The 72089-nt window shown below is 39.7% G+C and overlaps 1 protein-coding gene across 1 annotated transcript; it reads right to left on the reverse strand.

Annotated features, from left to right (window-relative positions):
* Positions 1 to 14210: 14210 nt before the first annotated feature.
* Positions 14211 to 33754, reverse strand: oprd1a (opioid receptor, delta 1a). The gene is made up of 3 exons (XM_051390145.1): positions 33092 to 33754; positions 22061 to 22416; positions 14211 to 20947 (listed from the first exon to the last, which is right to left on the reverse strand). The coding sequence occupies exons 1-3, from the start codon at positions 33340 to 33342 to the stop codon at positions 20418 to 20420; spliced, it is 1137 nt and encodes a 378-aa protein (XP_051246105.1). The 5' UTR covers positions 33343 to 33754; the 3' UTR covers positions 14211 to 20417.
* Between the last annotated feature and the right edge of the window lie 38335 nt (positions 33755 to 72089).

The following is a 72089-nucleotide window of genomic DNA, read 5'->3' on the forward strand; positions in this document are numbered from 1 at the left end:
ACATATTGCTCAGTGTTTCCTGGCTACTGATGGTATATTTGACTTTAACACATATGAGACTACAAGCATACTTAATATCAAGCATTTTTACTGTACCAATGTGGATGAAGCATTTTCAATATACTTCAAGAATGATGCAGTAATCATGACAAAAATTTGCACAATTGTTTAATAACATCTTATTTAAAAAATTATAATATAAAGACTAAACACTAAACACAAACCTACACAATTCTGATTCGTTTACTTTTCACACAAAATGCAATTCCAGTCCACATTCTTCTTATTTTGCAGCTCTGCTGTGTCCATTTGTAGGCCCTGTATGTGGAACCACGTACAACAGCTGTCACACTGAATCTGTAAAAGGGAAAAATATTATATGAGGAAGAGACAGTAGGTACAATGGTGTTTTGAAGTTAAAACTAATTATTTTTGCAAAATAAGAAGAATGTGGTCAGAGTATTTTTGCAGATGACACGACTCAGTGCAGTACTTAAAGTCTGCAGTGTAGGTGGTGAAGAGGAAGGGAGACAGTACAGTTCCTTGGGGGGCCCCGATGTTACTAATCAGACGGTCAGACACACAGTTCTGTAATCTCACAAACTGCGGTCTGCCCGTCAGATAGTCATCGACCCAAGTGATGAGGGGAGCACTCACCTGCATGTTCTCCAGTTTGGCATTCAGCAGTCTGGGCTGGATAGTGTTGAAGGCGCTGGAGAAGTCGAAGAACATGATGTGGTTGATATGCGAACTGCAGGGGGTCTTGTGATGTGCACACTAATGGTCTGAGGTGTGCCAGGACCAGTCTCTCCATGACTTTCATGATGTGAGCGGTCAGAGCTACCGGCCTGTAGTCCTCCAGTGTCACAGGACATCCTTTTTTTATATGAAATAGAAAATGAAAATCGAATAATTTTTTAAATTTCGCTCATCCCTTTTTGACCATGAAAAAGAAAAACACCTTGTATTTCAATTTTAATTTTTGTATTTTAAAAGGAAAATCAAATAACCACTCGTTTTCTGTTTTTTAATACCCGTTTCTGAAAGGAAAATCAAATGACCAAAAGATACACGGACCTTCAACCAATTAGATCAAGCATGATCTCGCTAGTCCAGCTGCCTCACAGGATTATTATTATTTATTGACAATGAAAGAACATGGAACAATCTAAACTGTATAATTTTTAAAAATAGATTTTAATACAAGTCCCCTCTTCAAGAAAGAGCTTCAAGATCAGACAATAAAACAGGACCCTCTTCATGGTTCTTATCATGCCAGTTGATATTGTGCTTTGGTAGTGCATGTTCCCATATTCCCAAGCAAAGTTACAATTAATTAAACTTCCACTAACCAAGTGCCACACAGTGAAGCTTTGGGGGACCCTTGAGGCAGCTGCCAGGTTGGCAATCCAGCCTCTGTGATGTCGCAAAATAATGATGATTCATGAGTGTTGGAAATCTCAATACACTGCTCACTAAATAGTAAAATAGGAGTGCTTATAATGTAGAGACTAGGGAATGAGTCTCCATAGAAATTGCCCAAACAACTTTTACTGCACACACAAACACAACAGTTGCACTTATATTACATCGACTACTTCTTTGAGTCTTAACAAGTAACCCAACTGAACCAAATCATCGCCGTGGCTGCAGTCACTGAATATTTAAAAAATCAGCAGGGTATTCACTGATGCTGTAAGTGTGCACAGCCACAGCTTTGTTCATTTTAATTCACTGCTGCTAGTTAAGACCTCTTCATCCCACAAAAAGGAAGGTGACTGTACATGTGCGAGATATTAGGATTTTTGACAACTAGTGGCATTATATAGCAATATTTTGATGTATTTTCATGCAAAGATTTTACAAACTTTTGTCTACCGTCTCACCCTTTTATTAAAAACCTTTGTTAGACAGCCTTTTCCCTCCGTGGTGTAGCTTCTCTTCATGCTGCATAAATAAACAGGAGCTGAACAGATATTGAATGTGTAAAGTGTCAGAAAACATCCTCTACATTGGTAATCAATGTATAAAAGCCAGGGTGGTTTATTCTTTTCTCTGCAAGACCCTATATGCAATCTGAAAAGGTGTTACAGTAATCCACTGGAGAACACAAAAAAAGAATGGATAACCTCATCCAAATCCAGAGGATAAAACCCCTTTTGGTTTGTACATACATATCTAAACTGAAAGAGAAATGCCCGGACTATATCAACCATATTACTGCAAACACCCACAAGCACTGGCATCATGCCTCAGGAAGGGTTGGATTAGCTAATTAAGATAATTATTTATAAATGCGTTATTTATCATCCGTGTACTGGAAAAAGAGCATTATCCGCCATTTCAAGTTTTTTTTTGCTGACAGCTCATTTTCTCAAAACACTCAAAGCGCTGTTACATCATCTCAAAGTGACATTTTATCTTCAAAGGAACACAATCAGTCATTGGGCCTCAGTGAAGCCATATGTCTTGTATAATGTAAAACACACACAAACAGGAGCCTTCCGCAGGTACTCGAGGGAGTGACAAACAGGCTGCATTCTGATTTTCATTTTTTTTGTCAGGATGTCAGCATCACAGTGTACTCTGGCCAAGCAGTGGAAACATGGCATGATGTATCCAACCCTGGAGTGCTTCAGTAGCTGCATCAACACATGCTTCACGCACTGAACTCATAGAGTTTATGTTTAGCATGTCTACCTGCCAACACCAAGCTGAAAAAGCTCCTCAGTGGGATAGAGGAACAAAGCCCTTACCTTTGGCCCTTGCCTTGCCAAAAGTGTGATTGCTAGTTAAAGAACAGGCTTGTGAACATGTGACCCCTCCCCTGAACAGCCGTAGTCCAGAAACATAACAAGGCCCTAATAAGGTCTGTCAAGTCTCTAGGGATGTTACAAGCCATACTCAGTATTCAAAGATTTAAAGGCAATGTTCACATTGTTTTTTTTTTGTCTGGCTGTTCACATTATTTTGTGTGTGTGGAGTGGAAGAAGTAAGGATTATGCCCCCCCCTTTTCGACTTTTCAGCACAAACTGCACTGCATATAGACAGTGCGCGCTGCTGGTTGCCGTCAATGTTTCGAGACATTTGGCCTTTTTTTAATGGGGTCTGGGTCATCTGCCATCAAAAACCCCAGTGGGTACTGACCAGTGGTTCAGTGTGCTGTCTGGTGTATTTGCTCAGTCTTAGGTTCAATCTTCCTTCCTTCCTAGATTTGTTTTGTTCAGTCTCTCCATGTCTTCATGTGTGCTACAAGCTTTACTTGTAGAGGAAGAAATTTCTTTCCATGACCAAAGGTTATTAACTCATGGTTCACTTGTTACATTTTTCCAGAACCTCTGACCATGTCCAGCATTCTTGTTCGGCGCCATTATTGTGGGGCTCGGGTCAAAAAGGCTGCACTAAGGCAATAGAGAATTCATACTTCACATGTGAAAAGATTTAAGTACCCAGAACAAAAATCATTTTATTGTATGGTGATTGGGATGTAGAAGAAAACCCTAAAGCAGGGGTGTCAAACTGATCCAGGAAAGGGCCGGTGGGGCTACAGGTTTTCATTCCAACCATGCAGCAGCACACCTGACTTGGTTCATTCAATCAACTGAACTGTCTTCACACAGTCAAAAACTTGCAGCCACACCCACGCTTTAATCAAGGGTGGCTGTTTTTGTTCCAATCAAGCAAGAGGACACCTGAAATGACTGTGTGAAGACAGTTCAGTTGATTGAATGAACCAAGTCAGGTGTGCTGCTGCATGGTTGGAATGAAAACCTGCAGCCACACCGGCCCTTTCATGGATCAGTTTGACACCCCTGCCCTAAAAGAACAAAAGGCAGCCATTGAAAACTGCACACAGAAAAGCCGGTCAGGTCCAAAGTGGCTGTCTGACTGTGAGATGAGTCAAACACTGAGCCAACATCTCTTCTATGATCCTTTTATTATTACAGCAATTTACAGATGACTTGGCACTAAAGGATGTAAAGCTGTAAAGGTTAGAGCACTCAAGGGGGGGTGGGGGGGTTAAAGAACAGGTACATCATTTATAATGGCTGTCTTTTAGAAATTATAGAAAAATAAAGTTTTATATGTCATGGTTTTAAAAAGTTTAAAATGATTATAGCAGCTGGGTGTTGGGCAGGAGAGGAGGTGAATAAAGAAGCTCTTTCGGGGGAGGCTTCACTAAGTATAAGTGGGAGGAGGATTAATAGCAGCGATCGGTAAAGCCCTCTTGTAGAGAAATTGAAAAAGCAGTCACATAATTGGCAGTAGCCAGAGCAGGTAATGATTACTGATAGGGATGCACCAATCAGGTTAGGGCTGACTCTGAATGCGGATATTTTTTTTCATTCACCCAGGAAATAAATCATCTATCCGCCAAATTAAATTATACATTCTGCCCTGACTCCCTGCTAATATATCATGTGAAAGTGTAACCTTGTGAGGCAACGCGACTCATGAGATCATGAAATCATGCGAGAATCCATCTATCCAGGCTGCAAGCCATGTGCTTGTGTCCAGACACAGTGGTTCGGACCAATCAGAGTCCTAAGAGCAAGTACTGGCAGCTACTGCATGAGCTACGGCATGGTTTAACAAGGGCTGGGTATAGTTAAAGAACATTTTTTTTATAACTAAAAAGGTAATTTTGACATTACATGTCAAATGACCATACATTAAGATACAAATACTCATATCAAAAGAAGGAAGCTCTTGAAAGACCTGGGAGCAGCTGGAGAAACAGTTTTTACCCCGTGCACTTTACTCAAGCTGAATAATTAGACTAAAATTATGAAATAAAACTGAATAAGTGTACAATATTGGACTAATATAAAAAATACCAGGAACACTTTTCAACATTACAAACAGTAGAAGAAGGGAATGACTGTGTGGGCAACGTTTATGGTACTGGGACATAGTGGCAGAGTGAGACCTCTTACTATCACTGAAGGCTTGGAAAGGAAAGGAAAGCTGTTGAGAGTTTGACTATGTTATATGGTTCATTGACCTGATTGGTTAAAGTTCACCCTTGATAGACAGTGATAGACAGATGGTTCATCCAATGACAATTAAAGTATTTTTAAGTGCTTGCTCGTTTACCTTTTACAGTTTCAATGACTTGTCAGATAGTTCTGGTAACAAATGATCTGACACAGTGCACAGCACATAAATAGAAAAAATGGCTGCATATGAAAATCCCTGCATGTGTAAATCAACACGGCAACAGTACATGTTAGTGTGTGCATGAGGGCAGTGGAACCTTATCCCCTTGGTCACTCCGTGTGCTGGAAGTGTTTGTGTCAGCAGCTGTCGGTGCTCGATGAAATGCTGCTATCTTACAGGTAGCGTTGACTGCTGCAAATTGGTTCATGCTTTTTATGGTGTGTAAGATAGCTTTACTGACTTAATAATTCAAAAATGTGATGTGAATTTACTTTTTTCCAGGCACTTTAATGGCATTTCAGGCAGAAAAATGTATGTCAAAGAACTGCCCATTTATAGCAGATGCTTAAATACAGTCAGATTTGGTGGAACTGCTGTTTGAGGGAGCTGTCAAGATTCTGAGCACTACGGTTGGGATGGTGGAGAGAGCTGCAGCATGAACCCATTAGCAGAGTTTATGTATACTGAAGAGGTCTTGCTAGAAGTAACCATTCCTCCTGTTCATGCGGGACATTAAAGGAAACCTTGCTAACATGCTTCCAGTGGAAGAGATAGGGAACAAAATCCAATCCTCAAAGCAGATCATTGTCTTCATTGTTACTAATTTTGAGATTATAATCTTGTTAACGCTTTACGTTCTGTACAAACTTGCAAAAGTGCAGGCTTAGTTAAAGCTATCAAAGAGTACATGAAGTAATTCTCTCATACAGTAATTATCAACCTATGACTCCTTTCCATAGAGGCTAAATAAAAACTGTCTAGTTATGTGTATTCATTTAAATAATAAAAAAATGCATTTTTTTTGTATAATTATTTTTATTTATTGCTTGCTGCTTTGCCCTAACTGCAAGTTCCTGTCTCCTTGGTGCTGTGACCCCAGTTCCTGGTGTTAAAAAGGGCAGAAACAACATCAGACTGCACACAAACAACAACTAACAATCATCAGGAACAGGGGCGCTCTGGTAGTTCATCTGGTAAAGCTGGCGCCACGTGTGCCAAGACTTAGAGTAGTCCTTGCTGCAGCGAACATGGATTCGACCTGTGGCCCTTGGCTGCGTACCGTCCCCTCTCTCTCTGAGGTTTCCTGTCTTGACCTGTCCTATCAATAAAGGCAATAGCCTCCATGTATATATATATATATATATATATATATATATATATATATATATATATATGTTTAATAAAAGAACTGAAAAAGCAGGAACCAAATTAGACGGTACTTTAAGCTGCCTAGCACCTGTAACAACCTCTCCATTACACTTCACGCACAGTCAAAGTTTTTAAGTATTTTTCCACTACATAGGCAAACCGTGGTCTGGGACCCAGACAACAAACTATTTGGACCTAGAACTATAACCAATAAATTATTGCGAATGAATCAATTTTGAGTTTATATTTTAACCACTAATTTCATCATTCTCTCTTTCAGCAAGAGAAAGTACGGGAGTGGGATATAAAAGGCAAAAACAGAGAAAAGGAGGTCTTAGCTGTTCAATTATCCACATATGTTGAGCTTGTTTGTTATAAAACTGGTTGAGACTGTTAAAATGGGAAATGTATTAAATTTAACCAAAAATAAAAGGGAAACATTTTCATTAATTTTTCTAAAACATAAACAGATTACTATAGACTACTAAAGACTAACATACAGACACAACATAGGTTACTTAAGTGAATCATAATGCAAATTAGACATCATCATGTTCTGGACATATGCCTGAGGAAATTTTCTCTAACTGGACCTCTTTAAATATTAATTGAATACCCCTGCTCCAAACTATAGCTGAAAGCAGGTTACTTAAAAGAGGCAGTCTTCTCATTACTAGGGTTCTCCCACTGGGCCATCACCCTCCATTAAGAATGAATAAATTGCCTACTGATTATGAAGCAGACATGATGTCATTGCTACTTCTGTAGCATTCTTATCAGGTTTGACAAAAGTTTCCGTCTTCAGAAGTGCAAACATTTCAAACAACTAGCATATTCAGAAGACCCAGCATGATAGCATGATGTTAGCTCGACATAGTTACTGTTTCGCATAAAGTAGCTGACAGATGGCATGAATGTACCATGATAGTGGTTTTAACGTTGTAGATGCAACCACATCAGTTATCAACCGGTTGACTGAAGCTTTGTTGCTGACGGCGTCTACACATTGGTGAAAGGTAAAAGCTCAATGTGAGGGTCACGCGACACGAGCAACGTTTGCGCAGTATTCCTCGCGAGGTCTTTATATAAATATATAAATAATAATAGTAATAATTTGTTTATCCGACAACGCCGACAGGATTTCCAGTGCACCATCAAATCTCAAATATAAAGTTGGAAGACATTTGGATTATATAAGGAGGAAGGAAAGTTACACCAAAGTCTAGCCATTTCCAGGCGACGAGGAGTCTGTGGATGCTATACAGGTAGCACAACTAAGAACACGCAAGACACGAATATAAAACACTTTCCCGCCAAAACTCGCCACGGTCTAAATTAATCACGGCAGAAAGTCTTGTTTGTCTGTCTATTGATTGGAAAATCAATAAACACATTGACATGTAATTTTGAAACGATACATTTGTCTTCCATTTTTTTCCCGTAAAGAAAAAATGACGTGGGGTTTCCTGGTATTTTATAAAAATATATGTCTTTGAAGATTAGCAATGTCACTTTTAACTTGGGTTATTTTAATTATGAATGAGAAATAATTGCCTACATTAAACAAATGTATCAGATTGCATCGACCAGTTCCATATTAAAATGCATCGTCCCTGAACGGTGTCATAGCCCATGTATATAGATACATATCAGACCATTTTACAAGGGAGAGATACACACCCCTACTGTTGGACAATGTATCTGCGGGATCAGATGGAAGAATGTGTGTAATGAATGATGTAAAACTGATTCAAACTGCTCTTTTTACTCTCCTGGACAACCATACAGATTTTCTATAATGTTAGCAGCTTCCTCGCACTGACTGAGCACTGCGACTTAATGAGGGGGCAGGTTAATGGAGGCATTTTTAATGGACCAGGTGGCAATTAATAAGAATACAAGATCTAAATGTCACTGATGCAGACACCATTTCCTCATTTTCCGTATGTCTTCTTCAACCTTCTTTAGCACCTTTTCAGCTGGAAATGGAGCTGCGGCGGCTCTTCCTCACTCCACAAATGGACAATGGCATTTGAGACATAATGCAGCTCGCCTCTTGACATTCCCTTTTCATTTTGCGTCTAATGATTTCGCTTGTGAAATGAGAGTTGAATCTGCGCCAGCTACTCGGACTCATTAGCAAGAGTGTCCTGATCATTAGGGTGAAACTTTGAACTGTGAGATGAGGCGAGTCAGGCCCCACGATGGGTGAGTCCTCCCGGTTCATAAAGGGTTTCTTTCATGTTATCTGGTCTCTGAGGGAAGCTGCTGACATGTTAAATGGATTTATCTTCAAAACCATTCTTCAGCTGATGGTTGTCAGTTACGAACGAATGGATGAATAAGAGCTCTTAGTTTTTGATGGTGTGTTATATGTTCACTGTAGATGAAAGGCATCTCTGGGTGCAGATCATACAGTGTCAAGCATGTAGTTTATCTTTCACAGACAGGAAGTCTGTATATGAGAACTCCAGAGACCAATATCCACACAAGCAGTTATCAGATTTGTTTTCTCGTATTTCACAGGAATTTTCCGTTTGTATAGAACTGATAAGAATAGCTGCTGGAGGATCAGTGGTACAAAGTGAACATGTAGATTATCATGAAAAGGAAATTTCATTCTTCACACACTCCATATCGTTTTGTGAAATGTGATGCGACAGAAATAATGATAAAACTGTGTATCGCCACGCTCAGATTAACCTGCTGGGCGGCCGTACACAGGGCTGCTCTACAAGACACCAAAAGATTACGTAATAAGCAGGATCAGTTGATTGTGGTGAAAATGTATAAATTACATACAACCAATCACATGTCCACTGGGGATGCCTGCCTACCTACCTCCTTTTATTGTTTGAGTTGAGTCTTGCCAATGTCTTAACAATTACCTAACTCAAACATTATTGATTAATCAGCTTTTACTACTGATTTTAAGTGACACTGACTTAATCTTATAATCTTTATTTGTGCTGTGAAAACAAAATAAATGTAAAATGTGCTTGGAATGAATGAATGTTTCTATAAATTACAAAACTAAGTTACTGTCACTTAACATTTCTAGTAAAACCTTGTTATTCAAGAATGTTTCTTACAAAATTGAGTTAGTGCGACCTAAAAGTTTCGGTTTCAATCAATTTTTTGAAGTTAAAATGACTATTATATTAATGTGGTACAGTGGGTTTCTGATTTCATGAAAAGCTGGCCTTTTCTTGTTTACTGTAAGCACTAAGGCTTTGTTGCATTGTTGAAAAGAAAGTAATTACAATGTAATGCAACCATTGCATTATTATTTTAGTCAAAGAAACAAGAGAATATAAACTAATACCGAAACACCACACATCACACTAAATTCAGTAGTGTTTTAATGTGTGGATGTGGTTGTTCTTATAATGGATTATAATCACAGACCATCTGTCTTTGTGTTTATGTGCAAAATACACACTGTTGCCACAAGAGAAAAATAACTATTTTGCCATTTTGTTTTTTTTCTTTCTTATTTTGCTAAAAAAAATGGCGAGGAAATAATAAACATATAATAAAAATATAATTTAATAATTTGAATGAATATTGCCTGTATTCCTCATGCCAGTGACTCTCACCAGTTGACCACATAATTAGGGCACCTCAGGTGTGGAGAGAAGACAAGTCACATTGCTGCAAACAGAGCGTTGACGTTTAGCCTCTTACAATGGAAAGGTGGACAGGCTATGGTTGGCCGACTGGCAGGGAGGCCACTGGTGAGCTTCTCTTTTGTCTAAGCGCCCATAGGGTCACTCATGCGGTCTTTGAGAGCCGCCTCTATCAGCACTGACAGCCACACACAGGCCAGAGTGAAACCCTGTATGAGCCTGATAAGGGCCAGCTAAATGTAAGCTGCAGGGGTAAGCCCCGTCATTATGGCCATATGCAGTCTACTGTAAACGATGACGCCTATCTGCTTTTGATTTCAATCCCTCACAGAGGCTCAGCTCCGTGGACTAAAGCAATCTTCAGTCCAGCAGTCATGTCCTGCTGGCAGAGCCCAATTTGGTTGTGGATTGGCTGGACTTTCTGTAGTCATGACAACTTCAGTTGAGTCCATGGCAAGGCTGAATCATAGATAATTATGTTTTAAAGTTTAGCCCTTGACAGCATTTTCTTGAAGCACTTGGACCTACGTAGCATATCAATTCAGTATAGATGTACATACATATTTGGGATATCTTTGCATAATCCAAATGTGTCCAACTCAAATAGAAGTGTATTGTTTTGGTTTTTTTTGCCACAGCAAAACAGATTTGGACTTCTTAAATTACGTTTCCAGTGCCCTTAGAAAGCAATACGCACACAAATGAGTCACATTTGTATTTTTTGGTTGATGATGGCTGAGAAGACAGAAAAATCTTTGCATGTGGGCCACGGTACTAAAGTATAATCTGTTTTTCGTTTTGAACACAAAAAGGAAAAAAAAAAAAAAAGGGGGGCTTATTTTTTAAATAGTTAATAATATCATAAATAGTTATTATAACTAGTTATATTACTTTTCTGCTACCCCCACACAATTGGTAATTGTGTCCCTTTTCTCTTTTGGATTGTTGGATTTCAAATTGATAAGGGTTGCCAACAAAAGTAATGTTGTAACTAGGTTTTTTTTGGAGGGGGGGAAATTAAATATTATTACTGAAATGTATTAGTAATCAGTACAGTGGAGCACAGTCATTCTGTGGTTTACGTCTTCTTACTCTCCTTTGGCAGAAGTGGAAGCTCACCATAGTGAACTGAGACATTTGGCCTGACAGTACAGTTAACATTTAGACCAAAACTGCACTCGTAACACAACAAATGTTCCAAATTTAATAAGTATTGACTTTTTTTTTTTTGCAATTACATTGTGTTGACAGGTGATTGGTGTGATGGCTGACATGGCTCCAGAGCATCTGTACACCCTGTACAAAGTGTTCAAACAACTCTTACTGGCTTAGTACTGGAATAAAAGTCTGAAGTATTGGTAAGCATTACGAAGAGTGAGACCAAACCCCCAGACTGTACACATCCATCAGCGTGATAGCTAGTTCAGATGCAGGAGGAGGTATAATGAAAATGAGTGAGCTGGCCAGCAACCTTGGGAGTTAAGCTGAGATTAATGGGCCGTCCCAATGTTTGAGGTAAACAATATGATGATGATAAGGAGGAGGAAGATAACCAACTCCACCAACTTTTTAGCTCTACGCTGATTTCCCTGATGTCCTTGTTATTTACTGCCCTTGTGTTGTGTTTGCTAGCCTTCTTTACACTGTGTGTATGTGGAAGACTGTATATGTGGCTGTAATATGGGGAAGTAGCTGAGATTAAAGAAGACTGCCCATATGCTGCCTGAATCCTTTTGTGTATGTCTGACTGTATTCTTATTCTCCCCACATGCATTGGAGATACATTATTCATTACCTTTTGCCCCACTATAATTTGCTAACACTATAATTTTTTTGCTAATACACAACTTACCATTCTTTATGATCTCTACACAGCGAGAAGAGCAGAATGTCATCCATACTGCATATAATCAATCGCTTCTTTACCAGTTCTGATCTAAAATATTTTCACTTAGATTCCAAGTGTATCTTGTCTCTGAAAGGGATTTAGACTCAAGGACCCTCTCTTCATCCATTTCCATTAGTCTGTTCTCTACACATTTTTGGTCTACATGGCCTGTCTATGTATGTGCTGCCTGTTATTCGGGTCACCTCAAGCTACTTTGCGAGAGAAAAAAAGCACTCAATGCCCAATTCAAAATTCAATTGAACAGATTCAACAATTGAATAGAAAACTTTATGTGTTTGGTTCTTTAGTGGAGTGTACCTGGAGAGCAGCACAATTAACCTGAGAGTGACAGAAAGCAAACGAAAATAGAGATAGTACACATTTACATGTTTAAAGAGGTACTCTGCCATACACTGTGTTTTTTGAGCTGTAAACTAAATGATGTGACTGTACCAATGCTGGTGTCAATATTGACAATGTATGAAAGTGCATTTCGTTGGTGGAAAATGGCTAATACTGTCTTAAATCCACCTGAACCTTGCAAGGCTAATCCTTAGATGCAGGCTCCCCCCAGTCCCCTTGTTCAAAATAAATCAGTAAATCAATATAGGACTAAAGCTAGACAACTCAAGCCGTGTGAAAATATTCAGAGTCATCCTCTTTAATTCACAATATTGTATATTATTCCAACCCTAACCCTCTACTTAGCTTTTTTTTTTTTTAGCATTGTAGCTCAATGCTTTGCACCAGACTGCAATCTTTACCTTGACTTACCTTGAAAGACGTACTTATTTATTATTATTACTTATATATTACTTATTTCACTACTTAACCCTCTAACTACTTTGTAATTTAACTCTTTTCCACACAAGCCATGCTTCTGTTCACGGTTGCTTCACCCGGTCCGTGTCTGTAAAATAAACAGCAGGGGCCAGATGCATAAAAGTGTGAATATTTAGGTGTAGAAATCTGTATACACATAAAACAAGAAACATGCATATGCAGTCTTTTTATCAGTTATGTAAAAGCTCATGTATGTCTGTTCCTGTGTGTTTTTCCTTCATACATCTCAATCATCCTGAAATTGTGTGCACCTGCATGAACCTTCTGACCATTCCCACAATTTACTATAAATGGCTTGAAACACACACGGTCACAAAAAATTCACAATTTTATTTTTCTCTTTTTTGTCAACTCACAACATCACATTGTAAGACTCAAAGGACTACGCTTGGTGTTGTACCAGTATGTGTACCAGTACGCACATTCTCACCGCCTGTGACTTTTATACATTTGGATACGTGCGTGGAAAGTGGCGTAATCACACTTGTTGCAGTTTATGCATCTGGCCCCATAATATATATATATATATATATATATATATGCCATAGAAGTGTAATTAAAACCGTCATAAAGAAGTGACCATATATGTATCCTCGCCCGATAAAGGGTTAATGGAAGACACTGCTAATCTACTCGCTCCTATCTCTACGCCAGCCTTGCAAACTGTTGGCTAGTTGGTTTGTTTACAATGCATAGAGCTGACTGTAAACTGGCAAGCAGCCCTGTATGGCGGACTGTGGTAAAAACTGAATGCACTGTCCAAAGAATGCTCCAAATAATATCAGCATATGCCACATGTCTTAATTAGGAATATCCAAAAGGAACATACTGTTTACATGACCCTTAAAAAATGCAGAATATTCTTACATTCGAAATACTAGTGGAGGATTAGTGTGCATGTAAATGTAGTCAGTGTTGCAAATTAGAAGCATATGTAATTTCTAGGAGACACGGTTGTTCATCAAGATCTAGGGAGTTATTATGGCAGCAGCAGCAGCATCCTGCGTATTAGAATATATATTATACTACTGTGAATATCACATCAGGGATATGAGCCCTCCCTTCGGTTGTTACAGTGGCCAGCCCTCGGTTAATCTGCAGGGAGGCTTCTCTGTTGTTGTGGATAGTGCAATCAGGATAATTGATAAGTGGCTGCTTGTAAAGGAAACCTCCATAATTAAATTGTAACTGGTCACCTCTTCCACTGTGGATGTGGTGCTGCCGGTCTCCATGGCGACTGTAAGTTGCTGGTCTGGATTTGCAGAGGAGATGTAGAGTTGGGTGTTTAATTTTCTGATAGCAGTCTACAGCACACTTTGGGACTTAGAGCAGCCTTGGGCCATCTCTTGTGTGTTTATCTGAGCACCAGTGGAAATGCACTTTGTGGTTCAATGTCATGGCAGACTATTCTGAAGCACTCCACTTTTCTAATTGAATCATGGTTATGGAAGATGGATTATTCCATTATGAGGCCAATCATTTTCAAGAAAATATTATGGTATCCCATTTCCCCTTGTTTCCAGGAAACCAAAACATGCAATTTTCTCTCAGCTTCATTTTATTTTCTTTATTTCAGAATAAGGCTTGAAACACCGCTGCTGCATACAACAGATGCACCAGAAGAAGCTAAAAAGTAGCATGTTAACACTGCAAAATAACTAGCTTATAGTGTAGTATGTAGTAAGTATGATCAGCACATTTGCCTTACACACTACAGTCATGGGTTATACATCAAATTGGCATCTTACACAAATGTACAGTTAGTTATATTCACACAGGCTTTTCAGTATTCCGTTTACAGTGTTAAGCAGTGTTATATCAAATAGAATAATGACAAAAAAGCTAACAACAACAATGTAAGGTAAATTACAAAGGTACAACAAAAAGCAAATGAGAGCAGAGCAAGGGAAGAGGATTTAAGGAGCAATCAGTAACATGAACTCTTCAGTAACATCGATTGACAATCAATAGGAACTTTGTTCAGCATATGTGGCTCCTCGTCTGAGCAACTGCCTGAGCTCTGCTGGCTCACCTACTTAAAGGCTCTCCCACCGTTCCGTCATCTCCTTATATCCCAGACACCTTATACATTGTTTCACACATTGTAATTGAACCAAATAGCTACACAACACAACAAACCAGGACTGAATTAATTACTGCTATACAATAAAATACTGCAGTTTGCTACTGTCAGAATGGTTGATGTCAGAAAATACTAATAACAAAATGTACTTCTCATTAAAAACTAAATCATTGCAAAACTAAGTCTTTTCAACCTTTAGCCTACATCTTGAAACCCAGCTTGGGTCATGTAAATAAAATCTAGTCTAGTGTATGTTGTTTATTTACAAGACACATTTTGGTTAACCTGCGTGTCTTTGTGGAATATTTGGTTGTACAGTCTTGATGACTCAGTGACTAACAGGGCTGTTCATTCAAGCACAGTCAGTCACAATAGCTCGCAGAGTTTTCCTTTATTTTCTCTCTGTTGTTCTGTTTTCCACTCCTGGCCACTTTGTTTGACATTGTACCGAAGGTGGATCTAGGTGCTAAGAAATCCCTGGCCACCCCAGTTTGGTGCCAAAAAATTCCAATTTAACACTTAATTATGATAAATGAATAAAAAACATATTAAAACATGGAAATTAACACAATTTAATTAATTTAATTATCTGTTATGGACAAATTTTAGACTAAGTAATGGACTTGACAATGAATAAAGACATGTTTGGAAAAATGTCTGAAGATTTGGAAATAAAATTATTTTTGATTTCTAATACCACCTTTAGATTTTTCAATGCTTTTCTAATGTGCCACAATAATGTTCAAATATTGTCATATGAGGGCTTTTCCAAGAAAATATTGATATATGTGATGTGATTAAACCAGCATATATTTCTGCCTCCCTTTAGAGTCTCTGTGCCACCCTGTGGCCACCCCATGAATATTTCTCTAGATCCGCCCCTGCATTGTACACCATGTGGTTCAATAAAAAAATTGTAAAATGGGAGGATAACGTTCTTCCAAGCTTACTAAAAGTCAGTTAGCAGGCTCATTCGCTTATTAGCTTAGCTCAGTCACTAACAGGACAATGAGTCTAAAAAAAATTATTTGTACTGTCAATTCCTGTCTCATAATTGTCACCAAACTTATCCTTTTGTGGGACAGTTTTGACTCTGGCAGATAAGGTTAAATAAAAGTGAGTGGTGCAGAACAGTTACTAAACTACAATAGCTTCCTCCATTTTGGATAAGACTCTTTGACCCTCAAATGGTGAATAGGCCTGTACTTGTATAGCTCCTTTCTAGTCTTCTGACCACTCAAAGCGCTTTAAAATAAAAAATTGGGCAAAAATGTGCATATTTAGTTTGACTGTGAGTAAATCGTGGAAGGAACTGGATTGCTACATTATTTTGCTATTTAAATGCGTGACCAGGTCTTAAAGGTCCAGTGTGTAACTTTTAGGAGGATCTAGTGGCAGAAATGGGATATATTGATTGATTACTGTTGAAGGTCAAAGATTTGGGTTAGCTAGGTGTTAATGTAGTACCAAACACAAAGCTGTGTTAAGAAGAAATATAAGATGGGTGGCTTCTTTAGGGCTTAACATAGTCAAAAACATACTGTAGTCTTCTTAAGAGTCCCTAGCTTATTCATATGTGGTACTGGTTTTATAGAGGGCTTTTAGAGCTGGAATTTACGAATCCTTTCAGGTCAGTGTAACCATTTGCAGTTACAGAGTTTGCACCTTTGAATTTTTGAACTTTTTGTGGTTTGCCAAACAGGTTCATTGTATACTTTTCCTAATTATGGTAGTAACAAATGGATTGGGACAGCATCAAATAAATGCAAATGAGTAGTATATAAATGTGCTTTACTGTTGACCTCAGTACAACCGCAGTAGTGAAGTAGCGCTATTGAGAAGCCAACTGCACGGGATGACAAGCCACCACCACAACTGCACGTGATGTCACATCATCATGTCATATTCAGTATTTGTTTTACACGACGAGAAACACGAATGGTCCGCTAATAATTACCAGTTTGCCACAGCTGTGGCATTGCAGTCCTGTAGCTCGCCAGTGTTTCAGTTTAAGGAGTGACCCTGGCTTTTTTCTGCTGATATTTGCCAGCTAAACGAGTCACAGGCCCAGAAGGGAGGAGGAGGGAGGGTGAGGGAGAGTAAACATTGTCTTATTGTACCAGTGCCTGAGCACTCAAGTCCAGTCTCAGGCTGGAGACGATTTTTCTATTGTCTCTGACTCGTTGGTATTTGCGCTAGGAATTGTCTCAGAATTGGCCTTTGGTCTCACCAAATATTCTAGTTGGTCTCAACCGAGTCCAGTGGTATAAAAAATACTACTGATGAAGCATGCTTATTCAGAAAACAGGTATTAGTTTAATTCAAAATCCATCTAGACATTAACATTGGCCGCCAATCAATGTCACTTATTGTATGCCTGGCTGCCAAAACATCTCATTGGTAACGGCAAACATATTCTTGTTTCTGTCTCAGTCTTAACTCTGTCTCTCTGCTGGACTCAAACCTCTTTGGACTCTGCCTTGACTGGTCCTGGTCTTGGACTCGACAAAGGTGGTCTTGACGACAGCACTGCATTAAATTATATGTGGTTTGAGATATTAAGATTATCTGATCAGCTACTTTCAGTTTTTCTAATGTGAAATGGTTTAATGCCTGCTCTGAAAAACAAAAGCTCAGATGAAGGTTCCTGTGACTGAAGCTCATTCCACGGAAGATCTTTGAATAATTATTTTTGATGGAGTGCCGTATGTTTGCCTCATGAATCTAATTAATTTTGTCATTTTGTTTCACTGTGTAATATTGTGATGAAGAGCTGCCAGGCAGAACACGTATTTTTTCATTACAGCTTGTTGGGATACTGTTTGTCCTTCTATATTTAAAGATAGTGAAGGTCATGATGGGGGGCAGAGTTTAGTATTGAAATACCCCAGGGTGTGGGCCAGACTGCTGTTTGTGAAGCCTGAAATCTCTGTTGGCATTAGGGCAACACTGGATACCAGCTTTGATCAGTGACACTTGGATGCCTCCGCTGGTTTGTTATTGTCACTTTGGGATTCAAATATTACTGATTGTTTCTTTTGGACTCGATCACGCAGATAAATGACAACAATGACAATATGTTTTCTATAGCTTCTATAACAACAATTGAAACAGTTTGAACAAAGTATCATCAATGAGAGTAATTCTGCTTATACATTGTGATGAGAAATGACATAAGGAAACAGTTTTTGATTAGCCATTCACATGAGATAATAAACTGAAAATCATGCACACACACCCACACACTTTTACTTTGATTGTACCCTGAATTCACATGGTTTATTACAGGGTTTTTTTTAATCTCTTAATTCATTAGAAGTAATTAGCTTTTGTTAATTTGTCAAAAAATAAAACTTGAACAGCCATGTCATTCTTTTTTGTAAAACTAGTTCTGTACATTCTGCATTTCTAGAACTTGAATTTGCAAAAGTAATGGTGGCTGAGAGATATCCTGCACACCCGACAGACGCAGCACTTGGTTGAAGCTAAGAAGAAAGCGGGTATATACAGTACCCTTTCAATCACCACCGTCATTATAGGAAAATATGCAGGAATGTATCACACTGCAAAAATGTTAGACTCCTACTGCACACAGAATAGCCAATATTTATTGTCTCTCTTCCTGTCTCTGTGGGTAAGTACAAGTCAACCCACAAGCACATTTCTGAATCTGTAAACAGAGCAAGAATCCATTTCCCAGCACTGGATGGTTGTCTTTCCATCTCAGTTTTCTTATTTTTTTTGTTTTTTTTCATTTAAGCCACATGAGTCAAAAGCATCGTGGTGAAATATTACAATCCAAAAAGTGTAAAGAAAGCGTACAGAATCACAGATACACTTCAAAGTCATTTTAACTGTGGCAGAAGCCAAATTTGTTAAAATGCAGAAGCTTGGTTTTATCTACAAATTCATTTTTTCCCCCTTAATTATATACATATAGCCCCATATCACAAACTGGCCTCAAGGGGCTTCGTAACCTGTACAACATACAACACCCTCTCGATTTCTATTCAGTTTGGAAGTTTAATCTGTTCCACATTTGTCACAATGCCAACTGAACATTTCAACATTAATCAAACATGTGGCATATTTGGACATGTTTTCATGTCAACGCACGTTTAACCATCAAAATATTTCCACATGAGAGCAAATTCCCATAAACTCTGCATTAGTACCTCTTACATACCTCATCTAGTATGCAAAGTTCACAATCATTAACCTTCCCAGCATCCATTGATTGACATCTCCCAATTTGATTGGTGTGATCTGCTGCAGTAAATAAATTACCTAGAATAAATTACCACTCTGGTTTATGCCATTAGCTGTGTCTTCAGTGTGTTACTATATTCGATGTGACACATGGTCGCCTTTTTGCTGATTTAAAATGCAGATCAATAATCTCCTTGAAGCAGTGTGTTTGTTGACATCAGGACAAGCTTTTTTCTACACTGTGATGAAGCTGCTCTCAGTCCGAGTTTCGGGGTAACAACCAATAAGCTGACAGTTGTGACTGCCGAGAGTCTTCTTCAGTGGCAGGTTTATCATTATTCAGTGATTCTGCTCAGAGGATCTCTGTGGGCTTCACACCGCCCATGAAAGTCAAGTACATGAGCAGAAAAGAGGTCCATAGAAATCCAAGTTTCAGTGGTTTGATGCTAATGTGGATTTTTCCATCTGTGCACAAAACCCCACAAACAAAGCTTGATTACGATTTCATGTCCTTTATGACACATTTTGAAATGTACTGAACAGTGAGTCCCAAATTTCTCCTAACACAGTTGATGGCGGCAGAGTTTAAAAGGAAAAAATAAAGAACAAGTGTCTTTATTGGCTGTAAAAAATAATGACAAAAAAAGAGGTTGGCGGAATCACACAGAATACCAGAGAGGAGTTCTCTCTCTGGTTGACCTTGTTGTGCAACAGCCTATTCTGTAATTCATCATCCAGCTGTCTGTGGGTATCACTTGTGTGGTTCTGCTCTGTAAGTCTCATTTGTTTTCTGTTAATGTTAAAAATACAGATGAGTTTTCTTCTTCAAAAAAATCATATATCACCAAAATCGAATTTGTTACTTAAAAGAAATGATGAAAATGTTTGTTTTTTCACCTATCTGTTTTTTGTTGCGTGTTCACCCCGACAGAGTCAGTCTATTGTCTTGCAATGCACTCTGAAGGATGCTGTCTGAATAATGCATTCGTTGCCTGACAACTATACCTGTTGGTGTTTCTTTGTCCTTTTTGCATCATCAAAAAGTACTCTTGTACTCTGGTCCTTTGGGCAGACAAATTATGAGATGGGGATTTTCTGCTTTCATAGTCTTGCTTTACCACTTGAATAAAGTCTTTGGGCTATCACCCCATCTACTGTCACTGCCTTTGTTAGGGGTCATATTTCCTGTGAGAAAAATATTCCACTTTGTTGTGAGAACTTCAACAGAAAGGTAAGATCAAAGTTAAACCTATTTTCCATTATCTCTAGCTATTCCCTTGAATGTCTGTACGTCAGCCAAATTGGAGAGAATAAGCATCAGTCATTTCTTTGAGACTAACTTTTTCTTGGGAAGATCTCTTAAAACTCTGTTGTGGAGATCTGGGTGACCTCTGATTGCAAATCTTGCTGGATCCTCCTTGAGCGAGAGCTGTGGGGGACCCAGTCCATGCCTAGTCATGCCGGCTTCTTCCCCGCTTCTGTTGGAGCACAGACGGACACCGGCTCCCTGGTGGTGTTGCGGCCTCTGTTGAGGCTGTGCTGCTCCACACGGGTCCGACAGGGAAGGCAGAAATCCCTGAAGCATCGCTTGAAATTTTCATCCAAAAATGCGTAGAGGACAGGGTTGAGGCTGCTGTTGGTGTAGCCCAAGGCGATGCACAGGTGCCAGCTGGCTATCACAAAGGGGTTCCTGTTGTCAATCTCCACCATGGTCTTCACAATGATGAAGATGTGAATGGGGGTCCAGCAGATGATGAAGGCTGCCACCACGACCAGGACCATGCGGGTGATGCGGCGCATGTTGCGGTCTTTCTCCTTGGAGCCTGAGAGCAGACGAACACTCCTCAGACGCAGGATCATCAGGCCGTAGCATATGGTGATGACCATCACAGGAACCACAAAAGCAAAGATGAAGACGCAGATCTTTGTCACTGTGTCCCAGTACCAGTCAGGGTCAGGGAACTTCAGCATGCACATGGTTTTACCTGGAAAGAGAGCAGGTAGTATTGGTTTGTGGATTTAAAAATCCAAAGCTATGGAGAAACATCTGCACTCACTCATCTGTACTCACAATACAAACTTCAAGACCACTACTGTTGCTGCTGCGCAAATGAAAGACTATCAAGAATATATTCTATGCATGTACAGACAATTGTCGATGTTGATGTGTTTTTCCAAACCTGTAGCCAGAACATTTATATTGGATGATGACTTTCTGTGCTAGCGTTTATGAAATAAATGTATACAGTATTTGTGAATCCATGGTTTGATTAAGGGAAAGACTGATTTAAACTACAGTTAAGGTGTGGTTAGGGCTGGGTTATACTCGAGAAGAACTCGATTCATGCAGCATGCTATCTGCTTACATTGGAAGGCAAAAGTGTTTGTAGCTGTTCCAAACAGCCACACTCAAAGGTGAGACCTATTCAACCACCTGGCTAGCACTATAGATGGAGTATGGATGGAGAATGTTAGGCAACTAAGCAATTGGTTAAGATAATGATCAAGGTTCTGGCTGAAAAAAAAGTGAATGCTAATTGCAAGTCAGTGATGTGACACAAATTCCGGTCTTTCACACAAAACCCGATTGCGCTATGACTTCTTCACCCTTATGTCTTGTTCACATATAAAGGCTAATCATTCAAAAGGCCTTAAAACTTACGCAGACACAAAAAAAACATCTGGGTGATTTTGTGACTCTGGGTAAGTAGTAAAGTAGTACACGTCCCCCGAAAAACCATCCTAAACTACTACTGAACATCAAATATTATCAGTTTCACTGGAGGGTTTTATGTTTAATGTTTAAAGTCTGAGAATCCAAGGTGGATAATAATAACCATTATTCTTGCTTTTCCTTTGTGTGCCATGTAAGCTCTGATGAAGGTCTTAAGGACCAGAAGCTTGGCCTAATAAATGCAAATTATGCAGATCAAAGCGTGTTTTTTCTACTGTCTATTCTTCAGTACTTTGGCAAAAATTCAGTTGGGTAAATCATACACATTCAACTCTGTACAGCTCACCCTATTCTGGAAGACAAAAATACTTGAATTAATAATAACAGAAAATAGATAAAACAGTGGAAGAAAACATTATCTCACCGCTATCCTTCACTTTGGTCACAGCCATGATCATAATGGGCACCCCAATCGCTGAGGACAGAACCCAGATGAGCACGTTGATCATCTTAGCCTTGACCGGCGTCCTAAACTCCAGCGCCCTGACAGGGTGGCACACGGCGATGTAGCGGTCCACGCTCATCATGGTAAGGGTGAAGATGCTTGTGAACATGTTGTAGTAGTCAATGGCAATAATGAGCTTGCACAGGACTTCTCCAAACGGCCAGGTGTTCATGAGGTATTTGGCGCTCTGGAAGGGCAGCGTGCTGGTAGCCAAGGCGTCAGCTAGAGCCAAGTTGAAGATGTAGATGTTTGTAGCCGTCTTCATCTTGGTGTATCTGGTTGTGATCACAGAGCAGAGCAAAAAGTGTTTGCAATAAGCAGCAGGGGTAATGAGAGTTATGGGCAATGGGGATTTGAAAGTGATATTCACTGTGCGTTGTGTGTTTTTATGACACAGATGAAGAGTTAATTCCCTTATGTTATAGATGAGCAGTGGAGAGCTGCGGATACTAATTCTTCCCAGCCTAGTTATTTTTTTTTAATTGAGTGATTTCAGATAATGGTTGCAATTGGCTTGTTGGCCTCTGGTTAAGCAGCCTACTTATACAGAAAGCACCAGAGGTTTGTGCAAAGAAAATACTACTGCTATCGACTTGAGGTTCATGTATATTGTATGTGTTTATATCTGGGACTGTGCTTTTTTTTTTCAGAGAAAGATATTTTTTCTCATGTATATGAAAAAATAATGGTCATCAGCACTGAACTCGTTTTACTCGCTACAGTATTAGCCCCTAGGGCATAAGGCTTATTTTCATAAAGGCTTCTCTCACCAGAAACTTGCACGATGTATTCATACTGTATATACATGATATGATTTAGTTTATTTAGAGACAGCAGGATTAATAAATCGGTGCATCCAATACATTCCAACCTATACTCATCCACCCAAAGGCACAAAAGGCAACTATTAGAGACCAGAAAAGTGCAAAACTTTATGAAGACTTATTGTATAATACATATTAAAATGCTGAATGAATACTGATACTATATTGTCTTTTCTTTTATTTCATATTTTTGAATGATGGAGAACAAAAGGAGAAGATAAATGAGAAATAACATTCATTAGTGGTGTAGTATTTCTTCTTCTACTCCAACAAAATACACCCAAGCACAATGTCTAAATGGATGTATGTGTATTGATTTCACACAGGCAGAATGGACAATAACCTAGGGGTTTTGTTGGTGGTAGTGATGGGAAGGGGGTGCATATTTGCAGCAAGATAGTCAATTTTTAGCAATCGTTAAATGCAAATCATATTGGGGTGCCCGGTTGGCTCAGTTGGTGGAGCTGGCCCCTAATGTTATGTTTTTATGTGGATTTGCCAATATTTGTTTTTTTGGGCTAAGCCAGCTCATAAGGGACTGACCTTTGTGTGTGTTAATACAACACGTCTCATTGGTGGACTGATTAAAGGCTTATTACTAGCACACAATAAATGAAACCTGGATTGTTGTAATATTAGTACCATGTCTTGAGTGGTAAATATCTGCTAAAAAAAAAAAAAATTCAAATACCGGTAAGTCATTTTTGACTTTTGGTTTCACAAAGTATAGGAACAGAAGTCTCCTGGGTGAAAATTTGTTTGACCCATCCATCCACCCTAACCTCCTCCATATGCAGACTTTGTCACTCTTTATATTGCGTCACCTGACATTCGTGCATAAAATGACACACCGTGTTGCACAATGTAGGTCAATAGAAATTGCGTGAAATGATACACGAAAAGCAAAAAAGGTAACATGAAATGGGAAATGACTTTAGATATTGACTTGTACACCATGTGGTGATACCAGGCTGGCATTTTGTGGTGTATGCACAAGGGGAAAGAGTTACATTCAACTGGGTGGGCAACCATTTAGCTAAATTTGAAAATCTGGAAAAAATGGAATTGCCATGACCAGTTCTCGCATGGAACATTTCAACTTTGGTGAAGGCACTAAAACTTTCACTGAGAATCAACAGCAAATCTTCTTAACAGAGTTAACTTCACTATGAAAAAATTTTAATTGCATTGCAAAAAGTGTTTTTTCAGTCACAGACACTTGCATCAAGGACCTGACAATTTTTTGTCAATGGCTTTACAGTTGGATTTGGCGAAAATGGCCATGCTTTTTGAGGGAGCTAATCCTTCTTAGTCAACATACATCCATGAATATAAATTTTAGTTACATCAACAGCACAGACCACATGAGAATGTTTGGGGTGGTGAATGGAGCTGCTGCAGTTAATGGCGTTGGCATGAGTATGATCATCATAGTATTAGATAGTGTCTGTTATATTGTTCGCTCTGTATACCTGCATGAATATGATTGGATGTTGCTATCCGCGAAGCTTGTGAACGAACCAGTGACGTATATTCAAAAAGAAGATGCCAATCAGCTGATGCGAGTGTGACTTCAGAGCTCCATCTAAACGTAAATGTCCTAAACTTGTTTTTAGCTGATGAGCTAGCATTCTAACTTGCTGGGGTGTACTCTACCTTGCTAGGGTAGTAGTTAATAATGAAAAAAGAGTTAGCGAGCAAGTTAGCTTCAACATAAAATGGCAAGCTGTCTCTCTCTTTCTGGTGCGGCCCTGCAAGGCTGTGATGCGTTGTTGTCTTTCTAGAAAACAGACTCAGCTCATGCTTGTGCGATTGAGTCCTCCATCTGGCTTTCCAGTCGCCTGACAAAGAGTTTGCGAGCTGTTGAGTTTATAAATAAGGTTAATATCTAAGCTAGAAATCAGGTCATCAAGAGATAAATTGATGATGATAATCAGATCACACTTTTGGGAACTGTTCCAATGATAATAGATTAGGGACTGAACTCTGTGGGCTGATTTTTTCTTTTTTCTGATTTAATAAATCCGTTTGACGTGAACGTTGGCTTCAGCTGAATCAGAAAATATAATTACAGTAACTGCTGTTAAAGAGTCCCATCAGTTGTTCTATATTCACTGTCAGCTCCAACATCAGTCTCCAGATGACCTCATTACTGCTGTTTGTGACAGCCATAGGTGGGCATTGTTTAATATTGTTGTTAGCTCGCTTTCATGGCGCGCTTGGCTGTTATCACTACAACACATCTTCTGCTTTCTGAACTGACTACAGTTTTCCTGTTACTATAAAATACACGAAAGCAAGTTAAACCAGATGTGTGGAAATAGTATAGCTTCCAAAATAAAGAGCAGGAAGAGGATGCAATATCTGTGATGCAATCGATTTCTTAGGTGATTCCAGTGTGTTTTAGACGATAATATTGTGTCTCCCAATTATTTTGGCCAAGATAATCGTGACATTAAAAATTGTATTTCATATTGTCCCTTGCCAAATGCTAACACCAACATAGGTCTTATAGCTAGGCGATAAACCGGTTAAGTTGAATTCATGTTTTAAAACGATACAAAAAATTTTGTAAAATCGAGATTTAAACAGCAAATGTTATAATGTGGGGATATACAGCTGCTGGAAAACAAGCGCCCATCCACTCAAGTCCCTCACCTACACAAAATGTGTTGAATCATTTTACCATAGTATGCCATATGAGAAGAAGGGGCCCGAGTGATAAGACATTACAGATGTGGTGGTGTTTGTAAATTGAATGCAGTGTTATTTTTAGGCCACACATTTTAGGCCCAGCACTAATAGGTCTATTCAGGAACCAATATGACAGCAGAAAACCAACAGGAGAACAAGACAGCATACAATCTCATCACACTGAATGATATCAGTATGTATTTCATGTCTGTGTGTTTACATTTGACTGAGTTATCACTCCGAGAAACAGTGCGATTTTTGACTCAAATTCCCCTCATGCAGTATCTTAGTCTCACATCTCTCCCTCTTTACCTCCCCTTCAACTCTCCCCTGCTCCCCTGGGGAGGCTTTTTTCTTCCCCTTTTGTCCTGCTGAATGTCCATGTCTGTTACAGAACGTACACTGTAATTTCGTAATGTAATGTAGTCCGGAACACAGGAGGAGCACAGTGAGTATTTCATTCCTCACCTCCCCCTGTAATGTTATTCCCAATCTGAATGGATCTTAAGTTATATTTGATTTTATAAGTTACACTTGCTTTTTCAGTTAATGACAAGTAAAAATGTCTCCCTCTTGTAGGTCTAAGGCCTTTCCATTTAATGTGAATTTGCCACTATAAAATGCCTCTATAAAATTAATTATTTTGATCTCAGGTTTCAATGGAGACAAAAGGAAACAGTGAACCTGTGCAGTCAACAGCAGATGGCTGGTTTTGAACATTCCCTTGCATGTTTCTTGCCTTTATTGGATAGTGACAGCTGAACATAGACAGGAAAGGGGGGCAGAGAGAGAGGGGTTCCCTTGCATGTTTGATCACCCTAATCCGATGCCTGTATTAAGTTCCACTTACAGCAAAGGAGAGCAGCAAGCTTTTGATTGTTACATAAGGGCTGTCTCTAAAGCACGCACAATATTAATGTAACGCTTTGAACTCTTGGAAAAATACATAAAAACCCTAGAATAGAGACGTGCATTGGCGTAAAATGGCATCAGTCATAGACATGGAAAGGAAGTTGGAGTTTTGGATCACAGCCATTTTTAAAAACAAAAATGAAAACTATTATAGACTCACACAGTTAACAAGAACTGCTCTCTGTTTAGCATCTCAATCCGTTTGAAGCCATTGATTCAGCACCTAAAGCCTGGCTTTGGACATGGGGAAAGGATTTATTGTCACTTTAATAATTGAACCGGGATTCCAAAGAAATCGCTTTCCCCTCTCCCTAATCCAAGCTGACAAGAGTGTGGTAAACTTCCACTTTCTCCCTTCAGTAAACAAGCACCGGGTGGAAGTGTGCCTAGATGTTATACTATGCAGTCTGGTATATTATGACCCTGTGGAGATTAGAAGGAAATGGTGCAGCGGGGGGTAAAAATAATGCTACTCTGCAGCCTTTTTACTGTAGGGTCGGTTTGTACACACCACTACAATGAATCAGGGGTAAAATAATTGAGGATTGAGATCAGCTGGTGTAGCTTTCTTGCTTTCCCGGGATATTATGTGACATCCAGGCTAGCACACAGGAGCTTGGTTGGATTATGAGGATATCAAAGAACCGGTAGTGTGACCTGAAGTAGGCAGAAGTGGCTACAGGGGAGGCTGATTTATGCTACTAATGCAGGAGCCTGGGCTCCTCTCAGGAGGTGACAATCCAATGACTAGACTTTCATTTCACACCCAGCAGTGACAGGTGGTTATGTATAAAAACAACTTTTCCATTCCCATGTTCTGCCATTACAATCGTGGGGTTGTGTTATGGTTAATTGTTCAGCATATAACACTAAAGACAGAGAGGAAAGCTTTTAAACACCCATCTTCCGTTAGAGAAGCAATTATGTGCTGAGAAATCTAAACGTAGGGCCCTTTTTCATGTTACAGTGAAGCATGTTTTTCTATGGCACAGTCGCAGTCTGGGACGTTTAATCACCCACTTCCTATTCTTTTTTTCCTCAAAGCGTGGACTCCCTGCTACGAGGATGTCACAGTTGTCCAATCCCCTCCTCCTCGCACTCGCATTTTGCTGCCACATCAAAAGAAAAAAAGTCTTAATAGCAGCACACAACTGACATAGACAGACATGTATGGCCTCCACTGACTGTGGCAAATATTGACCATCCTGACCTCTGGGCTGCGTGAATGATTTCTGCTTGTTCACCTGGATGGAGTGCCATTGATCACAGTCCGTTGCTCCTTGTTTATCATTCAGCTCGCCATCAAATTTGATGCTGCCAGTTCGGAACTATGTAAATCCCATGTAACCAGCCAATAGGGTAGGATAGGTTGTTATGCTTCAAGTGATCTATGGAGCTCAAAAGGTTATCAGATGAGCCAAAAATACGACTGAATACATCAGTAGATGATACAGTAAATTAATACAATGTAGTGTAAGACATATACATCTTGGCATTTGTCCTAACTTCCAGTAAAATTGCTAAAATAAAAACTACTTTTCTACTTATCTCAAAGCTCCCCTCCAGACATGTATTAAGACATTTATACATTAGTCTGTTTGGAATGTGTGTCTGATATATTTATTTCTACTAAAAAAGTACAATTTCCACAATAAACTTCCACGTTAAAACTTCCAGAATCTCTGAATATGCAAATGTTGTTGATTTCTAAAGTGCTGGACACAAGATGTCTTCTACTTCACTGTAAAGTCCATTCTCAGTTTACTGTCATGGTTTGACAGTTTTTCGCCATAAAATCTACAGACATTCTTAAAAGTGTAAGCAGAGTGGCATACCACAAAAGATCGTGTGTGTGTGTGTGTGTGTGTGTGTGTGTGTGTGTGTGTGTATGTGTGTATGTGTGTGTGTATGTGTGTGCTTAGGGAGTAGAAAGTAGGAACAGTACCACCAAAAGTTGAAAAATAACAAAAAAGATAAATGAGTGAATTTATTAAGGTTTAAGGGGAAAAAACACAAGTTTTAGACATTTTTATTCACTACATTTTTATTTTTTCACTAAATTATTATCATATTCATTTTCATTTGTTTATTATTCAATTATTCTATCCTTTCACGCCCTTTTGTCAGTCTGGAGCTCCTTACAGATCCACATTCAGCTATAGAGAATTAGCATTTACATTTAAATCAGTCTCTTTATCTGTATCCTAGTTGGAGTTACAATCAATCCTTTCTTTTCTCCTAAGTCAGGCTCCACTCTCCTGTGTCTCCAGGGCTGAAGGCCATACACGCACCACTCACACACACACAAACACACACACACCTATACACACACACACACACACACACACACACACACACACAGACTGTCTGACATAAATGCTGCTGGGTGAGATGGAAGACAAGCAGTGAGACACAGTAGCCATGTTGACTCAGCCCAGGAAATAAACAGACTGATATACACACACACACACACACACACACACACACACACACACACACACACACACACACACACAGAGAGAGAGAGCCATGCTTCTACTGGCAATGGGCTGTGATATTTTCCGCCAAATTTCCACTCCCAGTCCCTAAACAAAAATAATCTTCCTGAAGCAGTGTCTTTACCAAAATATCACCAGAATACCGATGTACAGAATGAGAATGCTGCAAAAGCTGCTTTCTTAGTTCAAATGGGACAATAAACCACAAGAAGCAGCTCAGTAAAGAATTAACACATTATAATCCAGCCTTCCACTAGCTACACATCAACCATTTCAAACGGAGTCCACTTGATAATAAACTGCACAAGCACTGAGCCGGTTCTTATCTGTCAGGTGCAGCAGCGGCAATAGGAGCTGAGGTAGAGGAGAGGATAGCTGGAAGATAGGTGGAGCCCTGATGCTGCTGACCCACCCTGGACCATTTCCAGAGGTGTCAGCCTCTCCATCAGCAATCAGACCGTGGGCTCTCAACGCCACAGCGGCCCAGTGCCCGATCCACACTGACGTGGGCATCCATGCAGACTCTCCTCTAAATGGGCTTTGTGTGCATTTGAGTGTCTCTATCCAGGAATCTAAGTGGAGGGAAATATCTAAAATGTATGACTTTTGCCAAATTTATGAGCTGCCTGATGTGGCAGGCAAACAAATCATAGAAGGGCACTTTCAAAAGGGGTTTTGATTTCTTAAATCAAAGTTATAATTACTGCTGAAATGATTAGTCAATTGACAGAAGGGTATTCAAAAAACATTTTGGCAGCCATTTATCAAGAAAAAAATCTTCTTTAAAATTTGCTGCTTCCAGCTTGTCAAAAATTATTTTCTCTATTTAGTATCATGCCAATGAGTCCCCAAACAACAAATAAGACCGATGGAGAGTACCAGCGACAGGTGTAACTAACTTTCAACATGTTATGCAAGTTGTATATTAAAGGTCCAGTGTGTAACATTTAGGAGGACCTATTGGCAGAAATGGAATATCATATTCATAGGTATGTTTTCATTAGTGTATAATTACCTGAAAATAAGAATCATTGTGTTTTCGTTACCTTAGAATGAGCTTTTTATCGTTTATATCTACAGACTCTGGAGGTATTCTATGGAGGCTACCATGTTTCTATCGTAGCCCAGAAAGGACTTTCTTTTTCTCATGCTTGGAAAGGGTGAATGGAGTGAGTTGCAATCTGCAACTATACCACTAAATGTCACTAAATCCACACTGGAACTTTAAACATGTGGTTAACGTTGTGAAACTGTCACAATTTGGTTAGGTTTACTTACCATAACTGCTTGGTTAGGTTAATAAAACGATCTTTGTTTGTGTTTTGGGTTGAAATAACCATTTTAGGTGACGTAACCTAACTTAAGTAACTTAAAACTTTGACTACGTAAATGTCCATCCATCTACCTCAACCTCCTCTCTGTGCAGACTTCCTCACTCTTTATAACGCTACAGTCATAATTACGACAGCCACTAGAGGTTGCCATCTAACACTAAATGCAAGTATGGGTTGTAAAAAGCAAACATTTGGTCATGAGTTTAGACATTATCAGACCGTCTTTGTCTTCTTTTTACAACAATGATGGGGCCCTGTAGGACTATGAGGCCATTGCAGCCCTCGTTCACAGTACTTTACGGCCCTGGAATAAGAGATCATCATTGCCTTTAAATACAGTATCTTGAAAAAAATATCTTAACTCGGTTTTCTGGAGCTTTCAACCACATCTCACAGTCTTCCTTAGCAGATGGACCTTGCTCAGTCCTCCAAAGTGTGGATAATAAATAGTAACGTGTGATTACAGGTCTATCTGTTGAGGAACACCATGAAATATGAAAGCTCTGGAGAAAAAGAGGTAGTGAGTGGATCTTGACTTAAAGGTTTTGATAAACGTGTAGGACCTGTATTATCAAAACACACTTGTTGTTGCCACCTGTAACCACAGGGGTCACCAGATCAACCAGGATGCAAATTTTAAGGGTTATCTCTTGCTTTGCCTCTAAATTCATCATTTGCCATCAGGGTAGTACAGAGTAAGGCTAGTAAATAGAAAATATGCATCATAGAAAGTTTGAAAGCTAAAGGAAGATAAACGATTACCTCACTGAAGTTTACCCAGCTTTCCTTTTCCCTTTCATTACATTACTATATCCTTGTCTGAGTTTGGGTGTCTTCTCCAAGTTAGCTCCCTGCAGAGTTTAAAAATGTTCCACAGGAGATAATATATTCTGATGGGGATGGTTAATGTGCTCAGCTTCCCTCTGCCTCCGTCTCTAGGGGGGTCTGGCATTAGAGTTGAGTCTCACTCAAACAAACACAACGCCGGGCGAATCGCTGCGTGCAATCTGATTCATTGCCTTTCCCGAGCGCACATCCATCTCCTCTTTGTCTCCCTCTTACCTCCCTCAAACACACTTTCTTTTTTGTCTTATTTTCCCCATTATTCTCACTCCGACTCTTGAACAGAAATAAGTTGTAAATATTTATGAGTCTTTCTTGGTTCTATATCCAAAGATTGCCACTTGCAGAAAATGGCTTGTTTATGGCTTCCCCTATATCCAGCTCCATCTGTTTTGCTCTGTCGTTGCTCCTCCTGCTCTCTTTCAATGTAAAATATCACCAACAACCCTATACACCACATTGATATCTTATTATGTATATTTGAGCCTGTCGTGTCATGTATGTGGGCTGAAAAACAACTACAGGCCCCAACTGTTTTCCTTCTGTGCTGAAATTGGGGAGTCTTAAATTAATTCTACCTGCTTGTTTAATTCGCCACCCTGGCTGAAGTAATTAACGCTTCAGGTGATATTGTGGGAACACATCCAGAGATTAGAAGGTAATTAATATGATGAGCGAGGACAAGCCGAGCTTCTGCAGAAGATACAAGCTGCTTTATTCTTGACAAGCAAGCAGGTTAGGGCTGGAGGTTCTTCTCAGGAAATGACAGGGTGCTTGAATCTGGTGACAAAGAGAGTGTATTATATTGCTTTTAGGCCTGGGGGGGGGGAGGCAAACAGTGACCTCGGACTGACAAACATCCACTAATGGACTATATCAGTCACAAAGCCTTTAAGCCCTAAAATACCTTAATTTGCATCATTTAAATGTGTAAAACAACAGACTATAAAAGCTTAAATTAAAAAGATAGGTTCATCATTCCTGTTAACATGCCAATAAGGAGGCAAACACAGAATATACACCAAATAAAGACCCAACATGTCTCCCTCAGTGACCCTAACTGCAGGAATTTCTCTCCATCTTCCCAGCAAACCCAGTGGACAGGAGATGGTCCACAGATCTGTGTGAGCTAATGGAGATTGTGTGTGAGCAGCCCTCCCTGCCATAGGCACAGCCGAGTCAGACTGAACTGAGAAACTGCGTCTGAGACTAGAGGTGCGACTGCCCCCCCAACCCTGTTCGGAATAAAAATTATGAAAGAAGCATCATCACATGCAGAGAGCCAGCTCAGGACGCAGGTACTGTATACACAAATGCAGCCAGGGTTGCTCCCCCTCCTCAACTCACACTCAGAGATGACCAGAAAAAGAGGGTTGTTCATGGGGCAATACATGCTGATCTGCTAGGAAAATTGAAAGCAAAGACACCATATCTGCCCTAAAAAGGTTTTGTGAATTTATACAAGTTTCTGCACAAAAACCATAAACTTCCTTTGTGTAAGCAACGGGATGTAGAAAATTTCACTTTTCACGGCATCAAACCTTTCTGTTAAATTGTGTTTGTACTACTTGTAATACTTTCATGAAAGTGGGGAAACAGTAAGAGCAGAAAATGCAACAAAATGTGTTGAATTAGTGAAAACTCACTCAATGTTCTCTTTTAAATGTCGGTCTGGGCATTATAAGGTCTCATGCGCACTATAATGAGCGCACGTTGGTGAATTTTACACCCATTTTGAACTATGTTGCCCTTATTAAGTCTCACAACTCATTTAAAACAATGTATACGGCCAGTAAAATGACTGCAATTAAAAACAACAACAACAACAACAACAACAGTGTTTACCTGACCACTCCGTACATGACGAGGACGTTGCCCAGGAGTCCCACCACGCAAATGACCGAGTAGAGAGCCGTGATGGATATGGCTATGATGATACCCCCGGCGCTCCTCACCGGACCCTGCTGCTCGGTGTAGTTCTGCAGCCTGTCGCCCATCAAGCCGCTCTCCTCGTCCGGGAAGGTGACATTGAAGGGGATGACGGAGTAAAGGTCGGACAGGGAGAGCTGCGCTCCTGGGACCGTGTACGGCTCCATGCTGCGGCCGCTGCGGCGCTGTCCACTCTGCTCGTGGTGCTGAAAAACTTGCTCACACAATTACCTTAAAGGAAGTTGATTGTCAGGAAAGGGGAGAGCGGGTCCGACTAAAAGGCAAGAAGCGGAAAGAGAAGAGTGAAGGAGTTTCCAAAAAAAAAGAAATGTGTGGACGCAGAGAGGAGCCCTGCGTGCGAGAATTCCCTGTGATTTCTATCCAGATAGAAGAGGAGACCGTGGCCCCTCAGCAGCAGTCAGCTGTGTCTGTGTGCCGTGGCTGTGTGTACACACACCTCTTATACTCTCCAAGACCCCCCACCTCACAGCCGGGGTCCGTGCGTCGACGTCAAGGCTGCGCATTATGGGCGTCAAAAAAAGAGAAGGCAAAGTGATGGGTGCGCCATACCTGAACCGACCTGAATGCATCTGGTGGGTTCTATCTTTAAACTGAGAGCTAAGATAAAGAAATAATCTTATAATGGTAATAAAGAGTAATGAATCATTCCCAATCGTAAAGATTTAGGGCAGGAAAAAGTCACTCACACTGAGGCCAGACACTGCAGGCACAATCCTCGGTTTTTTAACGCACAATTTCAGTTTGGAGATTTTGGTTTTTTTCTAACAGCTCTTTTTGACCAGTGAAATAAATGCTCGAATACCATTAGGTGTTTTTTCCTTCTTTGTCATATATCTGTGATGTCTTTGGTTCCTTATATCCAAAGTTGCATTGATAATCATTTGAACATTCATACATATATTTCTTAAAACAAAAATAATTTTTTCTATATCTCTTCCTTCTTTTACCCTTTTCACTGTATGTCTTACAAATGTATTGTGTTTTACAGTAATAAAAAAGATTTTCTCGGTGGCTGTTACCAGTATTTTCTTATTTATTGTTTGATAAAAAGAGATCTCCAACATTCCCTCTGTAAAAACCTTTTATTCTTATATATCAACAAAATGAAAAAATAATCTTATTTTGATAGGACAGGTGAAGATTGCCAGCAAAGGGCTGCAGGTTGGAATCGAACCCCAAACTATGCGGTAAGGACTCCATTTGGCTCTACCAGGTGAGCATATGCAAAATAGTGCATTTTTAATTAGATAATGCATCATTTGCACATTTAAACAACCCTTAATTGAAGTAATCAACTGGGGAAGATTCCTGGTGACATCTAATAGTTTATTATGTTTTTATCCTGTTCACCTGTAGTAAAGCTGATGCAAGAACTGTGCGCATACAAGTTAGACTGATGTGTCTGTTTGCAAGCTGTGAAAATAATCAACCCAGCTGCCAACAAATAAAACAAGTCTAAAATCGATAGAGTTCCCATTGAAGTAATTTAGGGATGTGTGCAACAGAGAAAAAAACAGTTTCACAATGTTTTGACAGCGTGGGATGAAAGCCCAAATCAGTAGTCCCTCCTTACACAACGAAAAACTCAGATGTCACAGCGATGAATAAAATGATCATGACAATTGAGAAAACAATGTAACCTCAGCAGGGTCCATTTAGAGCTTTTTTTATATCACATGATCTTCATGAGCAATTTTTTTCTGAGCACTTTAAAGAGTATCTGAACACCCATTAAAATGTGTTTGCTGACCTTCAGTGGTTGAACTCACCTTCATGCAGTGACTTACAGGTGTACTCCAGGACCCGGTGACATCACCGTTGGGTGTGGTTCCAGCGTCTCTTGTCACATTGTTTTCACATTGTAATTTCATACATTGTTTTGATAGTATAAACATATACATTATACCCACTCTAAACTCTGCATGGCATAGTGATTAGCTCACAGGGCTGTGTCATGGATGGATTAAGGGAGACAGCGTTTTTGGCAAAGTTCCATTAATTCCTACGGAAACAGCTCAGTGGCGCATGAAGCCAGAAAAATTGGATTTGGATTTTCCAACTGCAAGAATAGACAGGAAGTTAGCCAAAAACACCTTTAAGGTACAGAATAGCTAGGCTACTAAATGGACTGTTTGGTGAGACTGTTCTGTCAACTGCTGTTTCTTAAGTTAAGAATGACTTTGAACCTCAGGAATATCACAGTAACAACTATCAAATAAAGTTCATTTTAAACTCATCATTCCCTTTGCTCAATATCCATCCATCCAGATTCAACGACACATTTCATTCTCTTCGATGCCACATCCAGTTGAGAAGAGCCTTTGTATGGGTCGGCCTGTCCATTAGCTACTGTACATCATGACACCCAGAGTGCCTTAATATATCACATCTCGTCTGCACTGTCCGTCTGTATAGGATTGATCAAGGTGAGCCAGGAGTGCAGGCAAAGGCAATTGCATTGTCGTCTCCTGGGCCGACAAAGGTTGATCGATCTTGGACGCTTTCTACTCGCTCATCAGCGCTTATCTGATGGCTGTGATGTGCCTCATGGGAAATGAAATGCTTAACAGATATACAACAGTGCTGGAGTTCAGATGGGTCAATATTGTCTGTCCCCCAACCCTGTCCAACCCTGTGACCAACAACACATCAGCTGATCACCTTCTCCACCTTCCCAGAACAATATGCATGTGTCTGAGTTAGTTACTTACTTCTGCTCTTCTCACACCTTTCCTTCCATCACAGTGTAATTGAACTAGCTGTTTCTCCAGCAGTCCCTTTTTGCCATTTAATTAGTGTTGAGTTCTGTTCTCCATAGTACACTTTTCATTTGCTGTATGCTCGGTGCAGCCCCTTCCTGGAGAGAGCTCTTAATTACCATGAAGACAAAATGTCTTATGCACACTGATTAATGTTATTTTATGTTGTTGTGCATTTCACCTTCTTCGAACACCTGCATGTCTTCTTTGTTATTTTAGACAACCTGCTCTTCACCCCAGACAAATACTGAAAGGGACAGTGAGGGACAGGAACAGAACTCTCATCCCCACTCGATAGTGATAGCTGAAAAGTGGACTGTGATTGAACGGCCATTAGCACAAATCCCCGGCGTGATGGTCAAAATTGGCTGGTAATAAAGGTAAGAAGAAGAAAATGGCTGGTAAGAAGAAGAAAATTGGAGGGAGAAGAAATATTCATTCCATGTTCACCTGACCTGTTGATGGACCCTCAAGCAGGCCACGTAAACCTCCATTTACCATTCGCTAAATCACTCAGCAGACCAGTCAAGCTTTGGATTTCTCCACGTCTCCAAGCGCCCAGCATGGGGCTCTAAAGTTAAAGATAGTTAAGAGTATGAAAATTGTATATTTCTTAGCCGTTCGAAAACATGAGCAAAGTGTAAAGAATGGATTAAACTGTGTTTTTATTTGCAATAAGACGCAGCCTTTAGTCTGAAGGAGGTTCAAATCTGAAGCAGCTCCTCCATTTTTAGTGAAGAGCTCTACATTTTTCAGTATTACCATGTTGAACGGCCTTTCCATTTTTGATGCTGGCTCTAAGAAAGGAGAGGCACCTTACGAAAGCTACATGCTCAGTGAAACAGGCGAAAGTGCAGTCTGATGCTCCTCTGCATTTCACATCAAATGAAAGGAATCAATACCCAGTTGCTAATAAAACAGCAGGTTAATGTGAATCCAAACATCGGCCTCAACATTACTTTTACTTTGTCACAGTGTGTTGTTGTCAGTCTGGTGTTACAGTGAGTGAGGGGATCAGGTTCATTTGCTCATGTGATATATATATAAGCTTGTGTCTTTCCATTATGCAGAGATCAATAGCATAAGTGATTGACATTGAGTACATAAAAGCACAGGATGTGTGTCATGACAAGAAGGTCACCTGACTATGACGATGATTGTTCAGGATAACGGGCTGTTGTACAAATGGGACTTTGGTCCAATTGGACATTTCTAAGACTGTTGGGGTTTCAAAATAATGGCTCATCTGAACAATGGGAAATGGGCAATAGTTGATATATCTGATAACTGATTTTGACACCAGCGATAGTTGTCATTTGACTGAATCCTGAAACCCACTTTTGTCTGTCTGTAATGAAGGATGTTAAATCTGCAACTGTTTATTATTATTATTATTATTATTGTAAATTACATATGTGCTGTGAGTTTATCAGACATTGCTAATAACTAAGAGGGACAGGGATTTGAGCAAATGGTCAATTACACAAGCACCTGGCCAGTGGCTGAAATTAGAAGTTGCTAAAAAAGAAGCATAAATAAATGAAAAACTTAAAAATTGATGCACTCAAACACTGAGTCCATGTCAAGGTTCGGTGTACCACAGTTTCTTTGTTGCCCCTTAAGGAGAGAAGCACCTGTTACACACATCTCTGTAGCCTCGAGCGACAGGCAGGTCCACTGAAACAAAACAAAACATTTCAACTTCCACCTCTTATGTCATTGCAGCTCACATCCCTTGTGGCATTCAGTTATTTTTCACCCCCAAATCCTTGTCTTGTTTAGCTATGGCAAAAATCGATGAAGCGTCTGAAGAATGGTCACAGCTTATGAATTTGTCAGGGGAGTGAGAGATAAATAACTTGCAAACCTAGTGAAAATAGTAGTAAAAGTCATGCAACTTCTATACCATGTTGGAATTGGATATGAGCTTCTTGGTATGACAGTATTCCATTAGAATTATACTATACTATATGTCACTGAATCGAGTTTGAAGCTGCACATGGTAAAATTGTGTCTTAGAATGTGGCAACTTATCAAAACTTAAGTGTCTGAAACAGCAGCCAGTGAGTCCTAACCTTGCAGGGCAGCTGGACTCTCAAGACCATGAAATCACAAGAGAATCAGTCTTGCCAGGCTTCAATCTATACGTTTGTGACCTAACTACAGTGGTACTGAACCAATCAGCGTCTGCTGAAGAAGTACTTGCAGCTACGGGGGTGGTCGCTAGGTGTGACGCGGCAACAATGTTTGTCAAACAAGAATGTCATAGGTTAGCGTAGATGCTGCTAGCATCAGTTCTATCAGCACTGGAGAGTATTATTTCATTGAAAGAAGAGCAAAGACCGGAACTCAAGGCTTTTCTTGATGGAAAAGATGTTTCTGCTCTTCTCCTGACTGACTTATAAAAGTTTGACTATGTTATATAGTTTGTTGATCTGATTGGTTGAAGTTCGCCCGTGATAGACAGGTTGTTCATCCAATCACCCGCCAAGTACTTTTTGAAAGTGTCTGCCGTTTTCCAAACAGTTTCCAATGAAGCCTTCCCAGATGGTTCTGGGTAAATAACCATCTGGCGCAGTCAGGTTAAGTAAAAGGAAACCACAGACGGTTTGGTTGCAGCTGTGAGAAAAGATTTTGGCACTGGGCAGTAGGATGGTCCGTTTGTCCATCTGACTGTTTGTCAGAACATATCTCAATAACCACTGACCAGAATGCCAAGAAATGTGCTCTGAATAGGGGTTCTAGAAGGATTATTCCTAATAATATTGGTGACACCATGACCTTTCATCTTATGCCATGTCAGGTCAACATTTCTGTGCATGAAATATCAAAATTAAGATTTTTGCATGAAAGCCCCTTCATCCTTCCTGAGAATGAACCCTTTTTTATTTTGGCTGCTCAAACTGTCAATTTAATAAGCTGCGTTTCCATGAAAGCGGCCTTGAATATTCATGGTTCAGAAAGATGAATTATTATGTTTTTGTGTGACATGCTGACTGCTCTTCTGCCACCATGAAGTGAAGTTAAAATTCCACTTCCAGTTTTTTTTTTAAACTCACCCACCTTAATTTTCAAAAGAACAATGTGCTACACTGCAATATTTTGTATTAACCTTTGGTCTAATGCTGTGTTGGTTGACTTCTGTTACTTTTGATAAACTTGTGCCTATGATTTAACTAAATAGTTACATTTTACAATAAAACCCATAGCATAAGGACTGGCATATTTGGGAGAAAATTATCATTTTGGGCATCAGTGCTTTTGAAAATGAAATCTAGCTACAGCTACAACAGGAAGTAAGGTATTTGACAATAATGCTATATCTAACATATATTATATTTAGCTAACGACCATTTCCTTTGATTGTCTTTTAATAAATAGATGAGCTACTGTCCAGCCACATGTCCTCTCTATAAATGTGGATTGTTTGTTCAAAATTAGAATTTAGAATTTAGAGTCAGCCAATCAGAACTGAGGGATGAGAAGAATGAGGGCTAGTTGAAAAACAAAAATAGAAATTTAATGAAAGATGAAAGAAATCCCATCTGAGGTATGTCTGTAGTTCTAGTTAAAGTCACTATTATGGTTTGTAAACACGGTATAAATAACCTCACAGTACAAATAGTACTTAACATAGAAAGCGCTTGGTGTAAATGAAAACATTTTTGCACCAACCCCAGCCACTGTATAAACCAGGTAATATCACATAGTTACTCTTTGAGTCTCCTCTCAACTTCTATTAAAGTAATTCTAGCTGGTTGCTGAAAAATATATAAGACAAAGAAACTGATGGATACTAGTTCAAATTAACTTGAGCTTAATTTCTGTGGTTGATAGAATGGATCACAAACAGTATTAAACCCAATGAGAGGTCAGATGGCAGGCATATTGCAGTCTCTCTCCTCTCTCTCTCTCTCTCTCTCTCTCTCTCTCGAAAGGCTGTGTACTTGCCTTCACAAAATTCCCTTGAGAAGCTTTTAAAGCGCATTTTCAAATATTTCCCATGTCTCACAACCCCATCACATTTCTTTCAAAGATTATTAAGCATGGCTGCTTTATTAGACGGCTCACAGTGACAGAGAATGAAAAGTAGGAGAGTTTTGACTTAAAAGTCCAGTGTGTAACATTTAGGAGGATCTATTGGCAGAAATGTGTTTTTATCTTTTCATTAGTGTATAACCACCTGAGAGTAAGAATTGTTGTGTTGTTGTTACCTTAGAATGAGCTGTTTCTATCTACAGAGGGAGTGGGTCCTCTTGAGTCTGTCATGTTGTACCGCAATGTTTCTACAGTAGCCTAGAGCAGACAAATCAAACACTGGCTGTTTTTTAGCCAACCGGGACAGTCCAGAAGGGGCCGTTTTAGATCCTTATGTTAGTTATGTTTAGTTATGAAGTTTTTCAAAGAGTAAAAAAAGTGCCACTCGAATCCCCTAAAGTGCAAAAATGCCTATACTGCAGTTTTAACTTCAGTTAAGCTGTTAAATCAACAAGGGGCACATTAAAAACTCATCAGGCATTTTTATTGGTGAAAAGACTTTATTTCAGAATGCTCTGAAATAGTGAGCATTGAGTTTCAGATCAATTATTAGCCGTTTTTCAGTTTTTGCTGCAATAAAGCTGAGATGTTGTTCTGTAACTGCTGATGTGTGTTTACTGTTTAGATCTTGTTAATTTGCAGCTTGGAGAACACAGAGAAGGAAGCTCGGCTGGCTACAGGAAGGGAGAATTTCAAGCACAGCCAATTAACTGTTCTCTGGAGCCTCTGACTGTAAATATATCCTGGGTGTATGCTTTTGATAGGGTGGAGGTTTGTTAAGTGATGCACTCTGAATATATCTCCTCTGGGTGGATATGTGTTCATATTATATATTTTTCCTGGTCTCTGTACAAATTACATGGTCTTTTCTATGATATAAACCATGAACCTTGATCCTATTTCTCCTGTTGGACTCGGGCCGGTGTTGAAACAGGTGATGTGCTGTCTCGTGACATCTTCAGTGTCATTCAACTGAAAATTGGGAGCTTTCTGGAAACCTCTTCATCAGCGGCAGAGCAGATGGAAGGGTGAAGAGGGAGATGTCGAGACGCATTAGCTCCAGCCTTGTTTCCCTTCACACTTATGTAAAAAAAAAAAGGACTTTAGTGGAGCTGAATGTGTTATGGGGCTGGGTTTCTGCCATAACATATGGTCGATGCTGCTGGTCTCCGTTTTATGCCAGGACTTTTCAGTTGAACAATTATGCTTTGAGGCAAAAGCAGTTATGCAGTTTAAGTAATATTGCTACTCAGCAATAATTTCCTCTATGTTTTTCTGCAAATTTGCAGGCTGAGTGCAAAATATTTTCCTTGTATGAAATGACATGAAAGTGTCAGACTGTGGTAAACACTTCGCTCCAGGCAGAAAAGCTGCTATCTCACCTCTGGTGCATCGTTGGACATCTTCTGCCTCTCCAGGGTTCAATAAGTCAAAATCAAATTTTATTGTTGTTGTTTGTCTTCTGTCTGGGTTTAGATAACTTTGTGTAGCACCTAATGTCTTCTTTTGTCACCACGTTTCACTCAATTTTTCACCCATGCAATTTCTGTGTCAAGCATTACATTTCTTACTTATGCAAGTGGTTAATCAGAGAACTGATGACCATTAGAATAACACTGTGGGTGTTATGAGTGGCAGAGGAAATCATAACCATCTCTTTGCAAGTTCATTAGGCAGCATTTACCAGTGGGCTGCAGCTGACTCAAAGGCCCCGCTGTTCCCAGTTCTAATGCCAAAGCATTGCTCTGGGTTTGCCCTCTTGGTTAGGTCGGCACACAGCCTCTTGGCATCTCCGTTTTATTGATGATTGTGGTGCCAAGCCCACATCTGCTCTCATAGTTGTTTGGCATCAAACCAAAAAAAAAAAAAAAAGCCAAAGAACATTTTTTTTTCAGATTGCGCTCCACTGGAACCATAAGCTTTAAATAACAGCCACAGTGGTGATGAAGGCAAGGCCATTCAGTGTGCTTTACATAAAACATAAAACGATTTAAGACAAAATATAAAAGCAAGTGGACCACTTATGCTTGTCCTTTAGTAATCCATGAGTAAAGGTGCTCCCTAGAACTTCAGATCTTGGGTCAAAGTAATATGTAGGTGGCTGTGGCTCAGAGGTACAGTGGGTCGTCCGCTAATCGGAAGGTTAGCGAAAGGTTGTTGGTTCGATCCCGGCTCCTCCGGCTGCATGTCGGCAAGCATCCCCAAATCGCCCCCGAATGAGGTAGTTTCATTAGATGGACACTGCCATCGCTGTGTTAAATGGGTGAGTGTGGCATGTAGAGTAAAAGTGAGTGGTTGGAAGACTATGGCACCATACAAGTGCAGGTCCATTTACCATTCGTTCTCTGCAGTGTCAACAGGAACTGCTAATTATGCATTATGCAGACTAAGCTTTCCTACTCGGTCTCACTCCAAATTCGTCAAATACGACCCTCTGCATGTATCCCTCTTGCATCTCTTGGGTCAGTTCTATATGCCATCAATGAGTGAGAAAGTCTGCATAGGCAGGTGGTGGGGTCGATGGCTCAAAGAAACACAGGACTTTAACTCCACTGTTCATGTCCCGTGTGAAACCGAAACATTTCTTTTATATGGTATATAACGTAACTTATGAGCTTTATTTTGGAAGTCTAACCACAATTTTATTCTTGCTAACATAACCAGATGTTGAAGATGTTGCAGATTTGTTCATGCTAACTTGACTCTGTGCGTCAAGAAATTACCCTACAGCAGAGGGCCACTGACCCAACATCAGTATTTGACAGTTATTATTTTACCTCATGATTCAGCATAAAGGCCTGGTTGATGAGTAGACAATAATGCTAAAGTTATTTCTCTTCTTTCGTTTCTTAGACATTTTAAACCAACTTATTTTCTTCTGAGCCTCTATCCATTATATACACCACCTCCAGTATTAAAGCAGTCATATATTTTATATTGGCAATGACTCCCATTACTACCTGTAGCCTATGTGAAGTGGGCTGATGAACAGACAGAGATTTATCACCCAGCTCTGCAGCTCTTTTTCCTCACTGCTTTGGTTTTCGGGCCCATAGCTTTACTGTTTTGGTTGTCTTACTGAAGTGTTGATTTTAGCAGCAGCAGGTAGTTGTGTTGATAATCTACACTACATACCCACCACTAAACGGCAGACAGACACAATTAGCAATGAGTCACTGAACTTAATGGAGCATTTAGCAGCTAAAGAGCCTGATATTTCCCTCATACGTTGAGCAAAACAGAGCTAGATAATGTTAACTGTTATATCATCAGACAGCAATATGTTTGTGTTGTGTTTACAGCTTGTTTCCACTGCCCTCAGAAATGAGTTATTGAGAGTGCACTTCTGACTTGTATACTGTTGAAATGTCCTGTTCTATTCACACTATTGATGATAACAATTAGACTTCCTTTTTTACTTCTTTAGATATACATATAAGAAGTAGAAATTGCAGTAGAAAAGAATTAAAGACAGAAAATCTAGATGATTTCAAATAAAACTTCCACTAAAGACCCTGACAACGGATGTTTTTGTGACACAACCCCAAACAGATAGTAACTTAGCTCCACACTCCTGCGGTCAATGGTCATTTATTTATTTTTCTACAACACTTTTAGTGTGTGTGTGTGTGTGTGTGTGTGTGTGTGTGTGTGTGTGTAGAGTTATTCAACGATATACAAACTGTAATCCCTTTATGGAAACAGAAACAAGACAAAAACTATTATTCATGGTTGAGTGCGGATGATGAATTGTCTCACAGCCTGAGGACAGAAGCTGTCTTTAAGTGTGGTTGTACGGCAGTGGAAGCTTCCGTGCCTCTTCCCAGATGGCAGCAGGTTAAACAGGCTGTCGCTGGGGTGGGTGCTGTCTTTAAGTTTCCCTTTGGCTTTGCACAGGCACGCACCTCACCAATATTATTGATCAAGAATGTGCACAAGGCCGGGCTTAAGTTACTTTTACTTTTAAGCTGGTTTTTTTTCAGGTTACAGCAGCAGCTCCTCCAAATGTCTGCTTGCGTCCTTGGCACTGGTCCTTGGTAGATGGGTATCAGTGATGTTCTGGGCAGAGTCCTCCTGTCCTGGGCCGCGCCAGTTTGTGAAGTTTCCAGTCAGGCTGCTGTCTATTGCTCCATTGTAAAAATTAACAAGGTCTTGGCATTTTTGCAGTCTTAAGTTTCCTATAGAATACAATGGTTTCTGAGCTTTCTCTACCGGATTGGTGTTAGTCAGTGTGTAGTAAGCATGCTTGTGTGTCTATAAAGAAAAAGTAATGAGATGGAGCAGGTTGCAAACAGAAGTGAGGTGAAGTTGGAGAGAAAAACAACAATATTGTCCTTTTATCGGTCAACTGTCTCCTCTCATGCTGGCACTCCACTGCTGAAGGGTGCAATGTCCATGAAAGAGATAAATGGGATGTAGTTTGGAGGACAAAACAGAATATAAATCTAAAACTGCCAAGTCCGTGTTGTGCCCTGTTTATATTTTCTTTCTATCAGCGTGTTGACTGCAATACAGCTAGGTGTGACGGATGGTGTGGCTGGTGTGGAGAAAGGCTATAATGGATACAGAGAGAAAATGCCAATCTCTCAAGATAGAGAAGAAAGTGATGCTCAGAGGGATCGGTAAAACAATGTTTTTCACCATTTCAAAGCTCTGTTCATCCCTGTTTCAAAGGGAGGGAAAGTGGTTTTGCTTGAAAACATTCCTTAGAAGTCAATTGTTACCTCTCAGTCTGCTATAAGGTTGACTGGAGTCGAGAGCAGTTGTATTTGTTTCTGTTATACTGCAGCGTGATGGCTTACAGGTTGAATAAAATAATCACTCAGCAGCAACGCTGAAATATTCTCCTATATGCTCCTGAAAGTGATGTAATTGTGAGTAACAAGTGCTTTGAGGTGCGCTTGCTGTTCCGAAAAAACAAGAGGACAACAATGGAGCACATTTCTGGTATTGATACACCTAAAGGCAACACAAAGCTTTGATTTCTTTTTTGTGTGGCATCATATTGCCTAGTTGTTGGAAGAGGTGGAGGTAAGTACAAAGCCCAGAGAGCAGAGGCTGTGTGCGGAATGGGAATTGATTTGGCTAAATAAGCATCACTGATAAGCCAGTTGCTCTCTAATCAGTAATAGAGGCAATTAGGCTGTTGTCTTGGTTCAGTTTGTCTATGAGATAGAACATTATCAACCCTAAAAGATTTTCTTAAAAAGTCCTTTTTAGCTGCCCAAGAGCAATTATGGTCTTTAAATATGTTTGGTTCTGCATTTCCCTTCTTTCTGAGAAATAACTGAGGGAGGGGGAGATGCACTGAAAGAAACAGAAAGAGGGAGACTGGCTAAACGCTTGAGAAAGTGTGACTGCAAGAAAAACAAATCAAGTCCACTGTGGTCACATCAAAAGTGGTCTATTCAGTGTTTTTACCCCCTGGAGGAAATATGGTTGCAGCACAGAGGCTGTTTCAAACAGATGCTGGCTAGAGAAATGTACACTGCTAAATTCTCACTTTAGATTATTGTCCATTTTAAAAGCCCCACCTTTCAGCCTCTGGAAGCCAGCTGTTCCTCGTGCTACAAAACAACAAGACTAAAAGCTGGGTCTATACTTAAAGCGAGGAGTAAACAACAGTCCTGCTTGTAGATACCTGTGGTGTAGCTTTTGATTTATAGTTCACTCTCAGATTTCACCCAAGAGACCACCGCTGAACTCGACTGATGTATGTGATCAGGCTGTAACAGGCTTTAATTATATTCCCCAACAGTAACTGTGATGTAGTGAGGGTGCACTATGGACGTATAGTAATTATAGAACTGGAGTTACATCCAGGTAACTCCTAATTTGTCTTGTCTTATTACTGAATAGGTAGACTTACTCAAGCAAGTCAGTGAACACTTTGCTCAGTAGAGACTGTAGTCTTCAACAATTAGGAAAAAAAAAAAACCTGCATTAAAGAACCAATCCAATGTCTTTGGGGCGGTGACCTGCAGTGCTTGTACACTGTACCATATAACATTGTTTGGGACATCCATTTAAAAGAAAAAAGTGATTCACTATATATATTGAAGTAAGGGGCGTATGTTTGTTCGCCAACACGGTCATTGCACAGCATATAACCTATTCAGATCATCTGGTATCACAAGACTTCTGAACAGATAGACTGCTGTGCAATGATCGTGTTGCTGTTCTTCAATTCACTGTGATAGAGAGCTGTCATGTCTCCATTATAAATATTATTATCCTAACACAAGCAGCCAATGAGTCTCCACATGGTATCTCTGGTACCCCAATTACATTTGTCAGGAAGCCCACATCAGCTATGTCTTTGCCTACAGCGTACAGCAGCTATGTGCCTAGACTCCGAAGCTATGAAGTAACCCCTGAATTCAAAACTACTACTAGCGTCTATGTGAGGCTGTACTTGGCAATTTTAGTTACGTGCATAGCAACATACTCACAAAAACAGTGCTAAAATAATAACGTTTTGGCCAATATAAAGTTTATCATTTCATGATCTTAGTTTAGTGTGTTAGTCAGTTAGTGTGTTTGTAGGTGTTAGCACACTAACCTCTATACTTGTAAGCACTGAACAAGTACAGCTGAAGCTGAAGGCGATGGTGTTAGTTTAGTTTTGCTATGGTGGCGCTAAAGAATAAGTCTGTCATCATCGAATACAGTGGCATCGTCTGGGAACCACGACTATCAAAAATTTTGCCAGTTCATCTAGTAGTTGTTCTCCATATTTCAATGAATAATGAAGACTTTGACCTGCTGTTGGCTTAAAATAAAGGTCAGGGGATCACCAAAAATGTTATAACCATCTATACGACACTTATTTAAATTTCAGTCCGGACCAAAGTGGTGGACAAACCGAACTGACAGCACCATCCCTAGGGATACATATTGTTTACATGTTCACAAAATCTTCCTGCAAAATCTTGTTTAGTTTTGATCTATAAACACATGTGTGTGTGTGTGTGTGTGTGTGTGTGTGTGTGTGTCTGAGTTTTTATTAACATTATAAGTGTAGTAACTTTTCTTTAGTTTTTCGTTTCTCAATTTTATCCTCACCAAATAAAAAATTCTGCTTCATTTCTTACTGGAACCATTAAGTGTTTAAAGGGGAGTGAACAGTGGGTCATCCAAGCCTTGGCAGTGTGTCTGGCCCTCAGGCCACTAACTTGGCATGCCTGGATGCAGTCTGTTTCATCCCCCACCTATGGGACAGCAGAAGACATGGAGACCTTCTTGGAACAGACTTCAAACGCTGCAGGCGGCAGGGATAACCCAGGGCAAATCTAGCCTGTCTATCTGGCATCTGTCATGACCAAAGCATTATTCGCCTCTTGGCTGCCCGATTCAGAACTCCTCTGAATGGAGACGAACATAAAGAGGCATTTATAGCCAAAGGTAGCTTTAACACAAAGTAATATTGATTTGCCGAAGCAGACGAATCACAAACCCCTTTCAAGAATTTGGTCAGCAGCACTAAAATTCTGCTCTGTTTTTCTCATGAAACACTCAGTGATGGACTGGTAAAAACACTTGTAATGCAGAGCAATGTGAGATTATTCAATTTATCTGGTGCCAGCCAGACATTACAAGAACAACTCTGTATGCAGAGAGAACAATTTATTTCATTACATTCTCTTGTCAAGCTTGATTTTATAATTAAAACTGTCTGGATCTGGTGAAAACAAGGTCACTGGTCTTGTGATTCCCTTCCAGGCTCTTAACACCACAAATCAAAGACATAATTAAAGTTGATCAGACTCAAATAAATAAATGTTCCATCATTGTCTAACTTAATTGGGCTTTTGTCATCCACAAATGTCTCTAATTACATATCATTTAACAGTCTGGGGGGAAATGCAGAGGGACCTTCTGCCAATAATTCACTAACTCTCAATTCCTTGTTTGTACGTCATCACTGAATCCTAAATCCATAAATAAGAGTCTGTTTTGTCTGAAGACACAACCTGTCATTCGTCTACCTTGTGAAATAATTGTTTTTTCTTCTTGATTATCTTGAATCATCCCAACAGATCAACATGCACAATCTACAGTATAGAAATAAACTACTGAGAGCAGATTAACAACAAAATGATGCTCAGTGGTAGGAGAAAACTGTGGGAAGTAAAAACAAAATCATTATGCAAGATTGGTTATCATTTAAGCTATATAATAAAATGTTATATATATCATTCGATATATTATAACTTCAAATTACTTATATATAAATACAAAATGACATTACATTATAATAAAGCTTTAATATTATATATATGTGATCCTCTATCATAATACTTGTGTCTAGTATGTATACGTTTCTGACTTGCACATTCTTTATTATTGTTTTTTTAACTTGTGTGTTTTTCGCTACAATGAACAGATCGATAAAGGCTTATCAATCACAAGGTGGAAGAAAAGAAAATTCTTCTCTTGAAATAGGAGACATACAGTAGTTCCAAAGTGAGAGCTACAGAAATGGCTTATCAATTAGGAAGACTATTTTTAAAAAATCAGACATGCCTTCCATAATTAAAACAAACAAACAATGAATATGAACATATTTATGATATAGAATAATATAATAACAAATAAAAACATTAAAAAAGGAATCTTACTTGTTTGGCAGATGTCAGTCTCTTTCCCTATAATGGCTTTCCCTATAACATTAGCCCCCCCTTCCTCCTATAAGGTCAGGTACGGAGGCTGAAGAACAGCCTCCTGCTATTGAAAGACTGACCTGTAGAATACCCGAGGGCCAGTGTCACAGTGAAAATTACAGTCCTGGTTGCCGGGCTGCAGGGCTGTACCACTAACTGTGAACAAGGTTGGATAAATTAGCTTTTATTGTTGATTCTCTGAGGAGGAGCATGTTTAGTCCTCCACATAGAAAACCTACAATCCATGAGTAATAAAATTCATAAAAGCTCTGTTTGATAAGAAAAAAAAAACCTATACCAATGTTAAAAAAGAAATTCTATTTACCACATTTGTTTAGTCAGGACAGTCATTCCAAGGTTTAAGCATTCACTCCAACAATATATGCTTTGGTTTGGCAGTGTGGCCCTGCTCATGTGATGCTCTGAAACGAATCTGAGCAACCTTGACACAAACTGTCCCTGAACTTACAAACCCCCTGTGTCCCATCCAGCCTGCCAGTGACAAAGGCTTATGGGGACCAAGGACCAACATGTTTGTACAGGTTTTAGACATTATTCCTTTCAATTAAGAGTAAACATTTTACTCAGCACCTTTCTTGCTAGAACAGAGTCAAGCAGCAAAAGTAAAGCATGAGCATAAAAGGTCAGAAAATCAGTTGTCAAAATAAATATTGAAGGCTGACTTCCTGTTTCATTGATCCACTGTACACATTTGTCTATGAGAAATGATGAACTACATTTCATGTGCACTCACATTTTGTTTCCCTTAGAATAGCCCATTTGGATTCTGTTGTAGCGATGTAGCTACCATAGACTGTATAAATAAAAATGGGGGTAGTCTCCATGACGTCATCCAGAGCCTTTGTGAGGCTCAGTGTGGTCAGCTCTGGCCGTCGCCATTTTGGTAGTCTTGAGTTTGCTGGCTCCCAGCAAATCCAAAACTGTACACAGAGGTGGAACCCCAGCTGAGGCTGGCGAAATGAATCCTGGTTGCTGAAACCAGCCACCTGTGATGGCACCCATCTGCCACACTTACTTATGCATAACTTTAAGCCTTAATAGAATTTAAACAAGTGAGTTATATAAAGATTCAACTCAATTCAAATTAGTTGTTATGAATGGGGAAATTAGCTACAGAGACCAAAGCCATTCTTGTAACAGTCTGTAAACATGTTCATTTCTGCTGTAAAGTTAGGCTTAGGGAGATTTCGGAGCCAGTCTCAAGCAACCGGAATTGGAGTTTTTGGCACTTCTACCTTGGCTTTATTCAAAAGTCAGGAAGGTTGCCACTTGGTAGCTACGCTCAGCAATCACTGTGGTGAGAAAAAGTAATAACTGATAATGACAACCTCAGAGGATGGTAAATTCAAAATAAGATCTCTTCTTTGTCCAGACTATTCCTCCTGCACATAACTGAGCTCAATTTAAAATTTTCTCTTGTCTCAGCCCGATCCTAATTTAATTTTAAAATGCTCTTTTTTCTCTCACTGCACTGATCTTTATACGTCTGAAAAAGTAAACTCCTGAGAGATCAGTAAGATCCAAAAGAAAACTTGATTGGCATATAAATGAGCTTGCACAATATCAGAAATGTGTCTCAGTGATCAAATTCAAGCCTGATCTCTTCACTTCTATCAAAAAGCAGTCAGAACAGGATCTATATGAAAACTTTAATTTCTCATGAATTTGTCACAAGTACACTGCTAGATGTAGAAAAGCTAAGAAGGAAGTTGCTAGAAGCAGGAGATTTTAAACCTAATCGACCAACGCAGGAATATTTTCATCTAATTGTTTCACATCCAAGGGCAAGTCATTTTGAATGTATATCAGCATTAATGTGTTTAGTACAAAAGGATGATTGATAGTCATGAGAACTTTTAGCTGTTTCTCAGTGAACTAGTTCATCCCAAAACATTAGTTTTCTCACAGGTAGCTTGTTAATCATTTTCTTGTGATGAAAAACATTGCTTTAAAGCAAAATTCTATTTTTTAAGTTCTTATAAATATAGCAACTTCTGATCAACCCGTGTCCATTTCAGGCTTAAATAAACAATTTTGGGTTAGCCCCACCCATTTCAGACTTAAGGCCTGCCCATTCTGAGTAATGATGCAAATACAGGTAATTTAATTGGTTGAACAGATACAGACACAGATAATGGTGGATTTGCTCATCAGAATATGGTGCCTATAGGTTTTTATCTTAAAACACTTTAACTCTACAAGCACAGACAGAAAATAAACTGCTACTGGCAATTTTGATTATTCAGTTAGCTCTCTCGTACACCGATCAGCCATAACATTCTGAGCACCTGGTGGTCATAATGTTGGCCATACCAACAGACTGTGATGTACTGTGTGTTCTGATACCTTTCTATCAGAACCAGCATCAACTGTTTCAGCAGTTTGAGCTACAGTAGCTCGTCTGTTGGATCAGACCACACGGACCAGCCTTCACTCCCCGTGTGTATCAATGAGCTTTGGATGATCCTGTCTCCGGTTCTTTTCCTTCCTTGGAGCACTTTTGATAGGTACTGACCTCTGCAGACCGGGAACACCCCACAAGAGCTGCAGGTTTGGAGATGCTCTGACCCAGTCGTCTAGCTATCACAATTTGGCCCTTGTCAAAGTCGCTCAAATCCTCACATTGCCCATTTTTCCTGCTTCTCAACTTTGAGGACAAAATGTTCACTTTCTGCCTAATATATCCCACCCACTGACAAGTGCTATGATAACCAGATAATCAGTGTTATTCACTGTCTGTGCTCACAATGTTATGGCTTTTATTCTGAGATGAATTATACCAACACCGGCTCCATTTGCTTTGACTATCAAATCTACTTGTGTTATAAAATAATGTCATGGCTTCACTGAAACTTGTCTCAGTATTCATGGCGTTCATTAATTTTTCCATTAGTCCACAGCGTATAATTAGATCGCCTTTCAATATTGAAGTCATGGCTTTCTGTGCATTGTAGAGTTTTCGTTTTGAGCTGCATGGCGACTGCTCATTTTGCCACTTGTTCTTGCATGGTTTCAGGAAATCTTACAGCATCAAGTACTTTACTATGTGTGTGACCATCTCCCTGTAATGAGAGCACACCTCTGTCTTTGATTCCACAGTCCTCCAGGTCAGCACACAGTCAGATTTTGGCTGATAGTGTCTCATACACACTCTGCTAATGAGACACGCCTGTGGCTGCACCGGTCCTCCTTCCACCACTACTTTGATGAGTTTACCTGCTACCTGCTCTCATGTTTAAAGTAAGTCTGGCACCAACTTCACAAATTGGTCATTAATTTTCCTTTGTTTCGCAGCTTTTCTCACTGGTGACAAATCTTTAATATTCTGCTCTCCGTTTTGGGAGAATAGTTGAAAAACATTTTCAGTGATGGAGATGAAGTGCAGACTTTCTTTCTTTCTGATGGCGTTAGTAGAAATGGATTAGAAGAGGGCAAGGTTGAACAATAAGTTATTCCCTGGCAGTTTAAAAAACAAAAAGGCCCTGGATGTCTTTTTTAATGAGGATAATGATGATGAACTGTTGATGGCTCTGTATCCAACCAGGAAGCCCTTAAGTGTGTGTGTGTGTGTGTGTGTGTGTATTTTTATTATTCATAAATACAATTTCTGCTGATGTGGGCATGAGGGGAGCAAGGACTGATAAACCAAGGTCTTTTGAACTGTGCAAGGCTACCAAAATGCATCATTTCACCTTCAAACCAGAAAACATTTTATTGTATCTGTTGTTTGCAACTTATGATTAAATTATCCTTCTATTTGGGCTGATCTCCTGTTTAACAAGGCATTAACAGATTGGTTCAATATTTTTGGGGTATATGATTATTAATATGAAGACAGATCCAACCAGCAGCCCGTTAGCCTATTTAGCATACGGACTGGAAGCTGGGAAATCAGCTAGCCAGGTTCTGTACGATGGTGACAAAATCCGGCCACTAGCGACTCTAAAGCTCGCTATTTAGCACGTTATACCTTGTGTTAAATATGTACAAAAAAACTAAATTGCAGATGTAGTTTTACAGGAAGCTATGCCCTGTATTCTGACTCTTGGCAATTTCCAGGAGTCTCTGGAAATCTCACAGTAAAGACGAGATGGAGCCAAGCTAACTAGCTGTCTTATATCACAACATATATTTCTATGTAGTGAACTTCATGTACTTACCTGCCACCGTTGTATTTGAGATAGTGCTGTCAAACGATTAAAATATTTCATCGTGATTAATCGCATTAATGTCATAGATGACTCGCAATTAATCGCACATTTTTATCTATTCTAAATGTCCCTTGATTTCTTTTTGTCCCATTATTTTTTCTCATTGTAATGCTCTTATCAACATGGAAAGGTGGATCGGCTTGCTTTGTGCAAATGTTGTTTTTATTGAAAAATCATCCACTGGCTTTGACGAGGGGTCGGAGAATTCGCATCAGCTGTGTGTTTGGCCATCAAGTGGTATTTCAGACTGGACGTGCTGCGATGATAGCTCAGTTCACAACGACAAAACACACAGATCACTTTGGTCTTGTCAATGGAACCATTTGGCAACTTTTTAAAACTTTCTATTCCGAATATTATTGGCATCCATTTCGGCGTCTCGCGTTCGCCATCCACTCAGAACGTAACATCTGCTACTCTTAAACAAGTGTGTGCGGCGTGCCTGTTGTTTTGTTTCCGGTCTAGCTAGATCCGGTGTGGTGTTGTAGTCTTTCTAACGTTACTAGTTGTTGCAACAGCATGTGAATAAAACTACAAAGTGTTCTAGGCCAAAAAGAATGTTAATCTCGCAATAAAAAAATTTACGCTGTTAAAATGGGTTTGCGTTAACGCCGCACTAATTTGAGAGAATTATTCATGTGGAATTTATGTACTATATAGAGGCCTCAAAAATTCACACAATGGAGTTCCTTATCCATGGCATGTGCATTACTTTCCCACGTTGGTATGTTGCATTTTATAGATGTGAGAATTACCATTGTGCGACCCTACACACTGGGGAGTATCCACGCATTCTTAACATCTTCCCCCACAATATACAGTAGAAAATATATTAAATATTTCCTCATTTTTTGAGCTTTCTCTTGTCATTTCCTATTTATTTTTCATTTGTTAAGAAAAACATTAAGCGTGTGACTCCCCAACTTAGTTGTGTCCAGTACCCTCAGCGTTGCCAGCTTGGTGACCTTTCAGACTCTTGCTACTACCAGAAAATGTATAATTCTAATTGGTAGGTGTGTTAAAAGTCAGTTAACAGTAAGCAACTAAAACAAAATGGGGGCCAGCCATTATCTTAGAAGAATCACAGACTGTACCTTTAAATGTGAATTTAAATGTCAATATAGTCCTCATAACTATGTGTGCAATTTGTCATAATACATACAGAAAATATAATATGCACTTTAAAAAAATCTGTTGGGGGGGCTCTCATTTGGACCCTCCCAGTTTATATTATACCCTGGTTATGCCCTTGACTACACATATTAGTGTTTAAGTCAGTTTGTTACACAGGAAGTAGTGAAAGTCTCTTGGATTTTGCATTTACAGACACATGAGTGGTATTAACCTTCTCACCTATATCTAGAAGTCAATATGCATATTTTATATCTCATTTTATAGTTGTTGAACTATACCTTCAGGGTGTACTCAAATGTTCTCAGTATGAAGCAAATTTTTATTGTGCACTGTCAATGTAGGCTAATGGTTGTTTACAATTCCAGGTGTTGTGACCAGAGACATCCATGTGAGCTGAAAATATTTCAGCTTCAGTGAAAAAAAGTTGCCTTCCCTGAAACTGTATTACTCTATTTAAGCAAAGAAACTCAATTAAAGAAGAGAAAATTTGAGTTCCTTGTAGCTTTTGAGACCTGACAGCCAGTGGCGCTCATTCCTACAGGCGACATAGGCGTTTGCCTAGGGCGCCACCTAGTATAATTGCACCACCTTATAATTAAAATTATAATGTCTATTTATGTTTGCCATCCCTCTATCTACAACAATACTTTGACATAAAAAATAAATTAAACTTAAGTAAAAGAAATGACAATTCTGACGTGACCTTTAGCTGTTACACGTCACGGTCACAACATGCTAGCGCACAATGATGCACAGTCGGTCGGTCGGCTGTGTGTCGACGGGTTACTATGGTTACAGCTACAGTCCATGGAAAATGAAACGGTCGAAAGCGCAGAAAAGAAGAGCAGGAGAAACGTGCAAAAGAGAAAGGTACGTAATGTTGATTATATATTTATTAAATTCACCGAGCATTCGCGATATAATCATGCTAGCTAGCAGTAGCATCATGTCATCTTACTAGTAAGCTAACGTTAAGTAGCAATGAGGGTGTGTGACGTCCCGCTTCGTTCAGCTAGGTTTGATCGTTATTAACGTGCAGTCGGCCGCAATATTGTCATAATAAGACTGTCATAAGACTGGTTCAGACTGCTGGCCTGGGTTGGCATTGACTGGCTGGCTATTTTTCGAGAAAAACACTGTACAAGTTGATGCTAGCTACAGTATATAGCACTTTGCATCTCATTGTGTGCTATGAAATAAAAAAATTGAGTGGATGTGAAAAGTCTATTATTATTGTCCATATAGCAAAATTATTTATATATATAATTAGATTAGATTCAGTTTTGGATTAGTTTTAACTTTACTTTCTTTCACTGTTTTAACACTGACATTTAACAAGGGAAACAACAGTACTATTAAGACCACAATCTTTTATAAACCCTTAAGCAGAAACACTTCTAAAAGCTGAGTGTAACCACCCAATACAGCTCATTTGCAATATTCCTATTGCAGTAGAACTGTTGTTCTTAACTGCAGTACTGTTTAAGATTTCCTGTCTATAGCTGTTGAAATGAGAGAGCGTTTCCAAAAGAGGGGTTACCCTACATCACATATTTCTGTGGCTTATCATTGGCCTCACATACAGAGACAAACCCTGTCAGAAAAGTAGAGCTTTCGTTCAGATCACTTTCTCTACTGAGTACGCTCGTCAGGCAGGGTCAGAATCATTATCCTTAAACTCTGGAATGTTCTCAAAAGTTACCGATCTCTAAATAATATCACCTCTGTGCCTCCTCTGTCACGTTCAAACGCGCAGAGACAGACTGGTTCAAACCACCTAACCCTGTCTCCTGGCTGTTTAATCAACCTACAGGGTTTTTCCGTTGTGGCCACTGTGCACGGTGCTCTAACTTCAGACACCAAGTACTTTACACATCCATAAACCAGTAAAAATACTCAATCTTTTATTGAATATGGCAGCATGTCTGCATTCTGAAATGTCCCTGTGGTCTGATTTATGGGACAACCCAAAAAATAAAAAGACTTAGACTTAGAAGATTTGCATATTGGGACATAAGACTGCAATATGTGCATAAAACATGGATTATGCTATTGGCCGATATGCACAGGCTAATCACGGCTCTGCAGTATTGTTAAAGTTCTTTGGTAACAAAAAGATTTCACCCTTTTTGACATCTGAACACAGCGGAGCCCTTTGGAATCAATGAAGAACTGAATTTGTCATGTTTTCTTTAGAGCGGTCTGTGAAATGTTGTCTTCTGCAAACACAGGGAATCTATGTGTATGGTCTCAGACAGCGGCACTCTTCATGGAGTTAAGGCTTGTGTGTTTCACATTCACTTTTTTCCCAAAGTTGAAGTTTGCTACTACTGTTTGAGCAGCTGATAACCGCACAGCTTCTTTCTGATTTCCTAGACATTGTTGTAAAATGTGACGTTACATGGCAAATAAATGGAGAAGTAGAACACTGTACACTTCGTAGGACAGCTTGCATTCATACGCATTCATGTCTACTTCTGAAACGCTCTCGTGGAATTTGAAGACGCGACTTCATAAAGCCATGTCTGGTGGAATTTCAGGGTGAGAAAAAACAAATTCAGTTGCATTTTCCTGGAAAATGCGCTGAGAACCCTTTTTCTGCTTGGTTTATTGGCCCTTTTTGTCAAGAAAACACAGATGGCAAAAAAACAATTTTGTGTGAATAAAGTAAGACAAAAATATAATATGTGTTGTACAGTATCTGAATGTCAAGCAGGATTGTTTCCACAGTGAGCTAATGGTCTACTGTAAGATCTCATTTTACACACTACTTAGCATCTGGTTATGAGAAAGTGACCCTTTTTCCCCTTGAAAGACCCTTTGCTTGTGCTTGCAGCAGTGGTCATACTGTGAGCCTAATGCACTGTGAAACAATTTATGCAATCAATTACTTAAATCAAACCCCTGCTGGAACATGAAATCCTGGGTAAGTGCATTTCACAAAGACCAGCAAGTTCCAAAGACTGTGTCCTCTCTGTGTGTGTCCCATATGAGTGATAAGTGAGGCGGTACCCTGCTCCCCGGTATTTTCCATTAGATTTATGGTAACCATAAGGGACATTTAAACTTGGTTTGGTACATTTAACAAGGGATTACTGATGAAAAGCAGGATAAAGTCTTTTATATGAGCCCCTGTAGAACAAAAGGTTATTCCCAAGAGTCTTGAGAGCTGTGATGGATAGAGTAACCTACACTTTGAGAAGGGTGATGTATTACAGTATGAACTCTGGTGAATCCTATGCTTGTAGCTCAGCCATTGGCCAAACCAAATGCAAAAGGTTAAATACAGAGATTCTGCACAACTTATAAGCCTTTCATTAATCATGTGAGAGAAAACACGCTTGGCAAACAAAGCCCAACTCATTCTGTGTCAGTGAAGAGGGCTGCATCCTATGAATTACAAATCACTTTGCTCATTTTAAATGTTTCGTTCAGTTTGGTTCAAAGATTCGTGCTCTCATTGTTGCATCATTATTTATAATAGTGATAGACCAATTTATCGGTCCACCGAATAATTTCCTATACAATTATACATGACTTTTTAAAAATATCTGTATTATATATCGGCCATCGGCAGCCTTGCTCTCTAAATATCAGCATTGTCCATTGAAAAAGTGGTTGACCACTGATTAATAATGTTACATTATTTTTTCCGGAGTGAGGTTGGTTCATTGCTGGGTCAGTTCAGACAGAGGTAGACAGATGGTTCCTCCATCCTGCCAAGTGTTTTTTGAAAGCGCCTGCCCTTTTACAAACAGTTACCAACGACAACTTCCCAGATGGTTCTGTGTAGGCTGTGCAGTTAGGTTATTGTCTCTCCCCTGTCTTTCTATTGCTCTCCAAAAGCTTTTATAGGTTTTACTTACTAAATAAAACATATTTAATTTTCTGTCACCTTAAAACAAACAAGTTGAATTCATCACGGTAAAGATGTGCTTTATTTAACATACAGTAGATATGTCCTACAAATCCTAATGTGGTTGTTCCTGAGTCTTCCTTTCTTTTTTTATAGATATTTCGTTACCAACATTTTACCACCATTTAAACTGTGACTATTGTTGATTTGAAGTATATTTTTCAACACAAATGAATACTATTTTTCCCCCTTGAAATAAATAATAGACACAGATGGCCCACCAATTCTTTTAACCTCTGCTGATAAAATATTAGTGAGCAAAAATATTTTTTTAATTGTGTATTATTTCTCTGTATCTTTGGAATTCTCTTAATAAATAACTTCAAATAATCAAATATAATTCAGTTTAGAATGATATTCAAAACATATGAAGTTATAGAGAATTTCAGTTTGGTTCCATATACAGAAATACACACATGCTTTAATGCAGTACGGTATTGAAATTCAATTTCTTCAATTGATGCTGTATGTTCAATTTGTGCAAAGAGTTAGTAATATATCACTGATTGCACCTTACAGTCAAATACAAGGACCTGTTGTTTGAGCAGAATATTGCAGTGCCACTTATCCCTAAGCTGTTGTTGCCATGGCAAGGCTTTTGAGGATTTCTAGGAGAAAAGAAACACCACATCCCCTCTCCACTTGTCCTCCCCTCCCCCCCCCACCCAAAAAAAAACAACCCGATTTGTGTGGTGGGAAAAAAAAAAACACACACAACAAATATAAGATTTAGGAGGGGGGGGGAAAAAAAATTTTTAAAAAAAAAAGTTTTTAAAAAAAAAAAAAAAAAAAAAAAAAGGAAAAAAAAAAAAGAGGAAAAAAAAAAAAAAAACAAAAGGGGCACCAAAACGCCCCCCCCCAAAATTAGGTTCAAGTCAAGTGAAAACATCTCCTGGTCCGCATCAGGACAGGGGTTGGAGAAGTAGTGGTGACCAAAACTCAAAAGCTGAAATTCTAACTATCGGGACATAAGATATTTGAAAAAAGTATTGATGCTTTGCTTTGCTTTCAGGCTGCTGAGGCTGCTGACCTTCAACTACTCTTGACTATCTCAAGGTTGGAGATGGGCATAAAAAGAGAGAATCTCGTAACCATAGCTATCGAATAAATGTTTTGCAGTAAAAGGTACTTTCCCTATAAAAGGTAGTGGAGTAGAGTAAAGTGAGTTAGTACCTTGGACTTGTACTTAAGTACTATGGAAATGTACTTTATTTTACACCACTGCTGGAGCTATACTGTATTTGTAAGGTGCACCGATTAATAAAGTATTCATGATTTGTGGTCAAATTATTCAGATATTCAACAACAAAGTATACAGACATGCTACTACAAATATGCCGTACTACAAATATAATGCTAACATGCTCATTTTAAGCTTGCAACATTTGCTAATAAGCAGTAAAAACAAAGTACAGCTGACGCTGTTGGAGATTTGTTCGTGGACAGGGTGAAGACCCTGTTTCCCACTAACAGTCGATCTGACAGGAAAGTTTCCTCTGAAATTTTACATTTTCCAAATCAGCATTTAACAGCAAGCTAACAGACACGTCTGTTGAGCTTCTAATATTGTCTTATTATTTTACTTGCCAAGGATCATGCAGGCAATTATTCAAGGTTATATATATATAAAATTCACTTACCACTAGATAGAAAAACACACTTCAAACAGTCTTTCTGCAGACTTTTCAACAATCACAAGCACTGGTTTGGTTGGATAAACACTTTGTTTATTAAATATAATATTTAAAAAACATGTATTGCCTTTAGTCAATAGTGACAGCTGAAGATATACAGGAGAGGGAGAGAGAGATAGAGAGAGAAGGGATCACACGCAGCAAAGGGCCACAGGTCAGAACTACAGCAGCAAGGACTCAGCCTTGGTACATGGCTGCCATGTAGCGTTAGCTAATCCTTGGGGACAAATGCACCCATCAAAGCAAGTTCACCAAAGTGCATGTTTTTGCTACTAACAGGCTCAGATTGTTAGTGTCTGACAGCATTATGGAGGGTCACTGCAGAGACAGACCTTTTGTTTAACCAGAAACGGTTGTAATATTGCTAGTGCACGCCACCAGACTCCATTAACAAAAACAGTCATTTTACCTTGCATAATCAAGAACTCACCAAACGTCTGTTCATCTTTCCACTGTTTCAACAGTCACCTTACATGATCAACCGATCAGCCATAACATTGTGACCACTGACTGACACTAGTTAATAACACTGATTATCTGGTTATCATGGCTCCTGTCAGTGTGAGGGATATATCAGGCAGCAAGTGAATATTTTGTCCTCAAAGTTGATGTTAGAAGCAGGAAAAATGGGCAGTGTGTGGGGTTTGAGCGACTTTAACAAGGTCCAAATTGTGATGGCTAGACGACTGGGTCTGGCTTGTGGGGTGTTCCCAGTCTGCAGAGGTCAGTACCTATCAAAAGTGGTCCAAGGAAGGAAAAGAACCGGAGACAGGGTCATGGGGGGCCAAGGCTCATTGATGCACGTGGGGAGCGAAGGCTGGACTGTGTGGTCCGATCCAACAGACGAGCTACTGTAGCTCAAACTGCTGAAACAGTTAATGCTGGTTCTGATAGAAAGGTATCAGAACACAGTACATCACAGTTTGTTGGTATGGGGCTGCAGAACATTCCACCAGCAAGCCTAGGTGGTCAGAATGTATTTTCAGTAGTTGCAGCATGTTGTTCCTTACAGGTATAAAAAGTTGAGCTCTGCCTCATGAATCTCTTGTAATCTGCGTATTTGCCCATGAATGTGTGACCATTTTCTTTAAGCAAGAATCTTATAACAGTGACATATTTATGTTTGTGTTTAAATGTCCAAAGGCAAAGACAAGGTCTTCGGATACACTGTGGCTTTTGTGTTTTCCTCCAGAATGAACAGCTCAGCATGATAATCGACTATTGTATTTTATCCCGTATCTCACTTTATCTGGTCTGTGGTCTGGAAAAAATGTCTTTCTGTATAAATGTATTACACCTCCAAAACTGAACACTGAATTTGTTTTTGTTGACTCATCCCAGTTAAACTTCTTCTCCTTCCTGTCTCCTCATTTGTCAGGATTTGTTATCAGTCTCTGTGATCAATTATCTTGGGTTATTTGGCTTATTTTATTTCAGTGTAGCTAGTCTTATACTGGCGGTTAACAGTAATTCACAGGTTTGACAGGTTCACAGTTAAAAAGATGATTAAAAAACGGAACACTGCATTTCTTCAGCATCTTTCTTACTGTGAACCAGTGAGTTTTGCTGCAATTCTTGCTTTATTTTAATTTACTGATGTGCTTATGCTCTGGTTAAAACACACACACAAGATATTTCAATCAGGACACCTGAACAATTTTCTGGCATAAAAACTGTGGTCAGTCAGAGCTGTCAGAACGGTGCTGCTAAGAAGAAGTACATGTTTTTGAACACTTGACAATCATTTCTTCGCCAGCACCGGATTGGTGACTCTCTGTGCGCCCCAGCGGGAGGAGAGGCGCGGTACTGTGTGTGGCGATGCCAATCCAGTAGTGCACTGCAATCTTGGTGCCAAGAATGAGTGTGTCCCCCGGGGTCTGCTGCACAGCTACTCACAGGACATCGACAGCTCATCACTTCCACTTTCCACTATATTCTAACCAGGTGATATAAAAAAAATAGAGAGTAGCAGAATAAAGAATGAGTGATTCTTATCAAAGACATTTACTGAAGGGCTTTCATTTACTCTGGTGACTCTTTACAGCCAGTTTATCTCATCCCATGATGCACTGAGCTCCTCTCTCTCTCTTTCTACACACATTCATGCCCCATTAATGCATGTTACTAACTTCTCTTCTTCCGCAGAGTTCTTGTGCTTTCTCGTCTCGCAGGTTCTCATGGATATCCTGGTGGAGCCTCCTGCCATGGTCCTGCTTGACTGCCATTGCTAATATCACTGATATTATTGTTATTATTATTATTATCACTATTATTATTACTACAGATACTATTATTACTATATCACGTCTCATTGTCCCCCATCGTTGTTGTTGTCGTCGTCGTCATCATCATCTTCATGTTCATCAGTCACTACTATTAGTGTAGTTGTTGCTACTGTTGTTGCTGTGCACCTTTGTCTCTGTCTCTATCCTTCTGTCATTACCTCTGTTCTCTCTCTCTCTCTCTCTCTCTCTCTCCCACCCCAACTGGTCGAGGCAGACGACCATCCACCTAGAGCCGAGGGGTCTGTCTGAGGTTTCTGCCTCTTAAAAGGAAGTTATTCTGTTATGAATTGGCGCTATACAAATAAAATTTAATTTAATTGAATTTAACCGTAGTGATGAGCACCAGGGCTGTTCCAAACAGCATTCAACTGGCAAATCACGAGTTGACTTTTATTATAAGTAGTCACAGGAAATGTAGTGTGTTTGTCAGTGAGATTAGCACTGGTCAGTATTATTGATCATAAATGTGTCTACAAAATAAGAAAATGGTTGTTTGCATTTTGTTGACGTTGGATCAGTTTGCCATGTTGCAGGGAGTAAGAAGGAGCATCCACAGTAAGCTGCTAGATGAAGAGCTGCAGGTGACAGGCAGCACACCTCCAACGTCTCAGCAAGGTAACCAACACCTTTCACTGTGCCTTGCTGTTTGCAGACTCATGCTGTATGCAGCATAAAATCAGATCATAGACAGGAAAAACACCTGAGTTCTTAATTAAAATGACAATAGTTTGTTTTGCTATCCGCAGAATTCTGTGACCTGTAGTATTAAAAAACACTTGCTGTTACAGAAATCAGATTTTCACTGCAGCAGAGTCATTTACCTGAGAGAAATGTATAGTTATTTTATCTGTTTTAAAACATAGCTTTATTTGTGTTTATCTATTCATACTTTACAGTCACGTGATTACCATGGTTACCTGGCGGGCAAGAAACATATATATTTACATATATCCGTCACCTTACACTGCACAAAAAATGAAAGCCTACAAAAGTAAGGATAGCTATCTTTCTTTCAAGAGTGGATGGGTTAACAACGCTGTCGTATGGGAGGTGAAAAACAGGAATATCTTCATAATCAAAGCAAACGGGAGTTTTACTAGTTAGCTAGCTAACGTTACCTGCTAATGTTTGCTAATGTTTGCATGTTTGTAGCTATACACAAAGTGACATCTGTTCCGTCGTGTGATGAAATCTTCATCTGAATATGTATGTCTCATCATATCATATCAAATCACGTACATATTATATATATATATATATATATACACTTTTGTATAGTAAAACTGGCGACGTCCTGGCAAGATCCTTGATTAGTTTACTGGGTTTCGTTGCTGGAGAACGATGTTCGTGCCCGCCAGCTAGTAGTTGTGACGTCACGTGCAAAGTATGAATAGGGGGAAGTATTGGGTGAGAGTGAAGACACGAAGAGATGGATGGATGTCACAAACCGGGCCATACGGCCATGTCAAAAGTAGGGAGACGCAGACAACAAAGCCAATTAACAAATTATTGATTGAGGAAAATAAACTAAACAATGTGAAATCAGTGGGATCAGTGGTGTGAGTAAGTGCATGAGTGGAGAAGTGTATGTGTGCTGTGTTGTATTAAGATGCAGGAACACCATCAAAGGAGGAGAAAGAGCCAGTACTGAGCTTCCAGAGGGTTTTTAAAGGAGCATGGCACACAGGCCTCAGGTGTGGCCAATTTACTGTCAACCCTCCGCCACGCCCACTTAAAGTACCTGCACAAAGAAACAGCCACACAAATAGGATCAGGAAGACAGTGTGGAGTGGGTCGTCATAATGGATCACACATATTTTGCTTTGTTCATTCATGTTTTTTTATTTCTTAATGTACGCACATTTATGTATATCTTTATATATGCAGAGCTGTTTCAGTTGGATAGGATATTTTGTTCCCTTGTTAAACATTTGTTTTAAAAAAATGAAAAACAATAGCATCAAACTTTTGTTTTCAAATGCTACAACATTTGCTGAATAACTTCTTGTCGTCTGTGAATAATAATCTCTTTAAACAGATATCTCCAAATGAATGTGAAATCTGTAGGCATGGGACCAAGATTTTGGCATTTGAAGGGTTCTGGTTTCTGTTTTTTAGTATTATTGAGCTGGATTTGGTTGTGTGCAGGTAAACAATCCGTGTGGAGAGCAAAAGAGGTGGAAGGAGGCGGAATGGATGATATCTGTGTACAGAGATTAGCCCAAATGTGTCTTTCTAGTCATTCTCGTGCATCAAGTTACTAATGGGACTGCACAGGAAGTCTTGGCTACCGAAACTAAATCATCATCGGACTTTAGCCGATGGGTAAGAGACCTTGGAAATAGGTAACGTTGCTAAAAACAGGTCCAATGGTGCAAGAAACTCAGAGTCAGACAATCACAGTTGACAGTGTAGCCAGATTAGCTACCATTTAATGTGGTAAAACCACAATTAGTCAAAGATAACACTTTATTCGATGGTTACAACAGACAGTTTAGGTAATAATTTTACTACTCACCCTTGTTTCCACTTCTAAATAAGTTTGACTAACTGGGGCTTTTGTTTACACCCTGTATGATCATCTAAGTGCTTGTGTTTGTTGGACCCATTTATTGATGTGTTGCTGCTGAGATCTCAGTAATGACTTTGGCTTGTAGCAATATATTTTAAAGTTGTAATAAATCATAGTTTTTCTTAGGAGTCAAAAATGTCTAAAATTGCTTTATCCATGTTTTGCATCCCTTCTACTACCGACACAGGACTACAATCATTACATGAACTTATTACCTAAGCAGTTAGTTTCCAGATCTTACAGAACTTAACCAATGAGGAAAAGGAAACCAGTGATCAATCAGTTCTGTAAAGGTCATATGGATTGCTTTGTGATGCAATGGCAAACAGCCTTTTCTATTGTTTAGGTAAGAGGACTTGCTGGTCATATCCAACTGCTTGTGGCCATGTGAACAGTTTTGTATTTGTCCTTTGATGGTGATCTTTTGTCTCGGGCTCTCGTGGCCATGTTCAGCTGCTGGATGAGTACGTGATAGATAAGGTATATGCAGTGCAGTGGACAACTCTCAGGGGAACCTATTATTGACTTTGCTGGACCAACTCATTTACTACTGTCAAGCTAAAGGCTGTGGTAGCAGAGACACTGCTGGTGATGGATACTTGCGTATGGAAGTTGAATAAATCTCCCAGTTCCCACATATCCAAGCTGGAGATTTGATCAATTGAGTAACCAGAAAAAAAAACCAGCAGTTATATGAACGGGAAACATATATCTCCTGTTTCAATCTCGCTCTGCAGTCTGCTAATCTAGTTGCAGTGTCATTAAAGTTCTCTGATACAGACTCATCAATCACTATAGGCTCATAGTAAGCCGATGGATATATGTTATTTATGTCTTCCTCACCCTCAGATAAAATTTACTGTTGTCTGATCTTGCTAATTGAGATTCTAAATTAGCTTGGATTTTTTTTTTTTTTTTTTCAGTGTTTCATTTGTCTTGCTGTCTAATTGCCCTTTACTTCCAGAGAGGAAAGCTGTGAGACCTGTTACCTTCTGATTCAAATAAGAAAGCTATCAAGGACCAAGTTGCTTTTTATAACTTGAAAAGTTGATTTTACTTGCCAGCAAGTGTCTACTGGAATGGTAGAGAAGTGGTTTTGGATGAGTGAGCCATGGTAGCAGTGTGGCTGTAGGGTTGGCAATGTCAGTTGGCCTGCCACTTTGGTCCAGAACTATTGGATGGGTTGATGAAAGTTTTGTATAGACATGTAGACTTGTAGTCCCCAGAGGATTAATCTTAAGCACTTTGGTTTTCATTGCTAAGCTCTTTGAAAAGGCATCAGTGAGCTTCTATTGGATACTCTGACACAACACCATACTAGTGGCTAACCGTAGGGGATAGTGATGTTGATCTGTTCTCTTTTTCTGTAGCGCCGCCATGAGGTTGACATTTGTGTTTTTGAGTGAACTGTCTCAATGACAATTGGATTGTTTGATATTTGGTAAACACACGTTTTTAATTGTTAAGTAGTTTTTCTTAATGCCCGTCACCAGGTCAGATTCCCCTTGAAATTAATGAAACAAGGTGGGTGATGAACAAGTTTTAAAGAGTGTCCTGTGGCATATTTCTGGCTGACGGTGGTACGTCTTCATTCTGACACCTTCCACTACGCTCTCTTTTGGGTGTTGGTGTTGAGCTTCAGAGGCCTTGCAATAAACAGGCTGAGAATGGCTGAGAATGCAATTGAAGAGGCAAAACGAAAGTACACTGTGTGGCATCTGTCGCCCTCAGCTTGGAGCCCAATGCCATAAAAGTAGAAGCATCCTCGCAAAACAACATCCATATGGTGAGGCTGCACTGCTGAAAATCCCCCTCGGGACACTATAACAAGCCTTATTAAAAACTGATTCTGTTGTTCTGTCTGGGAGGCCTCTACTGGCTCCATGAATTTAATCATGTTATGAATGCCCCCTCTCTGGACCTGACTGGTGAATTTATAAATGAGAGATGAGTTTCATGGAAAATGTGACCCCATGGTCATCATCAAGGGCACCATCGGTTACCAATGGGCTGTTGCAAATAGCCAATATTCGGTTCTCTGTTAATTTTCTAATGGAGAAAGCAATCCAGAGCACACAGGGAAACCTCCTGAGATTGTCCCTTGTCAGGAATGTGGATAATTGCCACAAGTGCATACAGATGCACTGAACCACAGCGTAGCAGGTTTGGAACCATAACTTGCAAAAATATCCATTGGATGTAGTTGCCAAGGCATAGCTCAGCGAAACACAAGTCTTCCTTGTCTTGGCAAGGATGCACCTGAATGAACATGAGTGATGAGCTGATTTGCAACACTTAAGGGTGCCATTGAAAAGGACCATGTCTTCACAAACTGCAGACCCACACATCCACTGCTGAAGAGGATATGATACATGACATGGGTGTTCATGGTTATCGCATCATCTGTTATCAAAAGGATAACAATGACTACAATACCCAGTACACAGTATATGGGGTTTAGGGCTAAAGTGGCAGATAGCTGATATTTGACTCCCTGGCAAACCCAAAGCACAACAGAAAACCTCCTGAGATCCCATGTGTGGGATGTGTAGAATCACCACTCACCTACAGACATACTGAACCTCATGGGACCACACAGCACCATTCTCTTTTTTGCAGTTTGGAAACACAATCTTTAAGAATGGGGGATGTGAATGAGCAGTAGGTATGATGTAAATTTACACCACACACTATAACATTGGGGAACACTGTAAACCAGGTACTAGTAGTAGTAGTAGTAGTAGTAAGAAGTTCCATTTTATAAAGGGTTTATCAGGCGTAATTAATGGCTTTATTAATGGTAATTGTAGGGCTTACTAGAAAAGCCAGGTTGAATCCTGTTCCCGAAGTGACTTTATAAAACATACTGCTGATGAAGAAACATCAATATTTAGAGAGAGAGAAATAGAAAGAGGTGGAGCGGGCAAGTTGGTGTATTCAGAGCGGTGCAGAGAGAGACACAACGGTTTTCAATTCAGTTTGTATTGTATTGTATTGCAAATTGTATTGCAGCATTTCATAACAAAAGCAATCTCAGGACACTTTTCAAATAGAGCAGACCTAGACCCTGTTCCTTACTCTTATTCTTATTCTTCTTATTATTATATTATTAGCAAGCACTTGGTGATGGTGGCAAGAAAAAACTGCCTTTTAAGAGACAAAAACCTGTGGGGATGGCTGGTCTAGAGAGACAGACAGAGACAGAGACAAAGGTGCACAGCAAGAACCATAGTAACCACTTACTAGTAAGAATAACTGATGATGATGATGATGATGGCAATGACGACAGCGATGACAACGGTGATGATAGCCACAACAATGGGGAATGATGAATAATAATGAGGATGATAATAATATGAGTAAAGATAATAATAGAGAGAGAGAGGAAGAGATGAGCTCAGTGCATCATGGGAAGTCCCCCGGCAGTCTAGGCCTATAGCAGCATAACTAAGGGATGGTTCAGGACTCACCTGATCCAGCCCTAACTAAGCTTTATCAAAGAGGAATGTCTTAAGCCTACTCTTAAATGTGGAGAGGGTGTCTGCCTCCAGAACCACAACTGGAAGCTGGTTCCACAGGAGAGGAGCTTGGTAACTGAAGGCTCTGGCTCCTGTTCTACTTTTAGAGACTATAGGAACCACAAGTAGCCCAGCATTCAGAGAACGTAGTGTTCTAGTGGGGTAATAGGGTACTATGAGCTCTTTAAGATATGAAGGGGCCTGACCATGAAGAGCTTTGTAGGTGAGGAGGAGGATTTTAAATTCTATTCTGTGGCCCAGAGGCAGAGCGGGTCGTCCCCTAATCGGAAGGTTGTTGGTCCTTGAGCAAGATACTGAACCCCGAATTGCTCCCGATGCTGTGCATCGGTGTGTGAATGTTAGAATGAGTTAGTTTCTGTTCGATGGACTTTGCCATCGCTGTGTGAATGTGGTTGAAAGGGTGAATGTGGCACGTAGTGTAAAAGCGCTTTGAGTGGTCGGAAGACTAGAAAGGCGCTATACAAGTACAGATCCATTTACCATTTAACAATTTTACAGGAAGCCAATGTAGAGAAGCTAGTACAGGAGAAATATGATATCTTTGACTAGTTCCTGTTAGTACTCGTGCTGCAGCGTTCAGAATCAGTCATAGGGCCCTATCTTGCCGATCTGAAACGCAAGTATCAAACGCAAAACGCAAGTAGTTTTGTGGGCGGATCTCGGGCGCTGTTGCTATTATGCCAGCAGGATAAATGACTCTTGCGCCCGGCGCAAATCTAAGATGGGTTGGTCTGAAGTAGCTACATTAGTCATAGGTGTGGTTGGGCGTAACATGCAATGAACCAATCAGAGCGTCATCTCACATTCCCTTTAAAAGCAGGCGCGCTTGTTCCATGGCGGATTGCTATTATAACGGCGGATTTGCCAGGTGCACGCCAGGAGCGGTTCACAGCCGAAGAGACCGACGTTCTCCTCAGGGCCGTAAAAGCCAGAGAAGTGACATTATTGACATGAAATAAATGTAACACAGCCATACAATAAATCAAAACAATGTAACGCAGCTTGGCAGGAAGAAGACCCTGGCCTCGGGAGCAGTGCGCAAGGGCCAGCTGAGGAGGGAGCAGCGCAAACACCAAGGTGCAGAGGATCCAGACCCACTACACGCCGGAGGACCACCCGTTCCTGCAGCAAACCGGGTTTGACATGCTGGAGCGGGAGCTGTCCGGGATGCGGCAAAGTATTAATGCCCATCTTTACCGGGTGGCGATGTTGCTGCTGCCTCTCAGGCGCATCACCTCAAGTCTGGGCCCTTGAAATAGCATCTGAATAAGCGCCACTGACTTTAGACTTTTAGGTTTTTCCTGGTCTGTGGCGGAATTGTTTTCTGAAACAGCAAAATAGCATCAGGGAATGTTTGCGCCCGAACACGTCTCCTCTTTTTGCTGAACCGCCCCCCCAGAGCGCAAGTTCATTCCCTAATTTAAGGACGTGCATCAGTGGAGGGAAAATTCCAATGTGCGTCGAGTGCAAAATAGGAATTATACAAGCGCCAGTGTACAAAGTCAATTGTGATGAGTGCAAGATAGAACCCATAGTGTCTTAATGGACTTATTGGGGAACATTGATTTTGGTGTGTGCATGTGTGTATGGGGGAAAGAGAAGCATCAGAGTGAGCAGATTATTTTGTGAGTAAACACAAGAAAAAAAGCTTGCTTTGCACGTCTGTCTGATCAACACCTTGAGAGCGGGACAGCCCTGGGCTATGGAATCATTTACCAATACTAGATCAGTTATAAGCCATTATTGACAATAACCTTTAGGTTTCAAGGTTGTAAAAAACCTCAGTGGCTGTTTATTCTTCTCCAGCTGGACACAGTCTAATTGCCCTTTACTTCCTCCGGCATACTCCTCCAACAGACCATTTGATCTCTAACCTTCTGGAAATGGGCTACAGGACATGGACTGGACTTGTAAAACCACCACACAATGACTTTAACAGTTATAACTGTATGCAGATGACTTACTAACGTTTGCTGATGACTTATTATTAGACAGTAAAAACATTATTACCTTGTATTAATTCAAGGTTCAAGGTATTTGTAATTGTACAACACAAGGTTACCAAAACAAATTAAAGTTGTGATTCCCCCAACACACATATAGAACACAAGATTATTATTATTTATATACATACATACAGATATATCAGCTCTTGACTGCTTATTCAAAGGCAATCTGAACACAACCAAAACCGTAAAAATAATTCTGCAGTGCATTTTTGTTCGGAGGAACGTGAACAGCAGTAACAAGATAGTGATCATAATATGTTTTCATCTTTACATAAAAAGAGCAGTTTTCACTGCATTTGAGCACCAAGCAACATCAAGAAACACAAAGTCCGCCTCCCCTCGTCCTGTGGTCTGTCGGTTCTGAACACAGTCCACCCGTGGAGGACCCGGAATGTTGATGAAGCAGGTCTCTGTAAAGGTCTGTAAAGATGGGGGCACAACAGTCTCCGATTTCCTGTTGTTTCAGTTCATTCTGCGGGAAACAATAAAGTTGCATCTCTAAGAGAGAGTGGAATATGTTGCACATGATGTCTGCCAATAAATAAACAGCTGTCAATTAATATTAAATGTTGTTAGGAACAGTTGAATAAATAAGGCTGCAATATAAATATAAGGCTTAAAATAGACCCAGTGATCGGTGATGGGTCTCAGAAACCCTGAGAGCACCCTTATTATTTTTTGTAGTTGTTTCATATATTTTTCACAATTGAGGGGGTACAAAAATCCTGTTCAGACTGCCTTTGAGTATGGAGTCAAGGATCAGATAAAATTGAATTACCTCGGTTAGACATAAAACATTTGGTACTCAGACACAGGCATATCCGGCAAGTAGCCTGTGTTGTGGCGTATCTTTTGTGTTGGTTGGCAATCATTCACACCACAAACACGTCTACATGGCCTTGCAAGTCAGATGATTCTTGATGACTGCTAGCTGAGCCTTCCACTCAATAAGAGTGATTTCCCACAGGGCACTGCACTATTTACTACATATTTAATGCATTTTTATGTTTAAACCAATATGAGAATTTTTTAGACAAAGGCATGGAGTGCTGCTATGTTATGGCAATAAACAACATTACGTAGCTTAGCGATATATCACACTGCCAGGAGCCTAGCACAAATTTACAGCAGATGACTTAATTTCCTCCACAGCCATCCAGTTCATACAATAGCATGTTGTGACATTTATCCCAGGTGGGAAGTCCTGTTAATGAATATCCGGAAATTTAACATGGAACTGAAATTAAAATTAGTTTGGTTTTCAGAGAAATCAGTCTGATTTTGGTCAAAATTGCAATTACCAAAAAGAAGATGTTGCTTTTTGTTAGTTGTTGTTAGTCCAAACGGTGATTTGGGTACTCCATACATTAGTTACTTGTTACAGGTTAGTTTCTTGATTTGAATCCCAGAGTAATGTGTGGACTGCTAAGATTAGGCTGCTACATTCTACGGTCTAAGCTTTCACAGTCTGGTAACTTGCCCTCACCACAACTGGACCCATGACATAGAAACAGACCCACTCCTTTATATAATGCAGGGTAGTCCCAGTTTCTCTGGAATTTACCCTCTTTGTCCAGGATTGTCAAGCTGGGTGTCCTGAGTGCCAATAGATATTTCTAAGATTTTCACCACAATTAAAATAAGAATTATAAAATGTATACTTGCTTTCTGTGCTTACATTGACATTTATCATGTTCTGTCCTACTCATTATTACCTAACTCAATATAAAAATGGAAACAATGCATCACATGTCTGAATTCAGCACTGATTTGTCTCTGTCAATCAATGTGTCATTGTCAAAGCAGTCCATAGGCTATGATGCTTGCAGCGCTTTCCAACAAAACCTGTCAGTATGCGAACGATTGGCTGTCATGCCAAAGAAAAAGTCGGTCTTTTCTAAAGAGCTCCAGGAGGCTTTCTTCTTCGTAAACTACCCAGCAATGAAAATTCTGTGTTCATGGGGTCCATGGTGTTAAAAAAGGTGCACTCAGTAGGTGTGCTAAGTGCTAAAATAGTTGTTCCCCCATACAGTTTAAAATGCCTATGGTACT

The sequence above is a fragment of the Dicentrarchus labrax genome, unplaced genomic scaffold (assembly GCF_905237075.1).
Source record: "Dicentrarchus labrax unplaced genomic scaffold, dlabrax2021, whole genome shotgun sequence".
NCBI lineage: Eukaryota > Metazoa > Chordata > Actinopteri > Moronidae > Dicentrarchus > Dicentrarchus labrax.

Coding starts and splice junctions, on each gene's coding strand:
- oprd1a (XM_051390145.1), bottom strand. CDS start 33,342: ATGGAGCCGTACACGGTCCCAGGAGCGCAGCTCTCCCTGTCCGACCTT. Junction 22,417..33,091: donor GTCATGTACGGAGTGGTCAG/GTAAACACTGTT, acceptor GATCACAACCAG/ATACACCAAGATGAAGACGG. Junction 20,948..22,060: donor GACCAAAGTGAAGGATAGCG/GTGAGATAATGT, acceptor CTCTCTTTCCAG/GTAAAACCATGTGCATGCTG.